The sequence below is a fragment of the Peromyscus maniculatus genome, chromosome 17 (genome assembly GCF_049852395.1).
Source record: "Peromyscus maniculatus bairdii isolate BWxNUB_F1_BW_parent chromosome 17, HU_Pman_BW_mat_3.1, whole genome shotgun sequence".
NCBI lineage: Eukaryota > Metazoa > Chordata > Mammalia > Rodentia > Cricetidae > Peromyscus > Peromyscus maniculatus.
The window spans coordinates 1214337-1286425 of NC_134868.1; the positions used below are offsets into that span (position 1 = coordinate 1214337).

The 72089-nt window shown below is 42.8% G+C and overlaps 3 protein-coding genes across 10 annotated transcripts in view; all 3 read right to left on the minus strand.

Annotated features, from left to right (window-relative positions):
• LOC102913890 (uncharacterized) overlaps nt 1-3640 on the minus strand; it is a 9920-nt gene extending 6280 nt beyond the window's left edge. Inside the window, exons 1-2 of one of the 2 annotated variants that reach the window (XM_076553011.1) lie at nt 3484-3640; nt 1-284 (exon numbers count right to left, since the gene is read on the minus strand). The exon at nt 1-284 is cut by the window's left edge and continues 97 nt beyond it. The gene's annotated coding sequence lies outside the window, so the exon portion shown is untranslated. Of the gene's footprint in view, nt 285-2987; nt 3358-3483 lie in introns of those variants that run through there. The other variant, XM_006995492.4, reaches the window with a different exon arrangement.
• A 4635-nt stretch (nt 3641-8275) lies between these two features.
• On the minus strand, nt 8276-29682 carry LOC102913574 (zinc finger protein 670-like). 3 transcript variants are annotated; one of them, XM_076553018.1, is made up of 5 exons: nt 18506-21203; nt 13277-13403; nt 13016-13076; nt 12345-12648; nt 8276-10611 (listed from the first exon to the last, which is right to left on the minus strand). In XM_076553018.1, the coding sequence occupies exons 1-5, from the start codon at nt 18506-18508 to the stop codon at nt 10429-10431; spliced, it is 678 nt and encodes a 225-aa protein (XP_076409133.1). In that variant the 5' UTR covers nt 18509-21203; the 3' UTR covers nt 8276-10428. The 3 variants fall into 3 exon arrangements, with proteins under 3 accessions (XP_076409133.1, XP_076409132.1, XP_042118725.1); XM_076553017.1 differs by lacking the exons at nt 8276-10611; nt 18506-21203 and adding an exon at nt 29556-29682 and having other exon boundaries at nt 11185-12648; XM_042262791.2 differs by lacking the exon at nt 8276-10611 and having other exon boundaries at nt 11185-12648; nt 18506-21199.
• Nucleotides 27339-50270, minus strand: LOC102913265 (uncharacterized). Of its 5 annotated transcripts, none has more exons than XR_013045250.1 (6): nt 50122-50261; nt 44856-45038; nt 34368-34494; nt 33798-33858; nt 30888-32770; nt 27339-29694 (listed from the first exon to the last, which is right to left on the minus strand). XR_013045250.1 is itself a non-coding variant. In XM_076553013.1 (5 exons), the coding sequence occupies exons 3-5, from the start codon at nt 34399-34401 to the stop codon at nt 31396-31398; spliced, it is 1470 nt and encodes a 489-aa protein (XP_076409128.1). In that variant the 5' UTR covers nt 34402-34494; nt 44856-45038; nt 50122-50261; the 3' UTR covers nt 27339-31395. The 5 variants fall into 5 exon arrangements, 3 of the variants coding, with proteins under 3 accessions (XP_076409128.1, XP_076409127.1, XP_006995552.1); XR_013045249.1 differs by having other exon boundaries at nt 44944-45038; nt 50122-50248; XM_076553013.1 differs by having other exon boundaries at nt 27339-32770.
• Between the last annotated feature and the right edge of the window lie 21819 nt (nt 50271-72089).

Sequence of the window (72089 nt, forward strand, 5' to 3'; positions counted from 1 at the left end):
GGCCCAGAGCACACCTGGACAGCTTCTGCTCTTCAGTCCACACTGGAAGGCCCAAGAAGCTGGGTTCCAATGTCAGTGAAGGATGTGGTGGCGGCGGCGGAACAGCAGCAGCAGTAGCAGCAGCAGCAATGGACAGATGCACTCACCAGCACGAAGGGAAGGCAGGAAAGCAACACTGCTTCTTCTCTGGACTTCTCTCTACTGAGGTCACACTCAAAGTGCCACCCACTATACGAAAGGGTCTTCTCGCCTCAGTTAGTCCTTCCTGAAATCCCCTGGCAGACCTGCACAGAGACAGGCCTCTTAGTTGATTACATATGGTAAAAGTTTCCAATCTAAGGTTTTGAAGCGGTTAGCTCTGTTTTTAATGTTCTCAGCTTTTCCAGGAATACTTTATTACGTGTATCATCAGGCACCTTTCAAAGAGCCCCTCTGAAGCCCGGTGACTATGCTCTATCTTTATCTTTTTGTTGTCCACATTTTCAAGCCTTGATTCAATCCCCAGAACTAGAAAAGAAAAACTCTGAAATGAATGTAATGTAACAAATCAACAAGTTAAATCCCAAAAAGTCATATGAAAATATCAATAACTGAGCAGAGACATGGAAATAAATATGGAGACATTGAGCTAAAAAAAAAAAAAAAAAAAAAAAAAAAAATTCCATAGAGAAAATTCATAAAAGGACTGGAGAGATGGCTCAGAGGTTAAGAGCTCTAGCTGCTCTTCCAGAGGTCCTGAGTTCAATTCCCAGCAACCACATGGTGGCTCACAACTATCTGTAATGAGATCTGGTGCCCTCTTCTGGCCTGTAAGCATACATGCTTGCAGAACACTGTATACATAATAAATAAGTCTTTTAAAAAACAAAAGAAAGGAAGGAAGGAGGAAGGAAGGAAGGAAGGAGGAAGGAAGGAAGGAAGGAAGGAAGGAAGGAAGGAAGGAAGGAAGGAAGGAAGGAAGGAAGGAAGGAAGGAAGAAAATCTACAAAAACCTGAGGAACTACTAAAGGACTACTAAAACTTTTATGATACATTAATATAAAAAAGATCATCATCTTCCTCTGACAGCAGTAAACAACTGGATGTACAAATATCAATTCTACATCATCTGTAAATTAAAAAAAGGGTAGATAAGAGAAAAGCCTTTAAACAAGAGCTGCTGTGGGATAATGCTTTTGTACACTGATTTAATAAAATGCTGGTTGGTCATTAGCCAAGCAGGAAGTATAGGTGGGGTGAGCAGACTAAAGGAATGCTGGGAAGAGGAAGTCTAAGTCAGGAGTCGCCAGACACAAAGGAAGCAAGATGACAAGGCAGAACTGAAAAAAGGTACCAAGCCACGTGGCTAAACATAGATAAGAATTATGTGTTAACTTAAGTGTAAGAGCTAGTCAGTAATAAGCCTGAGCTAATGTCCATACAGTTTGTAATCAATTAAACCTCTGTGTGTTTATTTGGGCCTGAGCAGCTGCAGACCAGGCAGGACTGCTGTGGGATGGTCTGTATGTCAAATTGCTCTGATTGGTCAATAAATAAAACACTGATTGGCCAGTGGCTAGGCAGGAAGTATAGGCGGGACTAACAGAGAGGAGAAAAGAAAGAACAGGAAGTCGGAAAGAGACACTGCTGGCTGCCACCATGACAAGCCGAATGTGAAGATGCCAGTAAGCCACGAGCCACGTGACAAGGTATAGATTTATGGGAATGGGTTAATTTAAGATATAAGAACAGTTAGCAAGAAGCCTGCCACGGCCATACTGTTTGTAACCAATAGAAGTCTCTGTGTTTACGTGGTTGGGTCTGAGCGGCTGTGGGACTGGAAGGTGACAAAGATTTGTCCTGACTGTGGGCAAGGCAGGAAAACTCTAGCTACACGGGACACAGGAAACCTTCCAACTACAAAGAAGCAAACATTTCTAATGACAGAAAAACAAAAACAAAAGTCACTATCACAGAGGCCGGGAAGCCTCAGCATTGTATGACATTATCTTCCACTTGTATTCACTTCTCATAACGTTCAAAACGATTACCCATGTACCACAGACTAGGAAACAGCTTATTCCTGGGAGTTGAAAAAGAGCACTTACAAATTTATCAGGGTGAGTTAATAAATACACACACACACACACACACACACACACACACACACACACACTTATTTAAAATGTTGTAGATGAGGATGCAACTCCCTTGCCTGGCCTCAGGAAGTGATGGACACCTAGCCTGAAACCAATCTATCATCTGATACCTGATATGTGAGCCAAGGCAGGGACTCTTCTTGATTGTCCAGCTGTCCACAGGGACCAGGACCTCATCTCAGACCCAAGTCCGCCTTTCATCTCACAACTGGAACATTATAGCTACACTTTCAAACCTGACTCTTCCCCAAGCTTCACTCAAAGTTCCCTCCCTGTAGCTCACTGGTCCTGGGTTCTAGTTTATCTCAACTGAAACACTACCTGCATTTCTCTCAGCCAACGGTCTAAGACCCTTTGAACTCTGCTGTAGCCTCTTTAACTGACATGCATTCTGTAAACAGCATATGTGCATATACATATATATTTACTGTGATATGAAGTTAATATTAGTAATTACAATTTGCAAAAAAAAAAACTGATTACACTTGGAAGCATGACACCTTTTAAATTTCTATTCAGTAAATCCTGACATTGTGGAAAGATACAAATGTATTTGTCTACGTTTTTGGCAACACATGATAGAAAGCCACGAGACCCTAAAATGTCAGTTTCAATCTCAGATTTAACATAATTCCCCCAAAAATGTTAAAAATTCCTTATCAGTAACAGAAAATTATTACTAAAGATTATATACAAATATTTTTAGAAAAATAAAGAACCAAAACAGCACAACACAGACAACCCCTCAGCATACACTTAACATTTCCAATCAAATACACAAGATAACACACTATTCAGGAAGAATAAACAGATCCACAAACAAACTAAAAATTAAGAAGACAAACTGACCTTTGGTAAAGTAGCAAAGGAAATCCACTGAGCAGTCTTTCCTAGAACTGTTTCTGGGACATCATACTAAAAGTATACTTTTTGGACAAAGACTCAGAAAATTTCACAAAATTAACTCCGAGTTGATCCTAGACCTAAATGTGAAAAACCAAGTCGAGAACGTCTAGACCACAGTGCAGAGAGCACGGCCTTAAGTGCGACACCAAAAGCACAAACGGCGCCAGCACCGGTCGGTGACGTCACCAAACCGGAAGCTACCCGCAAAGGGCGGGACCTTCCGCTCCCCGCGCTCTGGCAGGGAAGGCGGAAGTGACCGGAATCCTCGGAGACAGGGCCTGGCGGTGATGGGGCTAAGGGTGACACATGAAGTTCATAGGGTACCGGGTCCCCCGGCCGGCCCCACCCCTCCCCCAGCCCCGGGGAGGACCCGGCACACCGGCTCCCGCGGCTCAGCCGGACGCTCCGCCCCGGCTGGGGACAGCGGCCCCGCGCTCACCATGGCGCGGCCGCCGAGCTCGTCCGCGCTCCCCTCACAGCTCCCCACAGTGGCGCTCACAACGAAGCACACGGGACCACGCGATGGCTGCTTAAGATAAGGAGCAGAACCCGCAGCATGGCGGAGGGGAAGAACCCACCTCCCGCCTTCGGCTGGTGCTCCTGATTGGACATCCTGCTCCGAAGCCCTGATTGGCTAGAGCTGCACCACAAACCTGACTGACAGGAGTTCCTAGATGCTGCTGCATGGATGATCCGCCTCCATTGCCCCAATTGGCTAGCATGGCCTGCATGACGAAGCAGTTCCTTTAGGCGCTCCGGAGTGAGAGGCCAGGCCCAGAGGTCTATTGGCTAGCACCACCCTACGAGAGCCTGAATGACAGGAGCAGCTTCCTTTGTGAATGAATGGCCTGCCCCAGGGCCTGATTGGCTGATGACACCTGAATGACAGGATCAGCTCTCTTAAGTGGGAGAGCTGAAATTAAGAGTGGACCACACAAGCATTTCTTAGCCTGCGCTTATGCCCAGGGTCATGCAAATCTGCTCCAGGGAGACTTGCGTTCAAGCAGAACTTACTTTAGCCTCCCAGAACTGTCACTGCTGTCTTCCGGCACTCAGTAGATACTTACCGTTCTTCCTCTTGGACATAGGCTTGCTTGTGTGAACAATGCCCAAGGCAGCGATCCCTTTGCCTCACAGCTAGACTAGCGCCCACCTCCCCCAGTCAAACTGGAACAGGACTTGATGTCCTCCAGGGATCAGGAATTCCAATAAGGCACCCCAAAGATTGCTCGAACTTTAACAAGTTGCACATTTTCTTTTTAACCAGAAAAAAAAAAAAAAATTCCAAGCCCAATGTAGTGTTGCTTCTCCTGCAATCCCAACACCAGGGGGTGGAAGCAAAGAACCAGGCATTCCGCATATATCTCATGAATAAAAGAGAAGAACTTCTCATAACAAACACAAACTGAACGAATTCCAGACCACTATCCCAGAACAGAAGGTATTTGAGGGAGCCTTACACACTGAAGATACATACATCCATGAGACCACGGGAATGATTAAACCACACTAGAATAGTGAGGAAGACCGGAAATAGTTCATTCTTAAATAGGTACATATCTAAGGAGAGCGGGCCTGGATCAAATCAAACTGACTCAGAGTGCTTCCACTTTGGATCAGTCAGTTTACGCCAGACTCTTGCCCAAGAGAAACCCCCTCGTTGCTGAGGCTTTTTCATCTCTGGCACCCAATAGGCTAATGCCTACCAGCAGGCGTTAACACACACACAGCTTTAGATTTGGTTTTGTTCTTTTTTAAACGGGACCTCACTAAGTAGCCTTGGCTAGCCTGGAACAATAAATCTTATGTGTGCAAGACTGGAAATTTCTTATTCTGTAACTCTTCACTTAACAGAGAAACCAAGTGGTGGAAAGTAAGCTGCAGTAAATAAATAAATAAATAAATAAATAAATAAATAAATAAATAAATAAATAAATAAATAAATAAATAAATAGCAAATGTTAAGAAGTAACCAAACATGCCAGGCCTAGTGTCACACACATTTAATATCAGCATTCAGGTGGCAAGGGCAGACATATTTCTGAGTTCTACAATCTACACAGCGATGATTTCCAGACAGGACCACGTGGTGAGATCCTGTCTCAAAAAAAAAAAAAAAAAAAAAAATCTCTGAAACAATGCATAACTGATAAAGGAAATCCTCGGCAGAGAGGGGAAGGGCTTAAAGGGCACCGATAACACATATGGGAAAGCAGTAGCTGATGTCTGATGAAAGGCTTATTGTGGTGATTAAAGAGAACAATCTCTCAGGAGAAAACTAGGATTCAACACATGCACACCGAACACCAGCTGTTTCATTTTATAAAACAAAAGCTAATGAGTGGTAGAGGTACAAACTGACTGCAACCCAATAACAGTGTCAGTACCACACTCTTGAGGCAATGATCAAGCCAAAACAATAAGGTAACATCAAATAAGATGATATTAAAAGTTGAGAAGCAGAGAGCTAGAGAAATGGTTCACTGGTTAAGAACCACAGAGTGGCTACTCTTTCAAAGGGACCAAGGTTTGGTTCCCAGCACCCACATGGTGGCTTACAACCATCCATAACTCTAGTTCCAGGGATATCCTTCTCCCTCCTGTGACCTTCACAGGCACCAGACATGGTCACATACATATGTACAAAGCATTCACACATAGTGTATTAATTCATATATATATGAATATATATGGGATTTATTAGGGTTATGCTCAGATCTCGGGATCCCGCAAAAGACCACCATGGAACCGAATCTCATATGTAAAAGCAAAGAGCCTCTATTTTTAAGCTCCGGGACTTAGTCTCTCTTTCTGTCCGACGCAGTGGAGAGAGCAGAGAGCCCTGAGCTCAGGCAGGGTGGGGTTTTTATCATAGCAGAGGTTGGGGGAAGGGGATTTCCAAGGTTCAGGACCCTGATTGGCTGACATTTGTCTAGGGGTATCTGTAAAACAAAAATAGATGTGTGCTAGACTCAGGGACATCTAGCCACCTTATCTAATAGTTGGAATGTTTGGGATGTCAGGTACTTCCCCTTAGATGTTGGCCCACCCTGGTGGGATCAGCTTATGGCTTTTCCTGGGTTGGGGTGTTGCCTGCCAGTAAGCCTGTCACAGATGCTGTGTCTGGGCCTCTAAGTCTGTCATGGCAGCTGTGTGGTCAAGTTGTTTTGGGGCCCTCTACAATTAGAATGACTAACAGGCTAATCCAGCTAATCCACAATGGCTGCCTATGTAAGGAAGGTCCAAGAATCCAGTAGTTATTCAATCTATGAAGCCGGATGTCTCAGCTGGTTTTTGTAAAAGGGACCAGACCTTAGTAGGCCCTAAGACCTTAGCACAAATGACTCCATGATGGAAGTATCATTCAGACTGTAAAACTCAGCACATACACTGCACCACCTGCCAAAATTAAAACAAAGACCTAATCCATCAAAGCCCATAGTTCTGGGAAGTCTCTAAATGACTAACCTTGTTTTTTGACTTCTGTAGTTCTGCTTCTGGCTAGTTGTTCTTGTCAACTGAAGTCTGTCAACCTACAACATGGTTTTTGCAATCAAAAGCTCATCCTGGTAAGGCTAAGTGCTACACTGGGATTCTGAACACCCAGTGTAATCACCTGCCAGCTAACAAAGACTTTCTATTGTCTTAAAGTCATCTCTGAGCAGTCTTCTCTGGTGAATACCCCACGACACTGTTCAGTATATGCTGGAATCCGGAAGAAATAGCTCTAATGCCAATGAAGGAGTGAACTCTAGGGAAGTGGGGGTAAGCGGCAAAGAGCGGAAGTTTCCTTCTTCCATGTCCTTGTGTAGGCTTCCAGCAGAAGGCATGGGCCAAATCAGAGATCCAGATTAAAGCTGTGTCTTCCCACCTCCAGATCTGGATTAGAGTGGATCTTCCCACTAAAAACAATCCAGGTAAGCAAAAAATTCCTCACAGGTATGCAGAGCCATTTTGGAGGTTTAGTTAATTCCAGGTGTAGGAAGTTGACAATCAAGAACAGCCATAACAATGGACAACTGCACACATATGGTGCACATTGGAACAGACACACATACACATAAAAATATAATAGGTCAAGGTCCTTTGTTCTTCTCCAGTGTTATCAGTCTATTCTGTGACCTTCCAGGTATTTTGTTTTTGCCTCCTTTATCATCATTGGCACATTGAGATTAAATCTATCTTTCCTTTCTCTACCTAAAATGTAGAAAGTGTCATTCTTAACAGAATTGTTAAGAATTGTAAGACTCAATGAAAAAATCCCTATGTGAAACAGGAAAATATGCTAAATGTTCTGAAGACACCTGTATTTTCACAAATAATCCATTTGTTTGAGATTTAAATCCCCTCATAGCAGGCACTTAGAAAAGTATTTTTCTTGAGCGCATTTATTTCTCCTGTCCAGTATCGTGTAGTCCATGGAATTAAACCCAGGAGTTAGTGCATGATACAGAGAAACGTGCCCCAAAAGTTACATGGCCAGCCACCAACTGGGTTTTTTTTTCTCAACCCTTCTTTACTACAAACTATACCAGAGACAGGACAGAATGTATGTATGTAATGAAAGAGAATTCAGTGTGTGAACTAACACAGTGGGGCTGAGCCGTCCAACAAAGGCCATGTGCACAATGGAAAGCCTGAGAACCCAGTAGCTGCTCAGTCCATGAAGCTTGATGATGCCCATTAATCCCATTTTGGCAGTGAAGGCCTGGAAAATCCCTAGAATTGTTGCTGTTCAGTAAACTGAAATACCAAAGGGGCTGCAGTCTGATGTCCCCGAGGACTGGAACAGTCACAGCAGCAGCTGCCACAATAGGCACACTCAGCAGCCATAAGCAAACACATGCAAGCAGAAACAGTGCTTTTTCTCCAGACATCTCTATATCCAGGTCACAAAGCAGAAAGTGAGGATACTCACATGTGAGGCCTGTTCCCGATAGAGGCCTTGGCAGATAGAGGCTCTGAAAGGACACATACATAAGCCAACTTATCCCATAAGGGAATGGGATAAGTGCCCACAGAAAACTGACAGTGAATGAGGTAGTAATTCCACTAACACTGATGCACAGACCTGGACTAAAGATAACCAGAGGCAATGGTACTTTCACCTACCTTAAAGTAATGGAAATTATTACGGTCCAGCCCTAATAATCTCCTTCCCAGGGGCCCAGAAGAGACACTACTAACAGTGTGAGTGATTTATGGGAAAAGAATCTAAATACACAGAGCTCTTTGTCCATCTGCTTTATTCCTCTGCCACCTAATTCTGCCCAGTCCTCTTGGGGAACCAGTCTATATCTCCCCAAAACAGCAACGCTCTTATGTTTACAATTCAATACAAGACTTTCAAGGTCCCCACCAGAGCCACCATGGTCAACTTCATTTGCAATCCAAAAGGGGAGTAAATAGAAGTAGAGTCAGATAAGGGCTGGAACAAATCAGAAAAGGATTCTTGTGCTCAAAATATATTCTTGCCAGTGGTTAAGTGAAACATTACGAGTCTATCATAAATGCGCTCGCCTACAGTCTTCCAGGTGGTTAGGTGAAAGAAGCTATAAGTCACTAAAATAAAACTGCCTTATTTTTCTATGCCACTGTTTCTGGCAGAGCAGGGGAGGACTACTCGATAGCTAGGTAACTTGTCACATAGCCTGAAGCACCTGGTATGAAGAAAACCTTTTTGTTCTAGGAAATTGCTCTAGGGCTGTGAGAGGAGGGGATCTGAGCTTGGTTTGCATAGGAAGCAAAGCTATGCACCTAACTCATGGTTAAAGCCAATCGGTGTCTCCACAGGGTGTTTACCTTAATTCAGGGGTCTCGGGCACCTAACAGGTGGTCTGACCAGCTTTTATGCTTGTCCTTGGATGCTTGCTAAAGGGAAATTGCAGAAGGCAGACGTCCAATTCAAATGCTAAAGGAGGAGCTGAGGGTCTAGAAGCAGTAGACCTTGCCTACCTGCCTTTATTCAAGTATCTAATGATTTATCCACACCATTCTTGGGGAAATTATGAGAGAGTGCAAGAGAAATTCATAGCAGGAAACTGATATATTAAAAGCTGAATAATACCAGATACTCCCTGAGATTTGGCTTATTTCTCTGGAAGGCCCTTAGCTTCTTCTAAGTATTAGCTTGTCATAAACAGCTGAATTTCTACATCATATTTTTGCTGTGGCCCATGGCAAAAAAGATACTGGGACAAGGCTAATTTTTTTTTTCCAAGACAGGGTTTCTCTGTGATAGCTTTGGAGCCTATCCTGGAACTCGCTCTGTAGACCAGGCTGGCCTCAAACTCACAGAGATCCACCTGCCTCTGCCATCCAAGTGCTGGAATTAAAGGAAGGTGCCACCAGTGCCTGGCTAACTTTTTTTTTAATGGGACAGTAAAACAGCAGTTTTTTAGCTGCTTAAGTACAGGACGTACCCTACTGACACAAAGCCCATAAGGTTGTTAAGTGACTATCTCACTGTTAAGGGTGTGCCACCTCAATATGAATTGTTGGCCAAGGAGGATCCTGAGGCCCCACAAACCATATTGCCATTGCTCTTGGTTATATGCCAGAAATAAGAGGATAACACCCTAATGCTGAAGATAACAAGCACTTTGGCAGAGGACTATAGAGACCCACAGAGGTTTCCTAGTGAGAACTTCCTCAGGGTCCGAGAATCTGAGCTTGCTTTACCCAGCAGGGCTGCATAGGGGGATGATTGACCATGGGCATCGTTACGAGGTGTTTAGAAGGGTCTACACTTGGCTGTGCAGTGTGCTTTGATCTAGCAAGGGGGAGGTCTTTTGCTCTGCCCCTTGGCATGGTTACAAAAAGCCCTTTGAAGAAGGGGCCATTGGGTTTTGACTCAGTTCCCCCCGAAGCTATCCTGTGTTTCTGTCTTTCTCCTCTTCACGATCTTTCTGTCTATCTTATCCCTCTCTCCTCCTCACAGGGACCCTGGAGAAGGCAGGAGCTGGTCTCCCACAGGGGACATGAAAAAACAGCATGGAACTAAGCAAGCAGTCCTGACTACCTTCCCTAGTGACGAGTGTTATGCAGGTTGCAGAGAATGAATTTTCACTAACAGTGTTGCTCAGCTATAGAACCTGTGTGTTATGGTGCCAAAAAGCTAGGCACGCTCTGCTTGCCGGTGCAAAAATGGCATGACTACTATGGGTACAAGAACAAGCTTTCCCATTGGACTGAATGAAACTCTACAGGAGGAAATTCATGTCTGGTACCATAAGCCAGGACAAAGGCCTATGGCTGGAGACTTCACAGGCGTCAGCTACAAAGCAACTGCTGCTGTTTTAATGGATGGAAGTGACGTGTCTGACAAAGTGCCTCATAAATGCCCACGATTATGCACATGGACCACTGCTAGTGTTTTCTCAGTTCATCCTGGGAGCAAACGTCCTTTAAAAATGATGGTGCACCTCGGAGACTCACAAGCACCAGTCAAGTTTCTGACATCGATACCACCCCGTCCAAAGCTCAAAAAATAATTTAAAAAAAAGTTAAGAGTCACAGGAAGGGGTGACTTGCTGTCCAGCCATATCCTCTGAATTGAAACATTCTCCTAGGAAGGAAGAGGAAGCATTGGATTCAGGAAGTAAACAAATTAACTTGTAAGTCCCAGAAGCTAAAGCTTAAAACATTCAGAGTACCTCCCCAAGATTATGGAACAGTTAACAACTACCAAGAGAAGAGGCTTTCTGAACAGCCAAGTGGCCTTCAAGTTGTGCAGGTTTACAGGGCTGTAATCAACACTCAAGCTGGCATGGGTGGTTTGGTGATGTGTCTGCTTGAGAGTTCTCCATGATCCTATAAGTAACCCTAATAAAATCATTAGCTTATCAAGTTAGGCTCTGGGGCCTGGCAGTGGTGGCACACACCTTTAATTCTAGCAAAGCCAGGCAGATCTCTGTGAGTTCGAGGCCAGCCTGGTCTACAGAGCAAGATCTAGGACAGACACTAAAACTACATAGAGAAACCCTGTCAAAAAAAAACAACAACAACAAAAAAAAAACAAGAACAAATTGGGCTCTGGAAGAATCATTTTTTGGTTCCCATCTGAGGTAAGTAAATATTTTTCACATCACTCCACACAACACTCTCTGAAACTGTGACAGATGATGCCTTTACCACACTGTTCACATCCTTAGAGGTTTTATTGAGTATGAAAGAACTGAAGAGATCTGTTCTATACAAAGGATTTATATATGCATATATTTTACATTTATAGGGTTTTTCTCCCATGAGTTACATCTGAAGAACCCATGTCTGAAGAACACTGTGATATGTGATCTTTTAGCCATACTATTTACATTCAGAGGATTTTCTTCCAGAATGAGTTTTTTTTTTTTTTTTTGTAAGTACCAAGTGTAACATCTAAGAGCCTCAGCACAATGTCCACAGTCACACAGCTTTCTCCAGTATACATTTCTTTATGAAGCTGAAGTGACTATCTAAAGGCTTTACTACAGTGTTTACTTCATAGGGTTTGCATCTAATATGATTGATTTCATGTAATTGCAAGGACCCATTAAACCTAGAGGTTTTCCAGCACTGTTTACACCCACAGCATTTGTTTTCTCCAGTATGAATTCTTTCATGTGACAGAAGATAACTGTGAAGTGTAAAGGCTTTAGCACATTATTTACACTCATAGGGTTTCTCTCGAGCATGAGTTCGTTCATGTCTCTGAAGATGACTGTGCCGTCTGAAGGCTTTTCCACATTGTTTACATTCATAAGGTTTTTCTCCAGTATGAATTTTTTCATGTAACTGAAGATGATAGTGACGCCTAAAAGCTTTACCACACTGTTTACATTCATAAGGCTTTTCCCCAGTATGAATTTTTTCATGTAATGGCAAGGAACCAGGAAATCTAAAGGCTTTACCACATTGTTTACATTCATAGGGTTTTTCTCCAGTATGAATTTTTTCATGTAGTGGCAAGGCACCAGGAAATCTAAAGGCTTTACCACACTGTTTACATTCATAGGGTTTCTCTCCAGTATGAATTCTTTCATGTAATCGAAGATACTTGGGATATTTAAAGCCTTTACCACAATATGTACATTCATAGAGTCTTTCAGTGTGAATTATTTCATGTCTTTGAAGGGAAGTAGAAGAACTCAAAGCTTTACCACATATATTGCATTCATAAAGCTTTCCCATAGTGTGTGTTCCTCTGTGTGTATAAAGAGAGGCCTTCCCACATTCCTTGTATCGATAGGGTGTTTTTCCACTGTGAGCCTCTTGATGTATTCCTAATGAATTTGGAAAACAGAAAGCTTTTAAACATACCTCACATTCACAAGGCCCATTCCCAGTGTGAGCTCCCATACACCTTTGAAAGCTGGTGAGAGAATTCAAGTCATACTGATTGCCTCCACATTCCTCATGATCATGTGATTTATAATGAGAGTGAGATGTGGCATGCCTACAAGAAGATGAAGGACACATGGAAATCTTTCCACACACATTGGATTCACATTGTGTTAGTTCGGGAAAAACTGCCATGCTTGTATGGAGATCTGCTATCCACATCACGGTTTCTTCATCCTGACCATCTCCTGTATTCTCATGAGGGGTCTCTAACATGGAACTTCTGAAAAAGGATAATTATGTTAGTGAGGGTTGCTTTACTACTGAGTGCTTATTAGTTTTATGTCATACACTGCTCCTGAAATCAGGTAAAGTGTGTGCTTTCTGACATATCTGAATTGTGTGAATAGTACTACAGAGCTATGACCAGAACAGTAGCATTCACTGATGCAAGTTCATTCTAGCATTTCCAAGAGAACACCCTCCGTAAACACTGATCAGCGTGCTAACATTCAGCACATATTTAGGTGCTAATTTAGGTATAAATAAAAGCATTTAGGTAAACTTAAAGCTGTTTTTGTTTTCTTAAATTTTCATGGGACGTTAAAATTCCTTCAAGTACCTTTGCTTCAGTTTTTGACACAAATTACCTTAGATTTCTTCCAGGAATTTTATGACAGCCTTCAACATTCTCCTCTTCCCATTTGTTTCCTAAAGATAGTCCCAGAAAATTTAGGATAAATTATTAGAAATCACTGAAAAAATGAGTTTTTAACTTTAGTGTCCATAGTAACAATGCCTGATTTATTCACCACATTCTTCCCTTTCAGTAGTCCAAATGCCAGAAGAGCGCAGACACCAAGAGACATTCGCTCCCTGATTTACAAAGTGACGTGAGATGATATCCTTACCTATCGCAGCCAGGTTCCTGCAGGTCTCCTGCATCACATCTCTGTACAGACTCTTCTGGGAAGGATCCAGCAAAGCCCACTCTTCCTGGGTGAAGTGCACAGCCACGTCCTCAAAGCTCACTGAGGCCTAAACATTGCACATACTTGATTGACAATAGGGTCGTTCAGCTCTGGGGTCCACACATCTCTTCCATGACACAGAAGTGGGAACACAAGCACTGAGGGACGTGGAAGGAAGCAGCCCTGTAGCAGCTCCTCTCGTTGTGGGCCCAGGGCACGGGATGTGCTGCTGCTCTGTCCTGATCCTCTTTCTAAGGTGCTTTACTACTTCCTGTCTCAGAGTCCTCCCACCTGATGTCTGGAACAGTGTTAACACTAGCATGCAAGCGCCTGCTTAGAAATTCCTCCTCACAATGTTTAAATTTTCAATGCATGAGGGAACTTATTATTTTGATAGAATTCACATGAATATAAAGAACCAACCATCCAACGTGAATGATTTTTGTAAATATTCTGGAACTTTCTAAACTCCCATTAGCCTTTAGAAAGAAAATAGTGGTTAATGAGTCTAATAAGCCTCTCTAGTGGGCACTGCTTCAGGTGCTACCTCAATGGTTAAACAGGTAAAGGCCACCACGCCTTAATTCCAGCACTCAGGAGGCAGAGGTAGGTGGATTTCTGTGAGTTTTTGGCCAACCTGGTCTACAGAGCAAATTCCAGGACAGCCAGGACTACACAGAGAAACTTTGCTTCAAAAAAACAAAACTATAAAATAAAATATATTTTTAAAAAGATGAAACCGGGCTGGAGAGATGGCTCAGCAGTTAGAAGCACTGGCTTTTCTTCCAGAGGTCCTGAGTTCAATTCCCAGCAACCACATGGAGGCTCCCAACCATCTGTAATGAGAACTGGCGCCCTCTTCTGGCATGCAGGCAGAACACTTTTTTAAATCTTAAAAAAAAAAAAATGAAACCATTTATAGGCTGTTAGGTTGCAACATTCCTTCATGTATGGAAGCTGAAGCTCATGAGATTTGGGGGGTAAAATTCATCCCTTTGAGGAAACACTCCCCAAATTTATAGAAGTAGCAAACAACTGCCAGAGAGGAGACCCGTTGCCCGTGGTGTGGCCTACCACGCAGAGTGCTTGGGGATGCAGCTTTCAAAAGTCATCACCTGTACTGGGATGGGCTTTTCCGGGTTGTTGCAGACCTTTAGTCATCCCTGCTCCTCCACATGACCCCTCAGCCACACGCTTCTAAGTATACCCAATAGATTCATTGGTTCACCAAGATGGACACTGGAAAAATTGTTACTTCGGTTTGTCCTTGGTTCCCTATCTGGTGAGCAGACCTTTGTGTCATGTCTCTGTAGTAAAGTCTCACACAATACACTCACAGCAGAATAAGGAAATGACAGGAACAAGTTTGGGAGGAGTGATTTCACAGTCTTGGCAATGGGTAGCTGTTAGGATTCTGCTGCGCTCCAGCTGCATGACCACACATGCGCAGTTCAGGAGCTAGACAAAGGGTCTTGCATCTTACGTCATCAGTGTGCGCTGGTGATTATGTATGCGCAGCTTGGTCACATAATCTGTGCGTGGTGTAGTTCTGTAAGCCCACCTGCGCCTTAAAAAGCCAGACACAGACCCCACCCTCGCTCTCTGTTCTTCTCTCATTCTGTTCCTTCTTCTCCCCACCATATTTCCCTCTTTCTGCATGTGCTCCTTTCCCAGGCCTGGTTCTTTTGTCTTCCCCCACCCCCTCTTCCTCCTAATAAAGCTCTGCTACTAGGTAGTTGTGCCCATGGCTCGTGACCTTTTCGTGTGGTAACCAGCGCCATTTATCATTCATTTCAGTAGCAAAGCCTGCAACTGAGGCTGACCAGGCTAAGGGTGAAGGGGACTTTGATACAGCTGTCCTTCCCTGTGTGCTAAGGTAGTGTGCCTTGTTGCTCTGGTGGAAGTTGCATGTGTCATGAGATAGGCAGTGAGAACTATGAGTAAGATGGAGCCCCTGCAGGAATGTCGGCGGGGGAATCCCAGGCTGGTGGTCTTCTGCCATGTGGTAGGGATTGGCATATTCACTTAATGAGTAGGGTCTGCCATGTGAGTTCCCTGACTCTCTAAGAAGAGTTGGTAGTCTAGAACAAATACCCTCCAGAGCAGCATGTAAGAGATGACCAGCAAGCTGCCCAGGAAGTTGCCTGGCTGCTGCATTGTGTAATAAGAAGTGTGTCTGAGGCTGCTCAGAGTGAACACATGGAGGAGGAATTATGACCTGGGAAGGACATGTGTTTGCTAGCATCTGCATTAGCCTCTGATTTGGAAAAGAAAGTAGAAAAGACAGAGAATGGGAGGGATGTGCTGGCTCTTATAGTTGCCAAGTTATAAGGAAAAGAATATGCAAGTTAGGTTGAAGCTAAAAAGCCCTTTCTGGGACCCAAACCTTGGAACCCATGAGAAGAGTCAGACAGTTAAGAGAAAAAACACAGGGGAAATTGATAATGAAAGAAACGAAAATAAGAGGGTGCTACATGTGCCTGGCTCGGGGGGAAGTGGGGGGAGGACAGGGCAGAGTTCACTTCGGATTTAAGAAGAAGTTAATGCAGAACAGCCCTGAGGCTGCTGTGGAACTTTAGTGGCTTTGCTGAGCTCCTTCGTGGGACATGATACCTAGGATGCAGGAAAAGCACCGAAGGATCTCAGAGATGGGGGTAAAGTGGATCTCTAAAGTAGTAAGGCCATATAGAGGAGCTAAAAGAAGGGCAAAGCAAAGAACAGGGTCTACCCCATCACTTAAGGAAAATGAGGCAAGTCTTGCGTGAAGCTGGAGTTCCTAAAGAAAAATGCACAGAAAGCCAAATGCTAAGCTAGTGAACTTCTGAAGGCTGTAATGCCTTAAAAATGGTTCACAGAGGGGTTGGAGATATGGCTCAGAGGTTAAGAGCACTGGCTGTTCTTCCAGAGGTCCTGAGTTCAATTCCCAGCAACCACATGGTGGCTCACAACCGTCTGTAATGAGATCTGGTGCCCTCTTCTGGCCTGAAGGGACACATGCAAGCAGAACACTGTATACATACATACATACATACATACATACATACATACATACATACATACATCTTAAAAAAAATGGTTCACAGAAGCCAGGTGGTGGTGGCGTTACAGAGCGAGTTCCAGGACAGCCAGGATGACACAGAGAAATCCTATCTCAAAAGACAAATAAATAAATAATAAAAATAAGAGTCTTTGGTGGAAAGAGGTAGAGGAAGTTTGTTAAAAGATTGTATCTCCTCCTAGTATCAGGAGCTACATTCATAAAGTCTCACCAACATGATTACCCAAACCCAAGCTGAACAAAGAGAACACCAACAGGCATGCCAAAGTGGATCGGGAAAAGCCCATGAAGCCTCTACCTCACTCAAAGAACTAAGGTAACTGAGGCAAGCTAAGAGCAGGAGAAGGTGGCCGTCCCCAGGGCAGAGCACACTTATCAGTTGTCCAGTGCCAAATGGTCAGCCCTGAAAACATACACACATTACATGGACTGGACAGGTTACATGTAGGAATATATATGCTACATGCATGCAATAACAATTAATGAGATAAGAGGCCATGAATTTGGAGGCGAGCAGGAGGGGAATACTGGAGAAGGCCTGGAGAGGGGCAAGGGAAGGAGGAAATGCTGTAATTGTATTATAATCTCAAAATTAAAATTTTTAAAAATACAAGTCTTTCCAAACAGAAAATTCCTAGACCAACAAAAACTCAAGGAACAAATAGGATACTACAGCAAATTTTTGGAATACACAATTAGTACATGAAGCCCATCGTTTTCCAGTATAACAGCCATGAGCAATCAATGGCTAACAATTTCACACTATATGTATAGTACTACAAATCAAAGGAGACACAAAGAAAAACATATAGTAAATTTAACAAAAATCTATGGATGAAGATAATTTTTTTTTTTTTTTCAAAAAGAGTCAAGCCAGGCATGGTGGCACAGGTCTTTAAAACCAGCACTCGGGAGGCAGAGGCAGGCAGATCTGTGAATCCAAGGCCAGCTGGTCTACAGAGTGAATTTCAGGCCAGCCAGGACTCCATAGAGAGATCTAGTCTCAAAAAAAAAAGTTTTTCAAGTAAGTAAAAATGCAATGGTCTTGGTAAGTAGAAGACAACATCAAGATGTTGCTTTCCAGGAGCTAGAGAGTAAGCTCAGGAGTTAAGAGCACTGTTGCTCTCCCTGAGGACATGGGTTCAATTCCCAGTACCCACATGATGACTAACAATCATCTGTAACACCAGTCACAGAGTGACCTAATGCCCTCTTCTAGCCTCCAAGGGTCACAGACATACATGCAGGCAAAAACCACCACACACATAAAAGATTTATTTTTTTAAATGTCGCTCTCTTCAATATAAACTATAAACTCAACACACCCCAACAAGAATCCTAACATCTTGTGTAACAGCAGAACACCTTGTGGGAAAGCTATTCTAAAGGTTATATGTAAAGGGAAAAACTCAGTGTTCAACACAATTCTGAACAGTACACAAAATAACACTGACTTTATCTTTACCAAAAAAATCATGATAGTGTACGAATATTTGGAAACAAATCTATCTACAAAAGAGTACATGCCGGGCGTTGGTGGCGCGCGCCTTTAATCCCAGCACTCAGGAGGCAGAGGCAGGCGGATCTCTGTGAGTTCGAGGCCAGCCTGGGCTACCAAGTGAGCTCCAGGAAAGGCGCAAAGCTACACAGAGAAACCCTGTCTCGAAAAACCAAAAAAAAAAAAAAAAAAAAAAAAAAAAAAACCCGCAAAAAAAGAAAGAGCAAATGAAACTCAATGGGGAGATTATGGTATTCTCAAATATTATCCGACAACCTGGGCGTCCACAGCAAAAAATTAGTTTACAACTTCCACAAAATTAACTCAAAGTGGACTCTCCACCTAAATGTGAGGATAACTTAGGGAACCCGCGGGACATGGAGGTCAGCAACCAGCCTCCAGGTTCAGCACCCAAACCACGGCTGTGAGTGACGACGTCACCGAGGTGGAGGGCGGAGCCTCGCTGCGGCGCCCAGCGCTCTGCGCAGACGCGGCCAAGGGGCGGAGCTGCAGAGCGGCAGCCGCGAAGGGCCGGAGTTCCGCAGCCCGGGGTCTGGAGGAGCCACCATAGCTGCTGCTCCTCCCCGTCTGGGGACAGCAGCACCGCGCTCACCATGTCACGGCGTCCGACTTCGCCTGCACTCTCCTCAGATCGCGGCACACGCACCCACGGGGCCTCCCTCAGCTGCGGAGCTCAGTCCACTGCATGGCGGCCAGGCAGACCCCGCCTCCCGCGGCCCCACGACGCTTTTCATTGAACAGTGTGAGCCTGGAGGCCCTGATTGGCTAGAGCCGCCCAGCGACTCCTGAGTGACAGCAGGCGCTGAAGTGATAAACTGGCCCAGTTCCTGCCCTGGACTGCCTTTTGCTCGAGCACAGGCATGGTTCTGTTCAGGGGAGATAATACGGTTATCTTGTTCTAGTCCTTGGGGAGCTCAGCAGGCTGCAGTCTAACCGGCATCAGATGGTTTTTGTACACCATCTTGTTACCAACACGGTGTCCAATATAATTGCCCACGTGCCTCAGACCTAGTTCCAATCGGTATTGGAGGTAGCTGGAGAAAGCTCAGAGGTTGAGAGCACAGTTTCCAGAACCCACATCAGGTGGCTCCCAACTGTCGGCAACTACAGTTCCAACGTCTTTGGCCTGCAATCCATGCTGTCCCAGTTAGTTACTATGACCAACACAACAGGGGAGGAAAGGGTTTGTTTGGTTTCCATATCCAGAATCACAGTCCAGAGGGAAGCCACTCACAGGACAGGAACCTGGAGGCAGGAGCTGATAGAGGCCATGGAAGGTGTTGCTTACTGGCTACTCATGGCTTGCTCAGCCTGCTTTATTATAGGACTCAGAACCACAGGTTGCCCCACCCTCAATGGGCTGGACTCTTCCCCTGAGTCACTAATTAAGAAAATGCAACCAGGTGGTAGTGGTACATGCCCTTAATCCCAGCACCCAGAAGGCAGAGGTAGGTAGATCTCTGAGTTCTAGGCCAGCCTGGTCTACAGATCGAGTTCCAGGACAGCCAGGACTACACATCTGAAACACTGTCTCTAAAAACAAAAAAGAAAATGCCCCACAGACTTGCCCAATCTCATGGGACATTTTCTCAATTGAGGTTTCTTCCTCTCTGATAACTCTAGCTTGTGTCAAGTTGACATAAAACTAGCCAATACACATGCACATTCACACATGCAGACACATAACATCTACACATAACTAAAGATGATAAAAAAAAAAATAGGGGCTGGAGAGATGGTTCAGTGGTTAGGAGTGCTTGCTGCTTGTCATAGTTACTTTTCTATTGCTATAACAAAACATCATGATCACAGCAACTTATACAAGAGTTTAACCCAGCTTATGTTCCAGAGGGCTTTGAAGGCTAGGCCACAAGCAGCTGGAGCAGCAGCTGAGAATTCACATCTTGATCCACAAGTAGAGGGCAGAGAGCACACTGGAAATGGCACAAGTCCTTTGAAACCTCAAAGACCACCCCCATGACACACCTCCATCAACAAGGTCATACCCAGTTCTTACCAAATAGTTCAACCACTGGGGACCAAAAATTCAAACATGGCCTAGGGAGCCAGTCTTCATTCAAACCTCCACATTGCACTCCCTGACCCCCACAGGCCACACTATGATACAAAATGCATTTAGTCAACCTCAGAAGTCTCCTGTGGTAATATTTTGTTTGTGCTTTACCTTAACGAATAAATCTTGTCTGGAGATCAGAGGAGCTAGCCACTAGATGCCAGGCAGTAGTAGCACACACCTTTAATCCCAGCACTTGGGAGGAGGAAATAGGAAGGGATATGGCTGGGTGGAGAGAGGAAGTGATAAGGTAAGGTGAAGACAGGAGCTTGCCCTTTTCAGGCTGAGGATTCCTAGAGGTAAGAAGTCTTTCTAGTGGCTGCTGCTCTGCTTCTCTGATCTTCCAGCTTTCACCCTGATATCTGACTCCAGGTTTTTATTATTAAGACCAATTAGAATTCACGATAAATCCATAGACTTTTATGGTCTCAACACTATTTAACGGTCCAAATCTCTTCTACAACTCAAGGCAATCTCCTAACTGTAACCCCTGTAAAAAAGCAAATTACATAATTCCAACACACAATGGCACAGAACATGCATTATTATTCCAAATGAGAGGAACAGGGCACAGTGAGGAAATGCTGGACCAAAGCAAGAACAACACCTAGCAGAGCAAGCCCCAAACCCTTTGGCTCCATGTCCAGTGTCAGGGCTTAAGCACTTCCACCTTTCCGACTAGGCTGCCCAGAACACTCTCTCTTCTCTAGGCTGGCTTCACTCCCTGCCTTCATCTTTCCTTGGCAGATGTCTCATGACTCAGGGATCTCCACTAAGATGCAGGCTTCACTTTTTCTCAGAAAGGCGTCTCAGTGCCTCCATGCAGGGACTTCCCTACTACAACACCTGGCCTCAGTGGCTCTCCATAACTACAGAGGAAGATTCCATAACCACTTTTCCAATGTTTCCTTCATGACTCTACATGGACAATGGTCCACATGGCCAAGTTCTGCTGCATTCTTGGAACGTAGCCTGGCACCACTGAATCACATTTGCAGCAGCTTTCCTTTGAAGTTGCTTTTTAGAAGTAGCAAATGCCTCCGACTTTTCCTTTTTCCTTGTTAGATGCTTAGCTGGGTGGAGTCTTGTCCTGAGAGAACCTGGATAGTTTGAGGGAGACAGGCCCCCATATGCTCATATACTTCAATGTTTGGTTCCAGCTGATGGATTGTTTAGGTATGGCCTTGTTGGAGGAGGTGTGTGTGTGTCAAAAGCTCACACCAGGCCGGCTAGCTCGCTTGCGCTCTCTCCCTCTCCCTCCCTCCCCCCCTCTCTCTTTCTCTCTCTCTACTTCAGATGAGATGCAAGCTCTCAGCTACTCCAGCACCATACCTGAATGTCGCCATGCTTCTTGTCACAATGACCATGGACTCTTAACTCCATACAATAAGCCCTGAATAAATGCTTTCTTCTGCCTTGGCATGCTGTCTATTCACAGCAATAGAACAGTAACTAAGACAATGAGGCCTTTATCCCAATACAGACCAGGCCTTCCTTTGAACCCGATCATCACCTGTCTCTCTCTTGTATTTTTTTAAAGAGTAGCCCTGGCTGTCCTGGAACTCGCTCTGTAGCCCAGGCTGGCCTATAATACAGAGATCCACCTGCCTCTGCCTCTTGAGTGCTGGGATTAAAAGTGTGCACCACTGCTGCCCAGCTTTTCTCCTTTCTAAGGATTTATTTTTATGTACATTTTATGTATATCCCTGTATGTCTGTGTACATGTGGTTAACTCCCTTGGAACTGGAGTAACAGATGGTTGTGAGCTACTGTGTGGGTGCTGATTTTGGTAATATGTAAGAGTCTCCCATGTAGTATTAGTTTTGGCAGCACGGAGGCTGCAGGATTGACAGAGGCTGAGAATTGGCACACTATGGGAACCAAACATAAGTACTCTGCTAGAGCAGCCAGTGTTCTTAACCACTGGGGCATCTCCCCAGCCCTGGTCTCCTTTTCTCCTTCAGCACAAGCCTTGGCTTAAAAATTAAATTTCCTGGTGCTGTTTTTCTCTTAAAATTATATAGTTTATATTTCTTTTTTCCCTACTTGCTCTTTTTCATTGTAGATCTGCATAAGAGTGATCACTAATAACCACACAACAGTCAATATTACCTTTTTCTGAGCCAGGCATGGTGGCACATTCCAGCACTTGAGAGACAGAGGTAGAGGTAGGCAGATCTCTTGAGTTTGAGGCTGGGGGCTGGCTTGTTTCTACAGTCTGAGTTTCCAGGACAGCCAGGGCTGTCCTGAAAAAAGCAAAGAGAAAACAACAACAACAACAACAACAACAAAAACTTTCTCATGTAGTTCTGCAGAAGATCTAATAACCACACAACAAAGTCTGTATTAGGCTGTCATGAAATCTCCTCTACCAACCAAATGTTTAGTGCCCCCCACCCCCAGAGCTGAGTACTGAACCCAGGGCCTTGCACTTGCTAGGCAAGCACTCTACCACTGAACTAAATCCCTAAACCTCCAAATGTTTAGTTTTAAATTTAGTCTCAGGAAAATTCTTAGGACAAAGGCAGAAAGCAGCCGTATTCTTTGACAAAAATCCCAAGAACGATCTCTAGCCCAGTAGCCCAGGTGTTCCGGCTCCAGTCTGGGGCGCTCTCAGCACTGCTGTTTTGCAAGCTATTAGGATGTCCTGTTAAGCCCTGCTCACAACATACAACCAACTACTTTCCTACTCAAAAGTCCCAAAGTCCTCCACATTCCTCCAAAAATCAACAGGGTCAGGTTTGTCACAGTAGTAGTATACTTCCTGATATCAAGTTTCAATTATTTTTCTATTACTGTGACAAACCACCAAGACCAAGGCAGCCTATCAAAGAAAGAGGGTTAGACTCTATGAGCGTAGGGCAAGGGCACTGTGATGTGGGTGGAGGGGCAGGGATGGAGTAGTAGCTAAGAGTTCACATCTTAATCTTCAGGCAAGAGGTAGAGAGGGAACACTGGCACGAAACCTCTAAGCCCACCCCCTAAGACACACCTCCTCTAACAAGGCCACACACATATTAAGATATTCTTATTATGTGGCTTAGGCTAGCCTGAACTTACAATTCTCTTGCCTCAACCATATGCTAGAATTGTACCACCAAGTCCATTTAGAAACCATTTTTCCTCCTTTCTTGAACTTGTTATGTAGACCAGACTGGCCTTAAGATTCACCTCAGAGGGGGCTGGAGAGATGGCTCAGAGGTTAAGAGCACTGGCTGCTCTTGCAGAGGTCCTGAGTCCAATTCCCAGCAACCACATGGTGGCTCACAGCCATCTGTAATGAGATCTGGTGCCCTCTTCTGGCCTGCAGGCACACATGCAGACAGAACACTGTATTATGATAAATAAATTTAAAAAAAAAAAAAAAAAGATTCACCTCAGAGATTCACCTGCCTTGCCTCCCAAGTGCTGGAATTAAAGGTGTGAGCCATCACACCCAGGATTTTTTTAAATTTGTATTTACATTTTGCCTGCACGTATGTCTCTATACAGATGTCAGATCCTCTGGAACTGGAGCTACAGACAATTGTGAGCCACCATGTGGGTGCTGGGAATTGAACTCAGGTCCTCTGCAAGAGCAGTCCGTGCTCTAACCGCTGAGCCATTCGTCCAGCCCAAGACTTTCCATTTTTTGTTTGTTTTTCGAGACAGAGTTTCTTTGTGTAGCTTTGGAGCCTGTCCTGGAACATGAACTACAGACTGGGCTGGCCTCTGCCAGGCCCACCTGCCTCTGCCTCCTGAGTGCTGGGATTAAAGGTGTACACCACCATCACCACCTGGCAAGACTGGATTTTTAAAGAGAATTTGGACTTTATGTGAATTTTTGCCTATATGTATGTATATGTGCCACATGTATGCCTAGGGTATGTCAAGTCAGAAAAAGGAGTTATATCCCCTGGAATACCTGGGGATACAGATAGAAAATAGTGAACCACCATGTGGGTGCTGGTAAGTGAACTCAATTCTTTACAAGAGCAGCAAGTACTTTTTGTTAAATCCAAAGCAGGCCCCCAAATGGCAGTGCTGGTGACAATGTCCTACACAGAAGGACTCTGGCCAGGTTAACAGAAGGGTTGTTATTGGGTAAACAGAAATCTAAGCTTTAAAAAAAATCATGCCAAATAGAGAACAACTCAAAGCATCCCCACTAAGATCAGAGTCAGAAGGAAGTCAACAGTGTCCATTTCTCCACTCCTGCTCAGCAGAATGCTTGACGTTTTACTAGAGCACTATGAAAAGGAAATGAAAGGGATGCAAAGAGGAAAAACATTTTTTTAAAAAATCTCTATTACAAATGACATGGATCTTACATGACAGACCCTAAACACTCCACCACAAAACCATGAGCTCATAAACATGTTCAGCAAAGTGGTAAAATACAAATTCAACACACAAAAATCACTCATACTGCTGTCAGCAACCCCCACATCCATGCTCTGTAAGTTAAGTCCAATAAACTCACTGATCCCTCAGGACAAAAGTTTGGTGAAACAGAACTTTGGTTTCTCACTGGGGTCTTATAAGACAGACAATACTTAGTCTTCCCCAAACCCAAGGAGAAAACTCTCACAACAAATGATAAATTTGTTAATGTTATGTCTCATGGTATTAAAGCAAAAGAAAATGTTAGAAAAATATAAAAATGGAACTCATTTTAAATTTGTGTATGAGGACTATGATGGCTGAATGTCCCCAAGAACAGAGAACTAAAAGGTTTATACAAGATATGATGGTCTGAATAAATTATTTACGATATATACAAGATGGACTGGACAGCTGGCTCAGAAGTTAAGAGCACTGGCTGCCTTCCTAGAGGACACAGATTCAAGTCCCAGCACCCATATAGCAGCTCACAACTGTCTGTAAGTCCAGTACCAAGGTATCTGACACTCACAAAGACATGCAGGCAAAACACCAATGCACTTAAAATAAAAATAAATCATTAAAAAAGATATATAAAAGATGAGAGTTGGTCAAGGTTCAGCACACTGATGTTATGAAATCCATGAAACTATTGATCTGCTTTCAGTAACAATTACAAGGACTGGATGAAAAGCACCAACGTATGCCTGACCAATTTTGTTCACATAGTAGTGGTGCACACCTTTATTCCCAGAACTTGGGAGGCAGAGGCAAGTAGCCTTTGAATCTGAGGCTAGCCTGGCCTCCATTTCGAGTTCCAAGACAGTCAGGGATACATAGAGGAACCTTGGGGGGAGGGGGTGTTTGTTTTTTGCCCAAGCTTTATCCAAATATTACAGAGTAGTTAAAAGTACCATCCAAACATGCGGCGGGCACACACCTTTAATCCCAGCACTTGGGACACAAAGGCAGGTGGATGTCTGTGAACTGGATACCAACCTAGTTTACAAAGCAAGTTCTACAACAGCCAGAGCTACATAGTAGAGATCCTGTCTTTAAAAATATAAAGGATACTTAAGGCTTTAACTTAATTATTATTTTCTTCATCAAGGTAAGTCCTTTCATGATGTCAAAAAAAAAACTGTCTTTTATATTCATTGATGTTCATTAAATCTATATTCATTAAAATTTCACCCATGAGTTTTCCTGTACATCTGAAGAGAATCGGAAAGTCTAAATTTTTCAGTGTTCACACATTTAAAAAGCGTTTACCTCCAGCAGTTTTTTGCTTTCAAAGAGAACCACCCTCTGCCACTTCACCAGATATTTCAAGATCCTTCAGACATAGGAGACAGATGTGGATAAACAGAGGGCTTGTCACCTTACCTACCTTCATCCAATTCTCACATCTGTTCAGTACAGTTGGATTTGAAGTAATACCACATTCTCAGTTTCCAGAAGTGACTTTTATTAAGCATATTTATTTATTAAGTATATATATTTATTAAATATAGATCAAGAATATTGAAACAATAGGGTAAAATGGCACAGAGCTGGGCCCCAATACTGATGGCCTGAGTTTAGTTCCCAGGACCCACATGACCTCTGTACATTGCAGTACACACATACACACAAACACACCCACACAAAATTAAAAATTAATAAAGTAAAAGAAGCCAGGCACAGGCAGGTGGGTATTTGTGAGTTCCAGGCTAGGCTGATATACATAGTGAGATCTATGCCAGCCAGGGCCACGTAACATACTGAGATGCTGTCTCAAACAACAATAAACAATAAGCAGTAGGTAGAATTGGTAGGTGAAGAGCAAAACATTTTATGAAGTACTGACAACATCCAGACTGGAGCAGCACAGTCAAGGAGCAAACTGGGGTGAGGGTGGGCAAGAGCTGGAGAAATGGTTCAGAGCTTAAGAGAACTGTTCTGGGTTCAATTCCCAGCACATACATGGCAGCTCACAACCATCTCTAATTCCAGTTCCAGGGAATCCAATACCCTCTTCTGGCCTTCCTAGGCACCAGACACAAATGTGGTACACCTAGGCAAAACACCCAAATGTATAAAATAAAAATAAATAAAAATGAAATTTAGACCAACACTTGTGGAGTCTCCATGGGACTGGACTAGGCCCTCTGCATAAGCGAGACAGTTGTGTAGCTTGACCTGCTTAAGGGGCTCCCTGGCAGTGGAATCAGGATACGTCCCAGGTGCATGAGCTGGCTTTTTGGAGCCCACTACCTATGGTGGGGCACCTCTCACAGCCTTGAAGCAGGGGGAGGGCTTGGACCTGCCTCACCTGAATGTACCAGGCTCTACTGACTCCCCATGGGAGGCCTTACCTTCTGTAGGTAGGAAGAAATGGGGGGTGAGTTGAGAGAAGGCTGGGCGGGGGCAGGAGGAGGGAAAAGGGGGATCTATGATTGGTATGTAAAATGAATAAAAAATTTCTTAATTAAAATAGTAAAAAAAACAAGTGAGGCTTAGAAAATCCAGCAGAAACACGGGAAGCACTGTTGCGGCCATCAGCATCTGGCTTTTTATTTTCACTGCAATTTTGAAACAGTTTACCTCCTATCTGTTCACAAAGATGTTACCATGCTTTTTTGTTTTGTTCTGAAGACAGACAGGGTTTCTCTGTGTAGACCAGGCTGGCCTGGAACTCAGAGATCCACCTGCCTCTGCCTCCAAAGCGCAGGGATAAAGGCATGCGCCACCACCGCTTCTCCCTGCTGCAGGCCGCGAACCCCAGGATAAGAAGTGCTAGAAAAAACTTGAGATAAATGTTTGAATCTGAAAAAAGGGGGAGTATGCCTCCACCCTCAGTCCGCTCTCAACAAACTTGAACAGTGTGTCAATATAAGGCATATCACACAATACAACTGTGTGAACTTTCTCTGAGGTCTGAATGTCTGTCACCTCAGACAAGAGTACCAAACGCAGACACAAGGAAAAGATTCGACACAAGCACAGCTTGATGAAGCAATTATTTTAATTAGGTTAATACAGGCGCACAGGTGAAGGGTCACTGACAGGAACATGGGAACTTATGGGTAGGTATTCCACTGAAGAAAGGGTTTCTCCCTTTACCAGCAACAATTATCTGCTTTTATATCCAGAGGAGGGGGGAGGTCTCGTGAGACCCTCCTGTCTAAGTATCATTAACTGCCTAAAAATATTCAGGGATACGCTGGGCACTGTGGTGCATGCCTTTAATCTCAGCACTTGGGAGGCAGATCTCTGAGTTCAAGGCTGGCTTGCTCTACATAGTGAGAGTTCCAGAGTAGCCAGGGTTATATAGAGAAACCCTGTCTGGAAAAATTAAAACAAAAAAAGTATATTCAGGGAGAGGCAAAGGTCTCCTGATCCCTCTCTGTAGTAAATATTAACTGCCTGTAAATCATCATGGAAGGCGCCAGGGCTCCATGCCCATCCCTCCGCATAATACAAAGAGCCTCAATCGTGTGTAGGCCTCCTGCAGGTCATCACAGGTACTGAAATTTCAAGACTGGCAATGGCATGCTCAAAAGACAGCATTCCAAAACGCGCCATTCCTTCCTCTGGTGCCCCCTTTTCTAGAATGTGCCAAGCCGGGGAAGGGGTGCTAAGTCTCATTAGTAACTACTGTCTACAGCAAAAAGGAGCTTCTCTTTCCAAAAATAACTGGAGCAATAGTCTACAGGCATAAACACAGAACTTGAGACAGTCATTTCACAGAAATATACCTGTTTAGCAAAACACCAACAGCGTTTCCACCAAGGCCTATGACTGTCCAGCCATAGGTTGTGGATGGGTCTTAGAGATGTGAATTGACCCCTGCAGAGCAAGCCTTCAATTCAATCAGAAAGCAGGTGGTCACTCTCATTAAGTCAGGCCATTGTAGTCCTAGAGCCTATTACATTTATTTCTATATTGTGCAGGGAAGATGCATGCCATAGCACAAATGAGGAAATCAGAAGACAACCTGCAGGGTTTGGGCCTCTTTCCACCACATGGGTTCTGAGATCTAACTCGAGTTGCCAGCCTTGGCAGCAAGCACCTTCACCAGCTGTGCCCTAGTAGGCACATCTTGCTTGCCATTTTAGTAACATGCAGGGTCCAGAGCAAAGTAGTGCTGCATAGTAGCCTGCACTACAGGTCCCATGAATGCTGGCTGGCAAGGAGGAAGCTTCCAGCCCAGCGTCAGCTTGTTTTTTCCACAATCAGCAGCCAAAGCATATGGTGTCTTAAGGGACAGTCTTAACTCTAGTTCTGGGGACAACTAATAGCATTGGCAATAGCCATTACTGTCTGGGGACTTGCGGAGCATCTGTGGCAAACACCTGCTGGAGAAGCAGCCCACCCTGACACCGCATCTTCCCTAAAGAGCCTATGTTCTAAAAGTATCTTTCCACACACACACAGGCACATCCACGGAAGCTCCTCAACTATTCTTTTAATATCTGATGTTAGGCATTGGCTGTGAAGGATTTCCCTCGTTCACCTTGTTTTGTATCACCTGTATCTTACGAACCATAAACCCCACATAAATCTCATGTGCCTGCCCTGTGCACATGTGGACCTCCCTTCCCATCCTCACTCTTTCAGCTCACATGGATGCTCTGTGGACACTCACAGGCTAGCTTTATGTCAGCGGTGAAGGGAAACCTTTCTACACAGGGGTCTCAGGATCACTGAAGGCCCACAAGCCACCATCTCAAGTAAATGGACTCAGGAGTGAAGAGCTAAGAGGGCAATAAATAAAATGTTCAGAAGATCCAATAGCATGAAGATTCTGTCATTTGTACTGTTTCCTCAATGCTGACCTGAGGATAGCACAGCTGAGAATACATGCATGAAGCCTGGGTTTGTTTCGAAGCACAGGAAGCCAGATGGGGTGACTCATGCATGCAACCCCAGTACTCAGAAAGAGGAGGAAGGACATCAGGACTTCTAAGATCATCCTCAGCTATACAGTAAATTTGAGACCAGCCTGGGCTGCCTAAGAACTTGCCTCAAGAAGACAAAAGCAAATCAAAACCAGTATTGGATACAGTGGTGTAGATAGGAGGTCGTACCCTACCCTGAACCATCTACTCATTCTTCATGAGCCATCTGCACCCTCATCCTGAGTGCAGCCTTGGTGGGGAAGGGGCTGGCTCTTGTTCTCAAATTGGTGTAGGGGGTCAAGGGGAAACCCAGACATGCTCACCTGCCGTATCCCCACGGACTCCCTGGGTTTGACAGCCTCTGGGCCCAAGCTGTAGCACACTGCTGACTCTTCAGTAGACGTCCCTGGCTGCTGAGAGGTCCCTGGGCTGAACAAACAAGTTACACACAAGCATCCTTTCCTGCAGGAGAGCACACAACTTATTCCGGGGAAATGACTCTAAGGAAAGCTGAGACTTTCAGCTGCACCACTTCATCATGTCTTCCTTCACTGATATTCTTTTCCTCAAGCTTTACAGCCTTCCAAAGACGGAGTATGTACGATTAGCACAACCTCCTTTACTGTCTACTATTTAGGCCTCCATTCACATGCTGTACCACGAACCTCCTACTCTTCTGTATTAAAGGTCAGGCCTAAGGGGAAGATTATCACTTCTACTTCACTCCCTTTGAATAAAGCATCCTCACTGTTCAAGACTTTATGCAGGCTTCAGGTTTTAGGACCTCAGAGGAACCACTTAGCAGAGAAAACTTTTAATTTGTTTCCCTTATGCCATCACCAGCTGCAGCTCGTTCATTCCCATGCCCCCCCACACACACACTCCTTCCTTAGTTTTCCAGCCAATTCGGAGGCCAATACAGTGGACAGCATCTGCACATCTTTTCCTCAAAGTAATTCCTCCATTAGAGGGGCAAGTTCATGTTAGTAGACAGCTAAGCCTTATTTGCATGTCTTATTACCCAAAGAAAGGGCCATGCACCCGATGCCACTTAATCCTGTTTATCTGTACTACTTACAGGAACTGTAACACACTCTTTAACCTGACAGCTGTATGGGGGGCTGGGAGATTCCTTGTGGCAAACCTCACGGTCACAGAAGCGGACCACTCCATCCTACATAGGAGCTGTGCCGTGCGTACAGCACAGCTGGCACTGCCACAAGAAGGCACACTGTCCCGTGACATACGGAAAGGACAGCGGTTTCAGAATTAACACCGCGGATGCTCCGCCCACAGAGCTCCCTTCAGTGGCACGTCTCATCACCCACACAGAGACAAGGCAAGTGCTCCTCTCAAACTCATCTTTGGTTCCGTTGTGCCCCACATTTGGGCACCAAGTGTTATGTGAACATTTTCTGGTCACATGTTGAACAAGTGTCTATTCATCCCGGATAGGGCACCGAGGGTAGAAGCAAAGAAATGATTCTACCCAAGTGCAGCCTGGGGAACCACTAAATTTAATGGGGCTTATTGAGTCAGGCAACTTACAGGCAGCCACACTAGCAACAAAAATGTCTGTCCATCTCCCAGCAACCAAAAACTTACCATACTCTTTACATGTATAAGGCTTTGTCCCACCATCAATCATTACACACCTTTGAAAGGAACTGTGAGCTTGAAGGTGTCACAGCTTTGTTTCCACTCACAGAATTGTTTCCAGTAGTTCACTCACGGAATCTATGGGAGCAATGACATCTAAATATCATGGGTTTTTTTCCTCCAGTAAGATGTCTTTCATGTTACCAAAGGGACCTGCATCTCCTGAAGTCTCCAGCACACTGCTGACATTCACAGCGTTTTACTATAAGTTCTTTCTTGTATTTGAAGCAAAAAGGGATAAAAGACTGAGCATTTTGTTTCCATTCATAAGGCATTTCCACAGCATGAATTATTTCTGTGAAAGAAGAGTGGCCAGCAAAGGACTTACTACACATTGCTTACATTTGTAGAAACTGTGCCCAGCATGAATTTCTTCGTGCATTCGAAGTCTAAACCATATCATTTATGTGGATAAGGCTTATCACGTGACATCTCAGTTCTTACATGTATTTTAAGTGGATAAGGATAAACACTTCAACACACTGTTCACATTCATCGTGCTTTTCACCAGTATGAGTTGTCTGATGTATTTGGAGGAAACAGGGATAGAGGAATTAGATACTGCTGACATTCATAGGGGTTTTCTACTACAGCATGAATAGATTTATGTCTCTGAAAGGAACTGTGACGGCTGAAGGCTTTCCCACATTGTTTGCATTCGTAAGGTTTTTCTCCTGTGTGTGTTCTTTCATGTAATCGGAGGTAACTGTAACGTATAAAGGCTTTGTCACATTGCTTGCATTCATAGGGTTTCTCTCCACTATGAATTCTTCCGTGCAATCGAAGGGAAGAGTGATGTCTAAAGGCTTTACCACATTCTTTACATTTATAAGGTTTCTCTCCAGTGTGAGTTATTTCGTGTAATCGAAGGGAAGTGTGACGAGTAAAGGCTTTCCCACACTGTTGACATTCATAGGGCTTTTCTCCTGTATGAGTCCTTTCATGCAGTCGAAGGGAAGAGTGATGTCTAAACGCTGTACCACACTGCTTACATTCGTAGGGCTTTTCACCAGTGTGAGTTCTTTCATGCATTTGAAGCAAAGAGGGGTAAAGGAATGATTTACCACACTGTTTACATTTATACGGTCTTTCACTAGTGTGAGTTCTTTCATGCATTTGAAGTAAAGAGGGGTAAATGAAGAGCCTACTACATTGTTTACATTCATAGAATGTTTCTCCACCATGAATAATTTTATGTCTATGATAGGAAGTTTGACATCTGAAGGCTTTCCCACACTGCTTACATTCATAGGGTTTCTCTCCGGTATGAGTCCTTTCATGTAATCGAAGGTAACTGTGACATGTAAAGGCTTTCCCACACTGTTGACACTCATAGGGTTTTTCACCAGTATGAATTCTTTCGTGTAATTGAAGGGCACTGTGGCATCTAAAGGCTTTCCCACACTGGTTACATTTATAGGGTCTTTCTCCTGTGTGAATTCTCTCATGTCTTTGAAGTGACGTGGAAGAACTCAGAGCTTTACCACACTGGTTACATTTATAGGGTCTTTCTCCCGTGTGAATTCTCTCATGCCTTTGAAGGGAACTGGAAGAACTCAGAACTTTACCACACTGGTTACATTCATAACATTTTCTTACAGTGTGAGTTCCTCCATGTGTGTAAAGTGAACTATGATAAACAGAAGCCTTTGCACATTCCTTGTAGTCATAGAAGTTTTCTCCACTGTGAGTTTGGTGGTACATTCCAAATGTACTTGGAAAACCAAAGGATTTTAAACATACCTCACATTCACAAGGTCCATTCACAGTGTGAGCACCCATGTATCCTTGAATACTTGTGAGAGAACTGGAATCATATGGCTTGTTTCCATATTCCTCATGCTCATATGGAGTGTATTCAGAGTGAGATATGATGTGCCTATTAGAGGATGAATGGTAAATGAAAACTCTTTCACACACATAATATTCATAGAGCTTAACTTCATAGGAACCTTGCTGCTCATACTGAAGTTCTGTACATGGGTTTAGGTTTTTCTCATCCCTGACCACCCTCTTTACTCTCTAATATACAACTTTTGCAAAAATGACAAGTAGCTTGATGGTGCATGTCTTTAATCCCTCAAGAGGCAGGTGGATATCTGTGAGCTAGAGGCCAGTCTAGTCTACATAATGACTTCCAGGCCAGCCAGAGTTACATGGTGAGACCCTGTCTCAAAAACAAAAGATACCAGGCAATGGTGGTGCACACCTTTAATCCCAGCATTCAGGAGGCAGAGGCAGGCAGATCTCTGTGAGTTCAAGGCCAGCCTGGTCTACAGAGCCAATTCCAGGATAGCCAGGGCTACACAGAGAGACCCTGTCTCAAAAAACAAAAGACAACCAAATTAGTTTCTTTTTTCTTTCTTTCTTTCTTTTTTTTTAAATTTATTTATTATATATACAGTGTTCTGTCTGCATGTGTCCTTGCAAGCCAGAAAAGGGCACCAGATCTCATTACAGACGGTTGTGAGCCACCATGTGGTTGCTGGGAATTGAACTCAGAACCTCTGGAAGAGCAGTCAGTGCTCTTAACCACTGAGCCATCTCTCCAGCCCCCAAATTAGTTTCTACTGACTGCTTGTTATTAAGGTTGAGGTCAGAAACTGCTTTCACTGTATTCTTTCTGTCATATCTGAATGGTGTGAAACTAAACAGATTGACTGATAGTTCTACAATATGCCTCCCAGAGAGCATTAAATTAATCAATTAAACAGTGACACTCATTGACACTGTGTCTAAGTGAGTTATGTTGCAAACATTTAGTAGCATTCTTACACTGAAGTACATATTTTTGATGAGAAGTTTGTAATGATGAATAAGTTAAAAGTTATTTCATTTGTTCCTTGTTAAATTTATATGGCATGTTAACGTCTCTACATTTGCTTCCACTTATACATACAAATTACCTTTGATATCTTCCAAAATTTTTGCAATCATCTTCAATATTCTGTTCTTCCCATATATATCCTAAAATACAGTACCAAAAATTTATGATAAATTATTAGAAATTAATGAAAACAAAGCTGGATGTGGTGGCAAATGCTTTCAACTTCAGCACTCAGAAGGCAGAGGTAGGTGGTCTCTGTGACTTTAAGGCCAGTCTTATCCACACAGTGAAACACTATTCTGAAAAAAAAGGTCCTGGTTAAAAGCACGGTGCATACATACATAAAAATAATAAAATTGTTGAAAAAAATCACTGAAAAGTAGTTTCTAGTGTCACAGTACATTATAATCATGTCTCCTTGTGGGTGTGCCTGCCACCGAGCACGCATTGGATGAGAGGGCGGTTGTGGGAACTGGCCTGGCCCTTCTGCCGGGCCTGCAGTGAGGACCCCTGACTCCTTGAGCTGCTACCATGATGTCACTCACTCACCCCTCCTCCCTTCCGACACCCAGATCACAAAAGACCACCTCTAACAGGGAAACACTTGCGCTCTAACTAAGGGGAAGAAACACAAGTCCACAAGTCTTACCTATCGCAGCCAGGTTCCTGCAGGTCTCCTGCATCACATCTCTGTACAGACTCTTCTGGGAAGGATCCAGCAAAGCCCACTCTTCCTGGGTGAAGTGCACAGCCACGTCCTCAAAGCTCACCAGATCCTAAAACATCCCACACATGTATATAAAAGAACTGATGGGATGGGGGTAGGGGGATGGGGGTAGGGGGATGGGGGTAGGGGGAAGGGGGTGGGGGGAAAGGGGTGGGGGAAGGGGGTGGGGAGAGATGGCTCAGTGCACTGACTGCTCTTCCAGAGGATCCACATGGCAGCTCACAGCTGTCTGTAACTCCAGGATCTGATAACCTCATAAAGATAAACATGCAGGCAAAATACAGATATACATAAAATAAAAACTAATTAACTAAAAAAAAAGAACTGACATGTATGCTCAACTGATAAAATGTTCATGCATCCTGTAGTCTCCACACATGGACTTCATGACAGGGGAGCATTAACGCAAACAATGAACGACTGTGAACAGAACCATCAAGGTAAAAACACTCCTCTCATTGAGTGGCCCGGGGATTGGATATACTGCAGCTCCACCCAATTCATATTCCTACAAAGTCCCACCACCTATACCCAGAAGAGATCTGTCTGTCTTTAGCCACCTATGTGTACAGAGTTTAAGCTTTGCTGGGTGAAGAACAAGATAATGGGGAGAGCTCATGAATGAACACAAAGAATGAGAATAAATCACTCAAGCGTAGTAAGTTCTAAGAATACTGTGGCAATTCAGAACCATTTTCCTTCTAAGAGTGGATTCATCTGTTACAAACTCAGAAAAACCTAGAGCATCGGGCACAGTCCCAATGATAACAGACAATGTATGTGATGAGCTTCCCTGGTAAGCACTACTTCACACATTCTGTCACCACTTAAATGGGGAAATGAGCCCATCCTATATGCTAACAGAAAAGAAATCATTAAAATTCCTGAGTACAACTTACTCCAGTCCAAATGCTAGCGTAGAAAAAGCTCCAGATCATGAGAATAGTCTCTCAGGCCTGGGTGGAGACCTGACATTCCAGCTCGGCTGATTCAGTCCCTCTGGCAAAGGGACCACTCTTAGGAAGGCAGGCTCACCATAACCATGCTAAAGAGACAGCTGCAGTCATTGGTTCTTCAATGAGTTTCTTTCTTTCCCTTCCCAGAACCCCTGGCCCTACAATAGTCATGAAGGGTTGTTAAGTCAGTCTGCTTTTCTGGATTACTCAGAAAAGCATATTTCCCCTCCTTCCTATCTCTTTTCTAATCATACTTTCTTTAACTCTTTGTCGTCCCCCCACCACCACACTGCTTCACCGGCATGGCTTCCTCCCTTCTCCTGCAGGCAGCTCACCTGCCCTGCAGCTCTTTTGAATACTGATAAAATAAAATTGTCCTTGTGCTTCGTTGAGTGTACTCGGAAATTTCTTTATTAATGAGACAAAGAACACCTAAAGTGGACCCCACCTTCCAGTGTATCACAAATTAAATCAAGTAATAAAAATACTGCATGATTAATAAAGATCTCAACCAGCATGATGGCAAACACCTTTAATATCAGCAATACCAGCACTCAAGAGGAAAAGGTTGGCGGATCTCTGTGAACTGGAGGCCAGTCTAGTCCACATAGGGAATTCTAGGACAGCTAAGGATACAGAGTGAGACCCTGCCTCAAAATAAAGAAATAGGGGATGGAGAGATGGCTCAGTGCTTAAGAGTACTTGTTGCTCTTACAGAGGACCCAGGTTCAATTCCCAGGACCCACATGGCAGCTCTCACCCATCTGTGACTCCAGTTCCATGGACCTCTTCTTACTTCTGCAGGCAGGAAGCACACACAGTGCACATATGGACATGTAGGCAAAATACCCATATACATACACATAAAAAATAATGAAGTAAATAAACCTAAAGAAAAAATAAATAAACAGCCAGGCAGTGGTGGTGACACACACCTTTAATCCCAGCACTCAGAAGGCATATACAGGCAGATCTCTATGAGTTTGAGGCCAGCCTGGTCTACAAATTGAGTTCCAAGACAGCCAGAACTGTTACACAGAGAAACCCTGTCTTGATAAAGAAAAATAAATAAATAAATCTCAAAGTAATTTTTAAAAATAATTTAATTACACTCTTCAGGTACTGCCAAAGACTACCAAAAAAGAAAGACTCCCCATAGCAAAAAGGGCCAGCCATGTGCAGCCAACTCACTGCCCCAACTGAGCCCAGGGAATGTCCAAGGACAAGGCCAGTAAGAAGTTCATCATTCTGAACACAGTAGAGGCCACTTCCATCAGGGACATTTCTGAACCAAGTATCTTAGGTGCCTATGGACATCTCGTATCTACTCTAAGCTGCACGACTGCGTGAGCAGTGCCACTCACAGCAAGGTGGTCAAGAGCTGACCACAAAGCCTGGAGAACTGAACACACTCATCATGACTAGACCCACTGCTGTTGCCCTAGGACCACCAAGAAAGCCCGTGTAAAGAGCTAGAGCCAGTTCATGAAGCCATGTGGGGAAAATAAAATAAAACGGAAATTATACTTATGTAGCAAAAAAATTAATCACATGGGGAGTGCAGCTCAAGCCTCTGATCTCAGTACTCTGCAGACAAAGGCAGTCGATTTCTTTGAGTTTGAGGCCATCGGAATGTAACATAGTGAGTTCTAGGCCAATCAGGCTACAAAGGAAGACCCTTTTTCATAACAAGATGTGTATGGGGGGGGCGGGGAGGTAATTACACTCATTTTTTCAGGAGGGTGAATGTGGAGTTCAGAGGAAAAGTTGCAGGACTGGGTTTTCCCCTTCCAAGTGAGGGCCTGAGGAATTAACACAGGCTTAGCAGCAGGCATCCTCACTCACTGAGCCATCCATTAGTCCTGAACGTAGTATTTCAACTTTAACTGAGTAATGCTCAAGCATGATAGAATTAAGAGAAGGATGGCTTATCTTGTTAGGAAAAACTCAATGTAGCAGTTGTAGCTGCTTTGGGGAAGAGACAGAACAATCACCCGATGTCAGAAATCCCGGCCAGACCATATCAAACAGTGACATGCCCACCTGGCGCAGGGAGGAAGGCTGGCACAAGGGCAGTGCCACCAACACTCACCTCCTCCTAATCACACTTTCATCAAAGTCCCGTAAATCTACAGGCTTTTTTGTAGTCAACCAAAATTATTTTTCTAAACTGACAAGGAATAGCAGCTGTTTAGCAAATGTCAGAGTCTTCACAACAATAGTGGGATATCTTACCTAAAATAGCTCAAGAACATACAAACTATAAAGCTGACTAAAAGGCAAAATTTAAAACATATTCTCTCTTAGGAACTGAAGTACAAAAGCACACAGGTATATCAAGGCATGTTGAAAAGACACTTTCAGAAAGCATCTGAGAAGGCTCGCCCATCTTCAGCCTCAACTTCTCTCAAGGCTGGACTCACCAGAAAGTAAGAAGGAAGCAGGGCAAAGGCTGGCTGCGTTTTTTAAGTTAGGCCCTAACTCAGCATCCACAGATCCGCTCACAGGCAGCCTTTTTCAGCCTTGTTTTTTAGCTCTTGAAAAATAATAACTGAATACAAAGTGCACTCTGGAGCCGGATTGCCAACACACAGGTAATAGAATTTTGGTAACACTAAACAAATGGCAAATTGAGCCCTCAACACAGGGGCAGCAAAACCCTGGGGAAGACAGAAACTGACTTCCAGGGGCATTTATTGCAACAGTCATGGTGACAAGGTCTCACTAAGTAGCAATAGCTGGACTGAAATTAACTGTATAGATCAGGCTAGCCTCAATCTCATGGTATCCACCTGCCTTTGCCTCCCCAGTGCTGGGATTAAAGCTCTGTGCCACCATAACTATTCTCAAATGCTCAGATCATGTGTGTATGTGTGGGTGTGTGTGCGTGCACATGTCTGTGGTTTTTGTTTGGGGAATTTTACTTTTAGTCAACCAGTGACACAATGAGACACTGTCATAAAATTTTTTAAATATTTTATCTTTATTCACGTGTATTTTGAACTATCTCTGTGTGTGTCAGTGTTCCAGATGCCCATGAAGGTCAGAAGGTCTCAGATCCTTTAGTGCTGGAGTTACTAAAAACTGAGCCACCACATCCAGCTTCACACTTACCTCTCACACTCTGGAAGAGCAGTACATGCTTTTAAGCACTGAGCCATCCCACCTGCCTCAAATGCTCACTTTTTTGTCATCTCCCCGGCCCACAAGGTCTCACTGTGTAGCTCTGGCTGCTCTGGAACTCTGTAGACCAGGCTGGCCTCAAACTCACAGAGATCCACCGGCCTCTGCCTGCCGGGTGCTGGGATTAAAGGCAAATGTTCACTTTTTAACATTATGAAGTCACAAAGAATGCAAAGAATGACAAATATGTGGCTCAAAACTCAAGGGAGAACGACTTGAGATTCTGAGAACTCTCATTTAGTGCACAACCTACAGTCATCATAATTTGCAAAACAGCACCACCAGTTGGTGGAGAAATGTTCAAACACATGCGCCTATGGGGGGAGACCATATATCACATATAAAGGACAAATGTTGCAATCCCATGGGCAAAAACTTAGTAACTTAGATTAAAATGAAATTTTTAGAAATGAAAAATATATCAAGAAACACACAAAGAGATAATAGTCTGAATGGGCATGGATGTATCAAAAAAAAACATACCTGAAACTTTTTTTAAAAAAAGACAAGTGCTGGGCATGGTGGTGAACACCTTTAATCCTAGAACCCAAGAGGCAGAGGCAGGTAGATATCTATGAGTTCAATGATAGGCTGGTCTACATAGTGAGATCCTGTCTTAAAATAAGTAAGACCCATAAGCCCACCCTGCACCGACTGCAAACAGGTAAGGCCCATCTCTGGACTGGGCAGACCAGGTCTCTAGCCCCTAGGCCCCAGGGACACATTCCATGCCCGAACCCCAGGGACCAGGAAGCTGCCCCGTCCCCCAGCCCCCTCACCAAGACAACAATCCCCTGTGACACCAGTGACCACTGGACCCATAAGCCCACCCTGCACGGAATGGGAACAGGTAAGGCCCCATCTCCGGACCAGGCAGACCAGTTCTCTAACCCCTAGGCCCCAGGGGCACATTCCATGCCACTCACCCCGCCCCCTCAGCCAGTGCAGCCCTAGAGACTGCGCAGCAGATTCTTCCCCAACCCCACTCACCAAACCAATCATGCCCCGTGGCATCAGTGACCAATGAAGCCATAAGCCCACCCTGCACTGATTGGGAATAGCTGCTCCCTGCGACAGAGCTCACTAGTACCAATAAGACTAAGAGCTGCTCCCTGAGACACAGAGTCCATCAGCACTGACTGGACCAAGAGCCCCGATTAGACCAAGTGCTCCTATTGGACCAAGAGTATCAATCAGACCAAGAGAAGCTCCCTCAAACACAGACACCACTTGCATCAAGTGGAGGAAGAGATGGGTAGTCGACAGTACAAAAATACAGTCAACAACATAAATACCAACATGGCTCCAACAGAACCTAGTGGTCCTACATCAGCAAGACTTGAACATCTCAATGCAGAAGCAGAAAAAATTGACCTTCAAAATGACTTTAAGAAGATGACAGAGGCCTTTAAAGAGGAAATGAAAAATTCCCTTAAAGAAATTGAGGAAAAGACAAAAAAATTGGAAAAAAAAATCAATAAATCTTTAAAGAAAGCCAAGAAGAAGTAATTAAACAGCAATTGAACAGAAAGAGTTCAAGATTTGAAAACTGAAATAGAGGCAATAAAAAAGACACAAACTGAGGGAATGCTGAAAATGGAAAATCTGACTAAATGAACAGGAACTACAGATGCAAGCATAACCAACAGAATGAAAGACATGGAAGAGAGAATCTCTGGCATTGAAGATACGACAAAGGAAATAGATTCATTGGTCAAAGAAAACACTAAAGCCAAGAAAGTCCTAACACAAAACGTCCAGGAAATTTGGAAAACCATGAAAAGACCAAACTTAAGAATAATAGGGATAGAAGAAGGAGAAGAATACCAACTCAAAGGCACAGAAAATATATTCAACAAAATCATAGAAGAAAACTCTCCCAACCTAAAGAAGGAAATGCTTATGAAGATACAAGAAGCTTACAGAACACCAAATAGACTGGATCAAAAAAAAAAGTCCCCTCACCACATAATAATCAAACCACTAAATATACAGAATAAAGAAAAAATATTAAGAGCTGCAAAGTGCCACACCAACTCCAGTGTCATCCGTGTGACATGATAATTATGTCAATATTAGCGGACGAAGATACGTGTCCCACGGGACTAAGCTCCCTGGAAGTCCCTAGCAGAGTGCCCGTGTTATGCCTCCTTCTCGAAGGAGATGTGCTTCATGGATCATGAGCTCCCTGGGCTATGGGTTGTGTATAAATGCTTTTCTGATAATGTTCTAATTAATCTATGAAGCACAGCCAAAATTAATGAATGCTTGGGTTGTGAACTACGGAGGAAAGGGGAAGCTAGACATGGATCTTAATCAAATATAGCAGAATGAGCTATTTTTTAAGACCTCAAACCACTAGATAAAGAAAGTATAAAGCCGGGCGTTGGTGGCGCACGCCTTTAATCCCAGCACTCGGGAGGCAGAGCCAGGCGGATCTCTGTGAGTTCGAGGCCAGCCTGGGCTACCAAGTGAGCTCCAGGAAAGGCGCAAAGCTACACAGAGAAACCCTGTCTCGAAAAACCAAAAAAAAAAAAAAGAAAGAAAGTATAATAGTTCAGGCACTTCTAAGGAATGAACACTCACCCACTAGGAATTCTTTAGGAATCCCAACTAAAGTGATTTATGGCAGAAAACGTTATCTCATAGGAGGCAGATGGTGGGCCACTCTGTTGAGGAAGTTCAGCATGGGAAACTTAAGGACTACAGCAGAACCCCTTCCCCTTACAGGTATAAAAGTACAAGAGTCCATATTCCAGTAGGTAAAAAGGTTTTATATTAAAAGAGATATGTGATAAAAGAACTAAAGAAAGACTTAGGGAGGATCTGCAGCATCCAAATTGGCTAAACAGGTCATGAGATCCAGAAAAGTAAAAATGAATAATAAACTAGCAAGCGGCTGAGATAAAGATGAAGGACACAGTTGCAACCGCAAAGAAGCCTTCACAAGTCTAGGGACTGTACTAAGTTTTAAAAACACAGACTGCTCTTTGGGTCATAAAGTTCTTGTGGGTGAAGGGATATGTCTAGCACCGATTAATAATTGTGTGCTGATTAATTGTGTGTTTGCTTTTTTTTAAAAAGATGATGTAATTGAATTATTGCCAAGCTCTTGTTGTTCCCTGTATGACTTGATAGTTTTCTTTTCTGTATATAAACTACTGATTTGCAGAAGTAAAATTGTAGCAGATTCAAACCACTTCTGACTGTGTTCTCTGTGTGTCATTCGCCGAATCCTTGCCTTCTTGACTACCCAAGCCCTGGTCCCCCTACAGTCATGGTACTCTCAATGGCAGCAAAGTCTGTGGCTACAAAGGAAACAGGCCAAGTAACATATAAAGACAGACCCATCAGAATAACACCTGACTTCTCAATGGAGACTCTGAAAGCCAGAAGGTCCTAGACAGACATTATGCAGACACTAAGAAACCATGGATGCCAATCCAGACTATTATATCCAGCAAAACCCTCAATTACCATAGACGGAGTAAACAAAATATTCCATGATAAAACCAGATTTAAACAATACCTATCCACAAATCCAGCCCTACAGAAAGCACTAAAAGGAAAAATCCAACCTAAGGAAGTTAGATACTCCCATGAAAACACAGGCAATAGATTATCCCACACCAACAAATACCAGAGAAGAGAAACACACAACACTACCACCAAAAACAACAGGAGTTAACAATCACTGGTCATTAATATCTATTAATATCAATGGTGTCAATTTGCCTATAAAAGACACAGGCTAACAGAATGGATACGAAAACAGAATCCATCATTCTACTGCATACAAGAAATACACCTCAACTTCAAAGACAGATACTACCTCAGAATAAAAGGCTGGGAAAAAACTTTCCAATCAAATGGACTTAAAAAGCAAGCTGCTATAACTATCTGTCAATGTAATACACCATATTAACAAACTGGAAAAAAAAACACACGATCATCTCATTAGATGCTGAAAAAAAACTTTGACAAAAATCCAACACCCCTTCATGATGAAGGTTCTAGAGAGATCAGGAATACAGGGAACATACCTAAACATAATAAAGGCAATTTACAGCAAGCCCACAGCCAACATCAAATTAAATGGAGAAAAACTCAAAGTGATTCCACTAAAATCAGGACAAAGACAAGGCTGTCCACTCTCTCCATATTTATTCAATATAGTACTTGAAGTTTTAGCTAGAGCAATAAGACAACATAAGGAGATCAAGGGGATACAAATTGGAAAGGAAGAAGTCAAACTTTCACTACTTGCAGATAATATAATAGTATATATAATGACCCCAAAAATTCTACCAGGGAACTCCTACAGCTGATAAACTCCTTCAAGATTAACTCAAAAAAAAAAAAAAAAATCAGTAGCCCTCCTATATACAAATAATAAAAGGGCTGAGAAAGAAATCAGAGAAACATCACCCTTTACAATAGCCACAAATAATATAAAATACCTTGGGGTAACTCTAACTAAGCAAGTGAAGGACTTGTGTGATAAAAACTTTAAATCTCTGAAGAAAGAAATTGAAGAAGATATCAGAAAATGAAAAGATCTCCCATGGATAGGTAGGATTAACATAGTAAAAAATGGCAATCTTACCAAAAGCAATCTACAGATTCAATGCAATCCCCATTACAATCCCAACACAATTCTTCACAGACCTGGAAAGAACAATACTCAACTTCATATGGAAAAACAAAAAAACCCAGGATAGCTAAGAAAATCCTGTACAATAAAACAACCTCTGGAGGCATCACAATCCCTGACCTCAAGCTCTACCATAGAGCTATATAGTAATAAAAACAGCTTGGTACTGGCATAAAAACCGACATGTGGACCAACAGAATCGAATTGACGACCCTGACATTAATCCACACACCTGTTTTTTGACAAAGAAGCCAAAACTGTACAATGGGAAAAAGAAAGCATCTTCAACAAATGGTGCTGGCATAACTGGATGTCAACATGTAAAAGACTGCAAATAGATCCGTATCTGTCACCATGCACAAAACTCAAGTCCAAGTGGATCAAAGTCAACATAAATCCAGTTACTCTGAACCTGATAGAAGAGAAAGTAGGAAGTAGTCTTGAACACATTGGCACAGGAAACCACTTCCTAATATAGCACCAGTAGCACAGACACTGAGAGCAACAATTAGTAAATGGGACCTCCTGAAACTGAGAAGCTTTTGCAGGGCAAAAGGGCGAAGGACACGGTCAATAAGACAAAACGACAGCCGACAGAATGGGAAAAGACCTTCACCAACCCCACAACTGATAAAGGGCTGATCTCTAAAATATATAAAGAAATCAAAAACTAGACATCAAAGTACTGAACAATAAAATTAAAAAACAGAGAATTCTCAAAAGAAGAATCTCAAATGGCCGAAAGACATTTAAGAAATTGCTCAACATCCTTAGTCATCAGGGAAATGCTATCCAAAATAACTCTGAAATATCATCTTACACCTGTCAGAATGGCTATGATTAAAAACACTGATGACAGCTTATGTTGGAGAGGATGCAGAGCAAGGGGAACACTCCTCCACTGTTGGTGGGAGTGCAAGCTTGTACAGCCACTTTGGAAATCAGTATGGCAGTTTCTCAAAAAATTGGGAATCAATCTACCTCAAGACCCAGCTATACCACTCTTGGGCATATACCCAAGGAATACTCAATCATACCAAAAGACACATGCTCAAGTATGTTCATAGCAGCGTTATTCATAATAGCCAGAACCTGGAAACAACCTGGATGCTCCTCAACTGAAGAATGGATAAATAAAATATGGTACATATACAAAATGGAGTACTACTCAGCAGAAAAAAACAATGATATCATGAAATTTGCAGGCAAATGGATGGAACTAGAAAATATCATCCTGAGTGAGGTAACCCAGACTCAGAAGGACTAACATGGTATGTACTCACTCATAAGTGGATACTAGATGTAAAGCAAAGAATAACCAGACTACAACCCACAGCTCTAGGGAGACTAGCGAGAAAGGAGAACCCTAGGAGGGACACATGGATTGTCCAGCGAAGGAGAAATAGATGAGATCTACATGAGCAAACTGGGAGTGAGGGGGAGTAATGGAGGGCAAGGGATAGGGGATGAGAACATAGGGGAACAGGAGGTTTGAGCAGGAACAGGGACAGAGTGAGAGAGCAAGGAAAGAGAGACCATGATAAAGGAAGGCATGATGGGAACAGGGAGAAACAGAGTGCTAGGGAAGTTCCCAGAAATCCACAAGGATGACTCCACCTTAGACTACTGGCAATAGTTGAGAGGGTGCCTGAATAGGCCTATTCTGCTGATCAGATGAGGAATACCCTAACTGTCATTACAGAACCTTCATCCAGCGACTGATGGAAGCAGATGCAGAGATCCACGGCTGGGCGCCAGGCCGAGCTCCAGAAGTCCAATCAATGAGAGAGAGGAGGGAATCTATGACAAGGGACATTGAGATCATGATGAGAAAACGTACAGAGACCAGCAGCCAAACTAGTGGGAACACATGAACTGTGGACCAATAGCTGTGGAGTCCCCATGCTACTGGACCAGGCCCTCTGGATAGGCAAGACAGCTGTTTAGCTTGAACTGTTTAGGAAGCCCCCAGGCAGTGGGATCAGGATCCATCCCCTGGTGCATTAGCCGGCTTTTTGGAGCCCAGTGCCTATGGTGGGACACCTCACACAATCTTGGTGCAGGGAAGAGGGGCTTGGACCTGCCTCAACTGAATGTACCAAGCTCTGCTGACTCCCCCATGGAATACCTTGCCTTGGAGGAGGTGGGAATAGTGGGTGGGTTGAGGGGGAAGGCTGGGGGGCAGGAGGAGGGAGGAGAGGGGGATCTGTGGTTGGTATGTAAAATGAATAGAAAATTCAATAAACAAATAAAGCATTTCAAAACTATGACACCAATATTATCCTACACAAAGACAGTAAGTTGAAAAAACAAACTAAAACCAACTATAGACAGATGCAAACAAAATCTCAAAACAATTAGAAAATGGAAAATTAAATTAAATTGTATTTTCTAATGCAGCACACAGCCAGGCACAGCAACACACATCTGCGATCTCAGAAACAGGTTCCGGAGTACAAGGCAGTATTAATGCCACGAACTTCAGGCCAGAATGGGGTACAAAATGATACCTGTGTCAATGTTTAAAACTGAAGCTGTGAAGGATGGAAAGGTGGCTCAGGTGTGAAGAGCATGCACCATTCTTAAAAAGAAGCCGAGTTGATTCCCAACACCCACACCAAGGAGCTCATTGCAACCTAGAACTGCAGCTCCAGGGCACCTGACACCCTCTGACCTCCTCAGACACACATATAAATAAACAATAACAAAAAAATTAATTGAAGCTGCTAAACCATATGCTTTAATGTACAAAGCTTGAACTCAAGCCCCAGCATCCAAAAAGAAAAACAATCCTAAATGTAATGTATTACACATCAAGGGAAGTAAGAAAAGTAAGATTATGCCAACAACTGGAAAACTACATGGCAAGAGAAGGAAAAGAAAAAAAGAAACAGCTCAGAAAAGCACGTGCTGCTCTTACAGAAGACCCACATGGCACTCACAACAGTGACTCCAGTTTCATGGGGTCCAGCATGCCCTTCTGGTCTCCATGGGTACCAGGTACACACACTTACATGCAGGCAAAACACTCATATACATGAAATGAAATAAATCTTTTAAAAAGAAATTAGCCCTTTTAAAAATGCATGGGATAAGGGCCAGGAACGGTGGAACACACCTTTAATACCAATAGTGGGAGGCAGCAGCAGGCATATCTCTGAGTTCAAAATCAACCTGGTCTACAGAACTAGTTCCAGGATAGCCAGAGCTATATAAGAAAGAACCTATCTTTAAAAAAAAAAAAAAAAAAAAAAGGTGGGGTGCTGCGGGCCGCAGGAATATATCATAAGAGCTCAGCTGGTTATGGCAAAGTCACTACCTGGAGGATCAGGGAATTCCTCCAGAGGAAGCCAAATCCCAAAGAGTTTTTGGTGTCACTTGGCTTGTTATGTATCAGCTGTCTTCTGTTGTGAAAATCATGTGTGCCTTCATAGTTTTCCCAATTGACTTTTCCCTAAGAAGGGCTAACAGCGTGGACTGATCACTCTCTGGACATACACATTCCAGGTATTTGGAGAACAGCCTCAGGAAAGGCTCTCTCTGGAATCAGATTATCTCCCTTAGCCACTTTCAAGGACTACAGGAAACACCACCCAGGTGGGTGCCCAACTTCCGAGGACTAACAATGATAACAGCCCACATGCAAGTCTCCTGACTTATGGTAAATTCCACAAGGAGACACCACCTAGGAGAGGTGGACGTTAAGTAATAGCTTTACACAATTTAGCTCGGACCTTCCCTTTATATACCGGGACTTCCAAGGCATAGGGAAGAGAAGAGAAAAGAGAATGGAAGAACTAGATGGGTAAGAACTTGAGAGGAACAAACTGAGATGGGAAAGAAGTAGATTGAAGGGCTATAAGAGAGTACTAGAGGAACGAGATGGAAGAGGAGGAAGAGCCAGATAGGGAAGAACAAGATGAGGTAGAATGAGAAGAGGAGAGAGGAGATGATATGGGAAGGAACAAGATGGATGAGAACCTAGAAGGGGCAGAACTAGATGAAGGAATTAAGATAGAACCTAGAGGGGATCGCAGACAACTGTAGAGAAAAATCAGGCTAAAGATGACCTAAATATGAGAGCAGAATATAAGCTTGTAACTGACACAGTATAATAAAGTATATGGACTAAGGAGTTTCGTGTACATAGATTCATTTCTTCTCATCAAAGATTAATTATCAGCTGGTTGTAGACTCTTCCTGGACCCTGGGAGGGGACTATTAAGGGGCTGGACCCCCATAGTCCCCGATAGTGGGGTTGGGAGATAGGAAGATAGATGAGCAGGGGATGGTGGCAGATACCTTTAATTCCAGCACTAGGGAGGCGGAAACAGGCAGATCTCTATGGGTCTGAAGCTAGCCTAGTTTACATAGCAAGTTCCAGGCCACCCAAAGATAAAGCTACATAGCAAGACCTTGCCTCAAAGAGAAAAAGAGCATCCAAAAAAGAGTGGGATGGGTTTTTGTTTTTGTCTGTTTTGATTTTTCAAGACAAGGTTTCTCTGTGTGGCCCTGGCTGTCCTAGAACTTGCTCTGTGCTAAGATTAAAGGCATGAACTGCCATCAGCCAGCTTGAGACTGGACTGGTTTCTTTTAAACTGTACACACCTGGCTGGGTGGTGGTGACTCGTGCCTTTGATGCTAGCACTCCTTTTGTCTTTGATCCAAGCACTCGGGAGGCTGAGGCAGGAGGATCTCTGTGAGTTCAAGGCCAGCCTGGTCTACATAGTGAGTTCCAGGAGAGCCAGGGCTACACAGAGGAACCCTGTCTCGAAAAACCAAAAAAAAAAAAAGTGTGTTCAGATACACACACACACAGATGTGCACAGAGTGGCAAGAAAGGGGATGAAGGATGCTATTGACATTGAAAAGAAAAAATAAGTTTCTCTTCACAATAAATTCCAAGAATCAACAAAAACTCATAGAACTGTATTACTAAAACCAATGACCATAACAAAACATCAAATGTTTAAAGGTTGTGTAACGTCCATCAGTGTCCTGTAAAACAGCAGTGAACAAGCCGGGCGGTGGTGGCGCACGCCTTTAATCCCAGCACTCGGGAGGCAGAGACAGGCGGATCTCTGTGAGTTCAAGGCCAGCCTGGGCTACCAAGTGAGCTCCAGGAAAGGCGCAAAGCTACACAGAGAAACCCTGTCTCGAAAAACCAAAAAAAAAACAGCAGTGAACAACTGAGTGGACAGCAATATCATACCCAGTATGGCAACACGAAGGAAAGGAGACACAAAGAAATACATAAATTTAACAAAGTCCTTTAGACAAGAACTACTTTTTTTTTTTTTAAGATTTCAATTCTTTTTAAACCATCAAAAAGTTTTAAGGGCAAAGTGGAAGTACAAGTTTTAGATACATAGCAAGAGAGGCAGTGGTCCTCTCTGAGTGAGAGAATACTTTTACTTTATCTTTAGATTTATTACTTTTGCATATCAGTGTTCTGCCTGCATATATGTATGTGCATCACATGGGTGCCTGGTGCCCGTGGATCCAGAGGAGGCCTGGATCCCAAAACTAGTTACAGAAGATTGTGAGCTGCCATGTAGGTGCTGGGAATTGAACCTGTGTCCTCTGCAAGAGCAACCAGTGCTCTTAACTGCTAAGCCAACTCTCCAGCCCTTCAGAATCCAGCAGAGGGCATTGGTTGCTCTGGGACCGGAGTTACGGGCAGCTGTGAGCCACCAGAGGTGGGTCCTTAATAAGAGCAATACTATCTTAAGCACTGAGCCATCATCACGGGCCATCCACTCCTCATCTCTTTGAGACAGGATTGCACTATGTAGCCCTGGCTAACCTGGAACTCCCTAGCTATGTAAACCAAGCTATCCTCCATCTGTCTGCCTCTTCCTCCCAAGTGCTGGGATTAAAGATGGACCAACCTATAACTAAAAAATAAACAAAAACCCACAAAGTATCAATATATTTCATGCTTATGAATAGGAAGTTCAGTATTGAAATGTCAGGTTTCCTCAATCCGCATTGTAAATCAATAATGGCAATAAAAATCCCAACAACTTACAAAAAACAAACAAACAAAAAAAAAAAACCCTAATAAACTGATTCTCAAGTTTATATGGAGGGGTGAAAAAACTCAAAATGGTCCACAACATTCCAATCTAACAGCACACAGACTTACAGTTTAAGACTACCAAATAATACCACAATAATCAAGACAGGGTACTATTTGGGAAAGAATAAAAAAATCAACAAAACAAAAAACCCAGAAATAAAATTACAAAAAAAGGTATAATCTTTTTTTGACATAGGAGCAAAGGAAACTCAACGAGAGGGAGAGTGGTATAATGTTATTGGCAAAATTGATGCATTTATAGACAAAGAAATTAGTCGGACAAACTTTTTAAATGCTCACAATATTGGGACTGGAGAGATGGCTCAGCGGTTGAGGGCACTGGCTATTCTTCCCGAGTTCAATTCCCAGCACCCACATGAAAGCTCACAACTGCCTGTAATTATAGTTCCAGGAGACCCAACACCCTCACACAAACATACATACAAGCAATATACCTATGCACATAAAATAAAAGTAATTTTTAAGAAGTTTAAAATTTCACAATATTGACTCAAGATGAATGCTTGACCTAAATGTTAAATGTAAAATTCAGTACTTGTAGAAAGTAAGAGGAACCAGACGACCTAGAGTTTACAGTCCTCTGATGAGATACCCAGAGGAGCGACGCTCCCCGGAGCAGGGCGGGGCCTCCTGCTGCGATGCGCGACGCTCTGCGCAGACGCGGCCCGCGGCCCGAAGACACTGGGCCCGCAGCTACACAGCTCGGGACAGCGCTGCCGGCCCCGCCCGAGCCCCGGGGAGGATCCACCATAGCCGCCAGGGACGGCCGCCCTCGCTCACCATGGCGCGGCTTCCGGAGTCGCCCACGGTCCCCTCACAGCTCCCGGCCGCGGTGCTCACACGGCAGCACACCGCACCTCCCTCGGATGCGGCGCCGAGCCCACAGTATGGCGGCCAAAGAGCCCGCCTCTCGCCGCCCGTCGGCGCTCCTGATTAGACGCAGCGCTCCCAGGCCCTGATTGGCTAGCAAGGCCTGAGTGACACCAGCTTCCAAAAGCGGAGGCGTAGCACTCAAATGACAGCCACAGCCCCGCCCTCCTACGCCAAGCTTCCAAGCCAGGCCTGAACCAGCCTACCACAGGGGGAGAGTGCATTTAAGCGGACCTCGCTCCTCCCTAGTAAAGCTGTTCTCATAGCACTTCTAGTATTCCCTCCTGGGCACCGCGTAGCTGCTGTGCACACTCTACTACACACTTACAGAGTGTTCACCGCAGTAATCCTGCTTCCTCACAACTAGAAAGACGCCCAGGAACAAGACTTGATGTTTTCCAGGCATTTGGCACATCTATTGTTCATCTTTCTCAGGCTGGACATTAGCACAAGTATCAATTCCCTCTATTTTCGTAGCACATGTGTTCTTCCAGACTACTTTAGTTAAGATCTCCGCTCCTTTCATCCCTCCCCTATGCCTCAGGTCCAGGCCTCTACAAACATTACAATTTAAACAAAATAACAAAACGAAAAAAAAAATTGAAGCCATGGGCCAAGGAAAGGACTTAGTAGGTTAAGACTGAACATGGCAGAAGGAGAAAACCAACTCCAGGAAGCTGTCCTCCGACCACGAGTATGTCCTACATATATGCATATACACTTAGTCACTGAATAATTAAAACTTTATTTATTTATTGGTTTTTCCAGACAGAGTCTCTCTATTGCCATGGCTGTCCCAGAGCTTGCTTTGGCCTCAAACTCACAGAGATCCACCTGCCTCTGCCTCCTGAGTGCTCTGTGTTTTTCTAAAAAAGAAAAAAAAAAAAGGCAGGCAGTGGTGGTGTGTGCCATTAATCCCAGCACTGGAGATGCAAAGGCAGGGTAATCTCCTAGTTCGAGGCCAGCCAGTGTTACAGAGAAACCCTGTCTCAAAACCAAAGGAAAAAAAGAAAGAAAAGTTTAATTTCTTACAATAGAAACTATAATAAAAGAAAAACCCAGGGTCAGATAATGGAGAAAAAGAACAGAACACAGTAAGTGCTGTTAGGTGGTAATGATTAATGTAATGATTAATCTTGTTAACCTGATGGGAGCTAGTGTTAGGATTCTGCCACTTCTCCAGCTGTATGACCACACATTACATCATCCATCCATGTGCTGAGTGATTATGTAATGCGTGCAGTGTGGTCACACAATCTGGGCATGCATGGTGGAAGTCCATAAGCCCACATACACATATGCAGGAGGGAAACCATATGATCATCTCATTAGATGCTGAAAAAGCCTTTGACAAAATCCAACACCCCTTCATGATAAAGGTCTTAAAAAGATCAGGAATACAAGGAACATTCCTAAACATAATAAAGGCAATTCATAGCAAGCCAACAGCAAACATCAAATTAAACAGAGAGAAACTCAAAGCGATACCACTAAATTCAGGAACAAGACAAGGCTGTCCACTCTCTCCATATTTATTCAATATAGTACTAGAAGTTTTAGCTAGAGCAATAAGACAACAAAAGATCAAAGGGATACAAATTGGAAAGGAAGAAGTCAAACTTTCACTATTTGCAGATGATATGATAGTATATATAAGTGACCCCAAAAACTCCACCAGTGAACTCCTACAGCTGATAAACTCCTTCAGTAAAGTGGCAGGATACAAGATCAACTCAAAAAAATCAGTAGCCCTCCTATACACAAATGATAAAAGGGCTGAGAAAGAAATCAGAGAAACATCACCCTTTACAATAGCCACAAATAATATAAAATACCTTGGGATAACACTAACTAAACAAGTGAAGGACCTTTTTGATAAGAACTTTAAATCTCTAAAGAAAGAAATGGAAGAAGATATCAGAAAATGGAAGGATCTCCCATGCTCATGGATAGGTAGGATTAACATAGTAAAAATGGCAATCTTACCAAAAGCAATCTACAGATTCAATGCAATCCCCATCAAAATCCCAACACAATTCTTCACAGACTTGGAAAGAAAAATACTCAACTTCATATGGAAAAACAAAAGACCCAGGATAGCTAAAAGAATCCTATATGATAAAGCAACCTTTGGAGGCATCACCATCCCTGACCACAAACTCTACTATAGAGCCATAGTAATAAAAACAGCTTGGTACTGGTATAAAAACCAACATACAGACCAATGGAATGGAATTGAAGACCCTGACATTAATCCATGTACATATGAGCACCTGGTTTTTAACAAAGGAGCCAAAACTATACAATGGAAAAAAGAAAGTATCTTCAACAAATGGTGCTGGCATAACTGGATGTCAATATGTAAAAGATTACAAATAGATCCGTATCTGTCACCATGCACAAAACTCAAGTCCAAGTGGATCAAATACCTCAACATAAATCCAGTTACACTAAACTTAATAGAAAAGAAAGTAGGAAGTACTCTTGAACGCATTGACACCAGAGACCATTTCCTAAATATAACACCAACAGCACAGACCCTGAGCACAACAATTAATAAATGGGACCTCTCGAAATTGAGAAGCTTTTGCAGGGCGAAGGACACGGTCAATAAGACAAAAAGACAGCCAACAGAATGGGAAAAGATCTTCACCAACCCCACATCTGACAAAGGGCTGATCTCTAAAATATATAAAGAACTCAAGAAACTAGACATCAAAATACTAAACAGTCCAATTAAAAAATGGGCTAAAGAGCTAAACAGAGAATTCATAAAACAAGAATCACAAATGGCTGAAAGACATTTAAAGAAATGCTCAACATCCTTAATCATCAGAGAAATGCAAATCAAAACGACTCTGAGATACCACCTTACACCTGTCAGAATGGCTACGATCAAAAACACCAATGACAGTCAATGTTGGAGAGGATGTGGAGCAAAGAGAACACTCTTCCACTGTTGGTGGGAATGCAAACTTGTACAACCACTGTGGAAATCAGTATGGCGGTTTCTCAGAAAATTAGGAATCAAACTACCTCAAGACCCAGCCATACTACTCTTGGCAATATACCCAAGGAATGCTCAATCATACCACAAAGACACATGCTCAACTATGTTCATAGCAGCACTATTTATAATAGCCAGAACCTGGAAACAACCTAGATGCCCATCAACTGAAGAATGGATGAAGAAAATGTGGTACATATACACAATGGAGTACTACTCAGCAGAGAAAAACAATGAAAGCATGAAATTTGCAGGCAAATGGATGGAACTAGAAAAAATCATCCTGAGTAAGGTAACCCAAACCCAGAAAGACAGTCATGGTATGTACTCACTCATTGGTGGATTCTAGATATAAAATAAAGAACAATCAGACCACAACCCACAGAACCATGGAGGCTATATATATAGCATGGAGGTCCCTAGGACGACTGTGGCTTATAATAAATTTCGGTTTTACTCAATTACTGAGCAAGCTTCAATGAAATATCTCACTATTGAGATAAGAATACATACTCTAACAAGCTGATAATAGAAAAATAAATAAATTTTAAACAATAAAAAAAATTTAAAAAAAGAAAAAAGGATTTTCCCGGTAAAAGGGGGAAAATTTTTGAAACTAGGCCTAAAGATTTTTAGGGCCCTGTAGAGGAAAGATGAAGGAAAGAGAGAGGGCTCTTCCGATATAGAGTTTTCAGGATAGCTGAAACTCTGAGCTCTTTCTGCCTGCCAGCACAGGCAGAATCTGAATTACAAAGAGTCGAAGAAGTTTCGTTGTCTGTTTGCTTAATTTCAGTTTAAATGTTCATTTTCCCTTCAGAGTGAGAATAATTCAATATTTAGGATCCCTTCGTGGGAAATGTTTTTCTGGTTTTCCCTTAATGGTGGGAATAACTCATTATTAGGTAGTCCCTTCATGGGAGTAAGAGAAAGTTTAAACATTGAGTGCATGTGTGGGGGCTACACACCCAGCAGGGCGGCGAAGGCGTGTGCGAGATAGCCCGGAGCAGCAGCAGGCAGGCAGCGGTGAGGCAGGCAGAAGTGAGGGGAACAGACTCACGGGCGGGCAAGCAAGCAGAGGCCAGGTAAGGGACAGGCACTAAAAGTTTAAACGGACCCAGCTTCTGGTGAAAAATGGTTTAGGTCAGGGCATGGAATGCTAAGTCAATACTGTTTGAATTTCCAGGATATTAATCATTCATTGTATAAAGGATGTTCTGTTCTTTTGATGTCTTAATAAACGTTTAGATGAATGTTTGCTTCTCATGGTAGATAAACTAGGGAACAGAATTCATAACTTTGAACTATACATTAGGTATGCTCTTGTCTGTTGATCATTGCTGAAAATTTGGCTCTGCTTTTTAAGTTGCTTTCTAGAAATTCTTGGTTTAATTCTATAGAAATATAACACCTGAAATAGATTGGGTTGTTAGCTTATTAAATAATGTTGTTGCTAAAATAAACCCATAAAAAATAATCTCTTATTGATAAAGAGGTTACAAAATTATTTTTCCAGTAAATAAAATACAGGTAAATTGTTTGGTCCACATTGTTAATAATTGGCTATTTACATTAATGTGTTGTTTGAAATCTATAAAAAAGGATCCTCTTTTTAAGATTTTATAAAAATACTCCAGAGTATTATGTAAAGTTACCTCTTCAAATCCTATAGAGATTGTATTTAATGATTTTACAATTGGTATATGTAAAAAGGACCATGGAAACAGAAGCTGGTGATAAAATTGCTCAATTATTATTGCTTTCATATTTTAAATGCAAAATGGTGCCTATATGTAGAGTTGGAGGCTTTGGAAGCACAGGAAAAAAGGTGTTTTGACAAACAGTTATCAATGATAAACAGCCTAAATTAAAAATAAAATTATATGGGATTGAGATTGAAAGATTACTGGATTCTGGTGCTGGATATATCTATAATTTCATAAGAATCCTGAGATCCCAACTGGCCTCTACAAGAAGTCAGGAAAATGGAGGCTATTACAAAATCTTAGAGCTGTAAATAAAACCATGCTTCTCATGAGAGTAACACAGCCTGGTTTGCCTGCCCCTGTGGCAATTCCTAAACATTAGCATTTAATTGTGATTGACTTATGGATGATATTTTATTGGCTGCTAAAGATAAAATACTTGTTTTTGATGCCTTTTCTAAATTACAAAAGGTTCTAAGCCTGGCTAATTTACATATAGCCCCAGAAAAGGTACAGGTACCCATTCCTTATCATTATTTAGGTCATGAATATTTTGTTTTTCTCATTCACCTACTGGAGTGTTTTGGCAAACAGGTCCTATTCTATGTGTACATTCCCCAGCTTCTCCAGCAAAAACCATTACTCCTTATCCTCAGGCTGTTGCTCAGATTATATTTAAGGGAATCAAGATCAGTCTTCAAACTTTTGGTAAGGAGCCAGATATTGTGGTGACCCCATACACCCAGTCTCAAATAGCATGGTTGCAAGCTAATGATAATGATTGGACCATATTGACATGCTCCATGCAGGGTCAGTTTGATACTCACTACCCCTCCAATGATGTGTGTAAATTTTTTAAATTGCATCCTATTATATTTCCCAAAATAGTACAGATGACTCCTATTCCTCAGGCCTGTGTGGTATTTACTGATGGCACTTCACGTGGTTTTGCTGTGGTAGTTTCTGGTAACATAGTGAAGAGAATGAAAGTCCAGGGCACTTCTGCCCAGAAGGCGGAAGTACAGGCACTGTTGCTTGCTTTACAGATGTTTTCTGATGAGCTTCTAAACATTTATATTGATAGCCAATATGTGGCACATGCAGTTATGCCTTTGGAGACAGCAGCCTACATACCATCCATTTCTCCCATTCATGAATATTTATTGTAAGTGCAAGAACTCATATGGTCCCGCTCACATAACCTTTATGTGGGCCATATTAGAGCTCATACTCAATTGCCTGGTCCTCTAAGCGAAGGTAATCAGAGGACTGATGCCATTACTGGTATGGCTGTCACATTAGTTTGTTCTGCCTTTGAAAAGGCTACTCAGTTGTATCAACATTATCATCTTAATGCTTGATCTCTTCGTCATCATACGGGCATAACCTGGGAACAAGCCATCCAGATAGTTAAATCATGTACTATTTGTGCTGAATTTTTACCTGTTCCTCATTTGGGAGTTAATCCCTGAGGACTTTTACCTAATCATATGTGGCAAATAGATGTCACACATGTGCCTTCATTTGGAAAATTACAATATGTCCGTGTGTCTATTGATACATATTCCTCTCTAATTTTTGCTTCTGCCCATTCAGGGGAAAAGGTTAAAGATGTAAAGAATCATTGTCTTCATGCTTTTGCTTACATGGGAGTGCCAAAATGCATAAAAACTGATAATGGTCCCGCCTACAGCAGTACGGGATTTTCAAAATTCTGCCAATATTTTTCTATCATCAATAAGACTGGTATTCCTTATAATTCTCAAGGACAGGCTATAGTAGAACGCTACCATTGTATCTTAAAAACCATATATAGCTAAAGTAAAAAGGGGGAGCTAGGGGCTCATCTCTCCTCTCCACATTCTATTCTTTCCCTTGTTTTATATATTTTAATTTTTTTATCAGTGGATTCTGCTGGAGTATCTGCTGCAGATAAGCACTGGAGGGCTCCTGTTGCAAATTATCCTCTGGTGTGATGGAAAGATCTTTCTACTGGCACTTGAGGGGACCAGATCTGGTGTTAGTATGGGCCCTGGGGTCTGTTTGTGTCTTTCCTCAGGACAATGAGGTTCCTCTTTGTCCTGAGCGCTGTGTGTACCCTGTGGCTGCTGCTGAATCCCAACATGGCAGAGACCTGTTGGGCCTTCGTGAAAAACTCTTTCCTTCTGATGCCAATGGGGATTGAGAGCCCAACACAGCTAGCCTTGGCAAACATTAATGTAAGCCTAGAACTGTAGCCATGTGGTTGGATTCTCCAGAAGGTAATGTATGACAACTGCTCTTTCAAGCATGTTTGAGAACATGTCACCCAGACACCTTGGAGATTAAGCATAACCCTGAAGGTCACTGACCTCCATTTATTAACAGTAGCATGCCAGCTAAGCCTTTTCACATTTTGCAACCCTCTTCAAGCTGGTGTAGTACCTACTTTTCAGGAGTGGCTCTGTGCAACATTTATTGGCCTCCTGAAATTCATCTAGCCTCCTTTGAAGATACCTTAAAATTTGTGAGCCTGAATGTAGCCATTATTGAGACCATTAGTTCTGCTCCTTGTGTGCTGTCTGTTTTTTCTTTATGGTTCTTAGTTGTTCTTTTGCAGAGCTGCCAGCTTAAGTCGTGCTGGGATCAAGAAATATGGGCCTTGGTGGTTCGTGTTCCTGGAGTTGTGTCCATGCCAGTGGATGCTCACACATTCCAGAAGAGAACTTGACATCATTGCTGCCTTGTTGCTGTTATAGCGGTGGTGACCACTGCTGCTAATGTTTCTGGGATTGCCATTTCATAACTGGTTACTACAGCTAGCACAGTGGATACCCTGGCAGCAAAAGTAGCTACCACAGTTAATTAATCTTTCATTCTATCGGGCATGACAAATTTAATTCAGTAGTTATATACATTTCGATTGGCTTTGAAATTTTTTAAAACTCAAGTTCCATTTGCTTTTGGGATACCATCTTACGAGGACTCCAATTTGCATAAAGCTCGAAGGAAGGGAATAGCTCAATTGCCTTTAGCCTCCTGGCTATGGGTGGGTTAGGACTTGTGTTGGTCTTTTCTGTGTTACACAGATTGCAAGCCCAGCACCACTTTGAGATCTTTGGCAGCAGTTAGTCTACAGCTCACGAGATTGAGCCTGTATGATAATGAGTATTCAGAGACGGGTAATACCTGGGGGGCTCTTACCAACCTTAGACAGAGCACTTGTGTGGCCTGGGCAGGTGTCTCCATGACAGGTAAGGTGACCTGCTGACATCCCACACAACCTAAATCAGAAGCTCATTTTTTAGTAAAAAGGGGGGACCTGTAGGGCCCTGACCTCCTCCCATATTGAGTAAGCTGTTACCTGCTTGCTGACCTTGACCAGATGTCCTCCTTATGCTAATTCCTTGCTAGTATCCATCTTCTTGAATGCTTAAGGGAAGTTCCTTGTTTGTGTATCCTGCATATTGGGCATTAACAGCTTAGATGCAAGATTGTAAACATCAGTAGCGAACTTCTGCCCTCTGGGGTTCTCTCATTGGGCTGTAAGCCTGTATTTAAGGTTTCCTCCCTCTTTCAATAAATAGCATTTAGCATTCTGTTGAGGTGAATGACCCGCTGTCTTTTGTCTCTGTTTTTCGATCCACAGCCCCTCACTCAAACATGGTGAAGGGGTGGTGATAGCATGGGTGTTATCACTACACATTACCTGGGCCAGAATCGCCCACTATAAGAGGTTGGGTGAACTGAAGAGATAGTTAGTACTTCCTGCTCTTCTAGAGGACTCGAGTTTAGTTCACCTCTACTGTCTCACAACTTCCTCTAAATCCAGCCCAGGTGGATCAACTCCCTCTTCTGAACTCCTCTCTCACCATACACACTAATACATTCATCCATGTAAAATGAAAACAAACATTTTAAAATTATCAATATAGAATATATTTTCTCCTCTCATGACAGTTACAACTCTCCCTCTTTAAGATCACAAATATTTCTGAAATATATATATTTTTGTTGATGTTGTTTTTTTCAAGACAGGGTTTCTCTGTGTAGCTTTGCGCCTTTCCTGAAACTCACTCTGTAGCCCAGGCTGGCCTCGAGCTCACAGAGATCTGCCTGGTTCTGCCTCCCAAGTGCTGGGATTAAAGACGTGCACCACCACCGCCCTGAAATATTTTTTAAACGTATTTGTTTTTATTATAAGTGCATTGGTGTTTTGCCTGCCTGTATGTCTGTGTGAAGGTGTCGGATCCCCCAGAACTGGAGTTATAGACAGTTGTGAGCTGCCCTGTGGGTGCTGGGAATTGAACCTGGGTCCTCTGGAAGATCAGCCACTGCTCTTAACCACTGAGCCATATCTCCAGCCCTTCTGAAATATTAAATAAGGTTTAATATAATAAACAGAATAAAACTGAAAGGTAACGGTATTGCCTTAGGACTCCAAAGGCCACATTTTCAGCACAAAGGAGATTCATTTGCCCCAGAGAGACAGAGGGCAGAGAACAAGAGACAAAGACAGGAGACAGAGGACAAGGGAGAAGGGGAAAGGAAAAGGGAGAGGGCTGTTGAGATCAATCCACGTGAGTCTATTTCATGGGTAACATGGATTTATTAAGGTATAAATTGAGGAAATACACTCACAAATACAGAACGGAGTAAACAGCTGAAGTCATCTTCTCTTCTGACTGGGAGTGATTGCACCTGGCCGTCCAGTCACTTCAAGAAGAGCTCTTTCCTTTTAAGAGGTCACATATGAAGGAAAGAAGCACTGCTTCTTTCAGGCTGCATAGCCCAAGGTCATGGGTGGAGCAAATACCACTATGCTTCCCCTTTTTGTCTAAATAAGAAGGTTATAAACCTAACACAAACTATATACAATAAGAACAATTATCAAGTATTGTTCAGGAGAAATAAAGGGTGATAACATAAACAAAAATGGAAATACAACCAACAAGAACAACATCAAACAAGAAACATGCTAAATGTCCATAAATGTCCAGACCATAGGTAGATGGCAAATTACAGAGATTACCCCAATAGCTGTCCTATCCTGAAGAATCTAGCTCTAGTACCCAATACGTTCTTAGCTAAGATACAGGAAAGATTGTAACTATAACTATCTAGTCTTCAACACCATAAAAGACTTGAGAAGGAAAACAATGTTGCCTGAGTAAACAGGAAGTGCAAGCAAGCAACTTCTAAAAAATTGCAAGATTGGCAGAGACAGCAGGCAGCCTGGACAGTCACCTAATGTTTCTCAGCACTGTTGGGGGATCCATTTTTGGCAACAGGCCTAGATTATCTGACAGACCATTTTCAGAAGCAGGAATTTTGAACGACCATCTTTCCCTGTCTTGGCAGGGTTCAGCAGTCACTTTTCCTTATGTCCTGCTCATCCGGAAAGGACAGTGAGCATATTGCCAGCAGCCAAGGCAAGGGCAGTTCTTTGCCCAGCAGGTCATTTTTTGCCAAGAAGAATACAAACTTCCATATGGAGTGTCTTCAAAGCCCAACATTCTCTCAGGAGTAGATCAGTGTTGCCAGGAGCAATTGTGTCTTATGTCAACAGAGTTCTAAGTTATCAAACCATTTAAATGCCATAATCTCTAGGTCTATGAAGTGTTTGAAGATTAACTATGCATCTGACACACATTTCCATCTGACACACATTTCTATATATCCAGAAAACCTGACTACATGACTATGATTATTATAAGCATGAGTGACTATAAACCTGTAGTTCTTAACAACCTAAATAACTTAAGGACTAAGGCTTCACATTATAAAAGTAAATAATCTGTAAACAGATGTACAGTATAAGAATAATGACCTCAAAATTTTGATTATATACAAAATATCTTAATCAGAGGTAGAAATATATAGTACACTATGACAACAATATCCTCAGTATACAAAATATCCTAAACAGACGTAGAATATACATACAGTGTGACAAATATAATTTTACATTTGTATCAATATACAAAATATTTCAAACAGGAACATATGTACAATATGACAAATATAGTTTTGTATTTGTATCAATATACAAATTATCTTAAACAGAAATAGAAAAATAGTTTTATATTTATATCAATATACAAGAATCCATACCAATGCAAATTATCTAAAGCTGATAGTTACTGATTTAGTTTACAAGTAGATGCAATAATCTACCTTATTATCCTATCCTATCCCCCTTTTTCTTTTCCAAAGGGGAATCCTGAGTCTAAACTTTACCGTTCCACCCACAACCTGCTGCAAGCTGTAGGAAAATGTAATGGAATTCAGCTACTATCACAAAAGCTACTACTTGGAAAAGTCAAGGACTCCTCCAAAGGTCAAGCCATGGCTTAAGAAGTCTTGGTGATTTTAGCATATATATTAGCTGGTTCCTAAAATGATTTTCTTATGTGCTTCCAAGAACTCCTAATAGTGTACTTATCTAAAATGCCTATCAAGCATCCAAGGCCAAACGAAACAACACCTGTCTCCTAGGTCAGGCAGATAGCTTTATTTCTTGTGCAATTTAGGGTGAAACCCTCCTTTCTTATGCAACCTTACTAATGGACCCCTAACTTCTTACCTAACCATGTCTAGCAATGCAGACTGAGCACATAGACCCCTTTTTCATATACTAACCGGTCATTAGCACTCAGGTGACCTCCTCTTTTACCACTCTCATTTTGGATTGTAAAAGAAAGTCTGGTGGTCACTGCCTGAGGAAAATTCTTATCTGCCTTTATGACCCCTAAGAATTCAAGCCTAGTGACCTTGCTCGGCCAGAGGATTGCTATTGCTTGGGTTTATAATTGGATTCCTGAGAGACTTGGGGAGAACAGAGAGAATAAAGAGGCAGAGAGGAGGAGAGAGGGAAAATGAGAACAGAAGAACTAAATGAGTAAGAACTAGAGAGGAACAGACTAGATGGGGAAGAACTAGATTGAAGGGCTAAAACAGAGTACTAGAGGAACAAGATGGAAGATGAGGAAGAGCCAGATGGGGAAGAACAAGATGAGAAAAAAGGAGATGGGAGAGGAGCTAAGATGGGAAGGAAATAGATGGATGAGAACCTAGACGGGGCAGAACTAAGATGAGAGAATTAAGATAGAACTTAGAGGGGACAACAGATAAAGGTAGAGAGAAATCAGCCAAGAAAGGAGTTAGGCATGAGAGCAGAATAGAAGCTGTATATAGAGAGAACTGACACAGAATAATAAAGTGTGTGGACTAAGGAGATTCGTGTACATAGATTCATTTCTTTTCATCAAAGATTAAATTATCAGCTGGTTGTAGATTCTTCCTGGACCATGGGAGGGGACTATCAAGTGGCCATACCCCCCAAGTCCCTGATACCAACCTTATTACAACTTATAACCAACCCCTAACAGATGACAATTGTCTATAACTCTGAGAAAACAAAACCTTTGGGGTTGGGGATTTAGTTCAGTGGTAGAGCACTTGTCTAGCAAGCGAAAGGCCCTGGGTTCAGTCCTCAGCCCCAGAAAGAAAAGGAAAAAGAAAACAAAACCTTTTGGGAGATAGGACATCATTTTCTTAAAATTGCTTCATGCTGTCTAGGGAGCAACAGTATCTCTGTGGGATCCTGTAAGAAAGCTAAACAATGGTTAAGTCTCAAAAGGACTAGCTGTAACATTTGTAGCCAGTCTCAGAGTAATAGGTAAGGTTTATCTGAAGTTCTCGCTAGAAGTGTAGTATGATGGACTATCTCATCTTGGAACTGTCTTGAAGAGTTTGCAGTCCACAGCCAACCATTGAGTGGCGTTTATCAGCTCAATGATATCATTATGGACCAGGTAGAGAAGTTGAGTGTTGTAGAATATCATTTTAAAGTGTGTTACTTTTGTTTATGTTGCATTTGTTTAACACTGTGAAGCTGTGTTACTGTGTCTGTCTAAAACACCTGATGGTCTAATAAAGAACTGGCTAATAGCAAGGCAGGAGAAAGAATAGGCAGGGCTGGCAGACAGAGAGTATATATAGAAGGAGAAAACTAGGAGGAGAAAAAAAAGGAACTAGGATCCAGAGAAGGAGGTGGACTCCAGGGGCCAGCCACTCAGCTACACAGCAAGCCACAGAGTAGAGTGAGATTTACAAAAGTAAGAAAATGGGAAAAGCCCAGAGGCAAAAGGTAGACTGGATAATTTAAAGTTAAGGAAAGCTGGCTAGAAACTAAGCCAAGCTAAGGCCGGGCATTGATAATTAAGAATAAGCCTACGCCGGGCGGTGGTGGCACATGCCTTTAATCCCAGCACTTGGGAGGCAGAGGCAGGCGGATCTCTGTGAGTTCGAGGCCAACCTGGGCTACCAAGTGAGTTCCAGGAAAAGGCGCAAATCTACACAGAGAAACCCTGTCTCGAAAAACCAAAAAAAAAAAAAAAAAAAAAAAAAAGAATAAGCCTCTGTGTGTGATTTATTTGGGAGCTGGGTGGTGGGCCCCCCAAAAAAGAGCCAAAAATCCCAACACCAGTTGAGGGGCCCCATCTTCCTTCTGGAGACTTCAGAGATTGCTATTAGAAAGATTTATTTTTTCACTGTGGAAAGTTTAAATTTTAAGATGACATGATATGTAAAGAAAGGTTCTTAAGGAATCAAGAATAATCATGGAGAGAAATAGAATCTTGACAACAATAGTTCCCTAGATTATTGGCTTTCTTCTATCCCAAACCAGTTGGCTCTTCTGCTATGAGACAGAATCTCTTATTTTTTCTTTTAGCAACATGTCTGGAGAAGGAGAGAGCCACATTCCAACTCTGAAGCCAGTTTCATTTATAATTGAGTTGAGACTATAACTTTTCTGGAGGTAAAGAGATTTTGATGTTAGGCAGTGAGATATTACCCTGTTGAGTATATTGTTACCAATAGGTCCAATTTTCTTTGCTTGTAAATTTTTTCTATATAGCCTTCCCTTCTGCTGTAGACATCTAGATGTCCAAAGTCTTCTGACTTCTTGAAGATGGGTATTCCTACTATCCTGTAAAGACAAAATCAGCCCTGCCCCAACCCTGTTTGGTGAGTTTTCCTTACAACTTATAGAATTGTCACATTGGTTGTGGGAGGCCAGCTCCCACCTTTTAAAGGGTTTCTATTAGGAGGATAGAGGGATAAGGAAATATAGATAGAAAGATAGCAAAGAAGAGAAAGACAGAAACACAGGATAGCTTCAGGAGGGCCTGGGTCAATACCCACCAACCTCGAGGTTTTATTCAAAAGGGCTTTTTATAATAATGCCAAGGAGCAGGGCAAAAGACCTCCCCCTTGCTACATTAAAGCACACTGTACAGCCAAGTGTAGATACTTCCAAACACTGGTAAACATGCCCATGAACAAATCATCTCCTTATGCAGCCCTGCTGGGTAAAGCAAGCTCAGGTTCTCTGATCCTGAGTAATTTCTCATTAGGAAACCTCTATGAGTCTCTACAGCTCCCCCTTCTTAATATATTAAAGAGCCCCTCAGACCCCTCAGATAGACTATGACTTCCTTACTTAGATCGTCCTTCTTCACTAATCAGCCTTACCTGTCATGGAGATACACTTTCAAGTCTTAGGTTGGCAGCTAGCAAGGACTTACCCATCTCTGACTACCAGTGTCTGGCAGGGGAAAGTACAGAGCTTAACTCTATACAGCTCTAAATCAGGTCCCTACCAAAAGCTTGTAAGTAGCTGGAACAACCACAGCAATACTTCTGCTCCCTAGGGCTGCCACATCTTCCAGTAAAGGAGTAGAGAATGACCAAGATGGAATGTTCTTTTTGTATGGATCTAAAATATCTATAGCAGCCTCAGCTGCACCAAGCCCTTTTTTTAAATCAATCAACTCTTGATACAACAGCATCAAGAAATCAGTAAACTTTTGATGCAACCACATCAAACCTAAAGACTCCCTTAGCTTCACCAAACCATGGTTCAATATCAACAAGTTAACATAATTCTAGTATGAATATTACAATACACAATTACAATTCTTACAAACTTACATCCAAAACAAAACTCTCAATTGAACTATTTACACTTTTTAAACTTTAGCAAACTTACAAAAGCAATCTTTTAATAGAACTGTTTGCATTTCTTGCTAACAAAACATAAAGTACATTAAGACAAGTTAACATTAATCCACTTAAGGGACAAAAAATATTTTTTTAATTAAAGAGACTGAGGAATATTAACTCCCCATTTTCTTTATAATTTTTTAAGCTGCATCTTGAGCCTGAGTAGAAAAAAAAACCTAAATGTCTCCATTTCTACACAAAACCAGTACCATCCATACCTATATAACAGTTCCATAAACAGTTCCATTTCAACACAAAGTTTGTGAGTCACCACAGTTAATAAAACATATATGCATACACAAAGCAATTCATAAGTCATCACAGTTGATAGAGTATATAGGTGAAATCAAAATTGTCCCATTGCAATTGATTCACTCCTGTACATCCCATTTCTTTCTTTTTTTTTAATTTTGGTTTTTCAAGACAGGGTTTCTCTGTGTAGTTTTGTGCCTGCCTTGGATCTTGCTCTGTAGACCAGGCTGGCCTTGAACTCACAAAGATCCATCTGGCTCTACCTCTTGTGTGCTGGGATTAAAGGCATGCACCACCGCAGCCTGGCCCATCCCATTTCTTAAGTCTGAAAAGTTCAAAAAGTCCTGATACCAGTCTTAATGTTCCACTGAAAGCTTTCTGATATTAGTCTTACAGTTCCACTGAAAGCTTTCTGATACCAATCTTAAAGTTACCAATATGAAGAAACCCACAACCAAAAACTTTTTGCAGTTCTCTTGAATGTAGCAGTTCAGCTCAGTTCAAACAAGTGTCTGAAACTTTCACTCTCAGCTATGAGGCACTTTATGACAGTCTTCCCCTAGGAACTCTGCCTCAAAGCGAGCTGGGGCAGAGTCTTTTCAAAAGAGACCTGCTTACAGCCAGCAAACAGAAAGTGCACAGCTTTTGGCTCCTGGCTCCTCCCATTGCTTTTACAATCCCACTCTGTCTGAGCCTCTGGTAACTGGCCTGCCTGGACCTAGACTCTCAATCACCTCATGCCACTGGAGCTCGAAGTGCCTCCCAGCCACTACAAGCTGCAGCTTCTCATTCAGTAACCCTAGCTCCAGGAGGAAACCCATCCACAGCTGCTCCCCTGGCTCCATTACCTGCCCTTCTGGTGGTCTTCGCATGCAGCAGCCAGAGTCTGGGAAGCCTCTGTGGGCTGCCCTGCTTACAGAGCCAATTGCCGTCCTCAGGGCAACTCCACCTTACTCGGCTGCTGGGAGCTCAGGCTGGCCTGAGTTCCAGCATATCTCACCCCAGCTTTCTGTCACCCAGAAGTTTCCCCTGAGTCTGCAGCACTACTGCCACTGTTGAGCCTGGAACATGGCTCTGCATCACCTCAGCATTTCCCTTGCTGCCATTGCAGCTGCTGCTAGGGACTTAGACTCTGCTCTTTTCATTGCAGGGAGGATTTCAAAACCTCCACTGCTCTCTCCATGCCAGGGCTCAACCCACCTGGGTGTCCCATCAGCCAGCAGCTTCCCTCGGGTCCTGCACCACCTCTGCCATGGTTCCACCCTTGGGGATGCTGCCTGACCCCCGGAGGGACTCCGGTGTCCCTGGAATGTATGCAAACTCGAAGGTGCCTGCTCCCTGGCCCTCTGGATGTGCACTCTGCAGGCATCTTTCTCTGGAGGCTTTGTCTCACGCATCAGCTATGTCTTCCTGTGCTCCCTCTCCAGCTGCCTGCTGACAGACCTGCTCTGGTCGCTGGGATCCAAACTCTCTCCTGTACTGCTGCTCCTTACCTCTACTTTTTCACGGCAGAAAGTATGCAGAAACCTGCTGCTCTGGATGCTTTCTCAGCATCTGCCAGCTCTGTGATGATGCCCTGTTGGTCTCAGCCACTGATACCTGGCGGGGGCAGTTGCTCTCTGACCACCAAGACTGCAGTAGCTGGGCAGCCCCAGATATTGCTTTTTGCATTCCAGATCACACCTGTGCTGGGGGAGGGGGAGCTACTCTAATCCTAAGTGACTTTCTTATTATACCTTCACCATATCCCTAGACCTAAATCCCATATTTTTACCTAATTTAGTGGATAGAAATTGAGAGAGAGAGAGAGAGAAAAGAGAAACCTAGATAGAGAGAAAAATTTGCTGCAACCTAACTTTTACTACTTGCTTTGGCTTAACTTTTAGCCTCTCTGCTTATCTACATACAGTTTTACTCTCGAGGAATAGAATACCACCGCCTAATCTTTAATAAATAACTGAACATGTCCAGCTGCTTCCACGGTACCCCCTACTCTCTCTTACTTATTTCCTCTGTACTCAAGTCCCAAGTTCTGGTACCATTTGTGGGGGTCCCACAGTCAGAGCACCATCTCTGGGAGGCCAGCTCCCACCTTTTCAAGGGTTCCTATGAGGAAGAGAGAGGAATAAGAAAGTATTAGATAGAAAGATAGCAAAGAGGAGAAAGATATAAATACAGGATAGCTTCAGGAGGACCTGGGTCAATACACAGTGGCTTTTTCCATTTTTTCAAAAGGGCTTTTTATAGCATGCCAAGGGGCAGGGGGAAATACCTCCCCCTTGCTAAATCAAAGCACACGTACAGCCAAGTGTAGACCCTTCCAAACATGTAGTAAACACATCCGTGACCAAATAATCTCCTTATACAGCCCTGCTGGGTAAAGCAAGGTCAGATTCTCTGATCCTGAGTAATTTCTCACTACTGTGGGTCTCTACAATCAGTGGATGAGCTATAACTTCTCCTCATCCAGGGGTTTCTCCTGTTCAAATTTTTATTAATTTTGTTGGTATCCATAGCTTTTCTTCTCCTGAGGAAACAAAAGCAAAACCCTTTCCTCAATGTAGCACATGTCCTGGTTTCCATTTAGACAGGTTGATTTAACTCAGGAGGTTTTTTTCTATTATCAAATGTCTCTTTGCAGCTGTTGTTCCTTTCTCATCAGCATTAAGAAAATTCAAGATCAATAAAGCATCATGTAATCTATTTCTAGGGGTCATTATTACCCCTTTCTGTTTATTTAGCATATTTTTTGGAATTCATTTAGATCTTTCTATAACCGCCTACCCTGCAGGATTATGTGGTATACCTGTAATATGCTTTATATTGTAATAAGCAAGAAACTGTTTCATTTTACTAGAGACATATGCTGAAGCATTGTCAGTCTTAATTTGTACAGGTATTCCCATGATGGCAATAACTTCTAATAGGTGTGTAATTACAGAATCAGCCTTTCAGAACTCAAAGTAGTTGCCCATTGAAATCCTGTGTAGATATTAATGGTGTGGTGTACATATTTTAATTTTCCAAATTCAGCAAAATGAAACACATCCATCTCTCAAATTTCATTTTTTTTATATCTTTAGAATTACTTCTTGCAGGTAATTGAGTTTGGTTATAGAAGGAACAAGTAGAACATAGTTTTATGATTTCCTTGGCTTGTTGCCAAGTGATGAAAAAGTCCTTTTTCAAACTTTTGCTATTTACATGGTGTTTTTCATGAAATTCTGAGGCCTGTAGCATATTTTCTACTAATAACTGATCAATCTCACCATTACCTTGTGCTAGAGGATCTGGCAGACCCATATGGGATCTGATGTATGTTATATATATAGGATGTTCTCTATTTCTGATGATTTCCTGTAATTGTATAAATAGTGAAGTTAATTTTGTTTTGTCAGGAATAAATTGAGCAGTTTCAATATGTAAAACAAGTCTCTCTCAATATAGTCAGTAACTATATTGAGAAATTCTGTGGAGTTCATTAGTACCATAAGAATGACATACAATTCTGACTTTTGTACACAATTGTAAGGGCTTTGAACCACTTTACTTAAATCTGATTTATATCCTACCTTTCCTGATTTATTTGCATCAGTATAGAATGTGGGGACTCACAGAGATTGGTTTTTGCCGTACAATGTGAGGAAGGATCCAATCGGTTCTTTTTATGTATTCTATTCTCTCTCTCTCTCTCTCTCTCTCTCTCTCTCTCTCTCTCTCTCTTTCTCTCTGGTTTTTCAAGACAGGGTTTCTCTGTATAGCTTTGCACCTTTCCTGGAACTTGCTCTGTAGCCCAGGCTAGCCTCGAACTCACAGAGACCCGCCTGCCTCTGCCTCCCAAGTGCTGGGATTAAAGGCATGTACCACCACCGCCCACCTATTCTCTTGCTTTTTGGGTAACAGTTGTTAATCTCTCCCAAAAAATTTACTGCAAGCTCTTTGCCAATATTCACTATCATTCCATAAAGAGGAAATTTCCTCATTAGTTAAAGGTACTACAATTTCTGCTGGATCCACACCTGTCAATGAACGAAGTCTTCATTTTCCTTTTTAAGCAAATCAGAGATCTTTTCCACATATGTCTTTAATTTCTTACTCAGTTTATGTGGTAGAAATATCCATTCCAGGGGCTGGAGAGATGGCTCAGAGGTTTAGAGCACTTGCTGCTCTTCCAGAGGCCCTGAGTTTAATTCCCAGCCACCACATGGTGGCTTACAACCATCTACAATGAGATCTGGTGCCCTCTTCTGACATGCAGGCATATATACAGGCAGAACACTATATACATAATAAATAAGTAAATCATTTTTAAAAAAGAAATACCTATTCCAATATAATATCTTCCCTCTGTATCAAAATCTCTATAGGGGAATGTCTGGAGGGTAATGTAACCAGAATGCAGTTAAGTCCTGGATTCACAGGATCCACATGTGCCTCTTGTATTTTCTTTTCTGCTAGAGCCAATTCCTTCTCAGCTTCAGCTGATAATTCTCTTGGACTATTTAAGTCCTTGTCCCCTTCTAGGGTACTATCGAAATGTACTAATTCATTGTCACTTGTTAAGGTCAATCACATGAGTCTATTTAATGGGTAATAAAAATTTATTAAGGGGCTGGAGAGATGGCTCAGAGTTTAAGAGCACTGACTGCTCTTCCAAAGGTCCCGAGTTCAATTCCCAGCAACCTCATGGTGGCTCACAACCATCTATAATGGGATCTGGTGTGCAGACATACATACAAACAGAACACTGTATACATAATAAATAAATAAATCTTTTAAAAAATTAAGATATAAATTGAGGAAATACTCACAAATACAGAACTGAGTAAACAGCTGAAGTTATCTTCTGTTCTATCCAGGAACGAATGTATCTGGCCATCATGCCAAGAAGAAGAACATGACCCCTCTCTCCTTCCGTTGAAGAGGTCACATATAAAGACAAGAAGCACCGCCCCTTTCAGGCATGTATAGCCCAAGCTCATGTGCTGTGGATATTGTTCTGTATAAATAAAACACTGATTGGCCAGTGGCCAGGCAGGAAGTAGGCAGGACAAGGAGAGGAGAATTCTGGGAAGTGGAAGGCTGAGTGAAGGAGTCAATGCCAGCCGCTGCCATGACCAGCAGCATGTGAAGATGCTGGTAAGCCACGAACCACGTGGCAAGGTATAGATTTATAGAAATGGGTTAATTTAAGATATAAGAACAGTTAGCAAGAAGCCTGCCACAGCCATACAGTCTTTAAATAATATAAGCATCTATGTGTTTATTTTATAAGTGGGCTGTCGGACTGCCAGGGCTTGGTGGGACCCAGAGAAAAAACTCCAGCTAAACTCATGGGTGGAGCAAATACCACTACAAAGGGTATTTGTCCCATAGGGAGAAAGGACTGACTCTGGTTAGAAAGGAGACAGACTTGGCACATAGGAAGATGGCCGTTTATAAAGGGAAAAGGGAAAACCCTGTTTTAGGAAGAGGTATTTAATTTTAATTGGATGGGTTAATTAGGGCAGCCAAAGGGGGCTTTTGGTTGCTGGATTTCAATACTTTGATTAGCTGGACCTTGGTAGTGAGCCTCAGGAGGAAGAAGCTAAATAAGGGAATGGACCTTGGTGGCTAGCATTAGGAATGTAATCTAACTGTTTTTAGAAAGGCAGAGGGAATGAGGAGAAAGGCAAGTCTTGCCAGAGCCATGTTTGCCATGTTCATCATGCTTGGGCTGGCCAAAGTACCTTCAACAACTAGGAACCAAAGTTAGAGTCCATTGTTAGTGCCAGCTAACCATTCGTGAGAACCATCTCTTCATAACCTCTTCATGTTGTATTTTTCAGACAAGTTTCTCACTCTGTACCCATGGCTGGCCTCAAATTTACAGAGAACCACTGGTCTCTGCCTCTTGTGTCTCCATAACCTCTTGGCTTTAGTTAGTTTTGGAATTTTTTAATTAATTTGAGCTGAAAAAAGTGACTCCATGCCAGGTGGTGGTGGTGCATGCCTTTAATCCCAGCACTTGAGGGGCAGAGGCAGGCAGATCTCTATGAGTTCAAGGCCAGTCTGGCCTACAGAGCAAGTTCCAGGCTCCAAAGCAACACAGTGAAACTCTGCCTTGAAAAGAAACAAAAAAGAAAGAAGGAAAAGAAAAGAAAAAATTACTCCATTCTCTTTGTTGTTTTCGAAGCCAGGTTGGCCTCTAATTTATGATTATTCTGCTTCAGTCACCGAGTGCTGGGATGACAGGTGTACACTACCATACCCTGAGTGGTTTCTCTTTGTTTGGTTGGATGGTTTCTTGTTTGTTGTAATGAGTCTTTTCCTGTCCCACAAGCCAGCTCCCAAATCACAACACAGAGACATTATTTTTTATTAATCTTTTTTTTTTAAAGATTTATTTATTTATTATGTATACAGTGTTCTGCTTGCATGTGTCCCTTCAGGCCAGAAGAGGGCACCAGATCACATTACAGATGGTTGTGAGCCACCATGTGGTTGCTGGGAATTGAACTCAGGACCTCTGGAAGAACAGCCAGTGCTCTTAACCGCTGAGCCATCTCTCCAGCCCCACAACACAGAGACATTATTAAATATGAAAGCTTGGCTGGTAGCTTAGGATTGTTTCTAACTAGCTCCTATAACTTAAATTAACCCATTTTTGTTCATTTACATGCTGCCATGTGGCTCATGATTTGTTACCTCATCACCTACATGACCTGCTTCCTCCATTCTGGCTGATAACTCCACCCTTCTTCCCAGCATTCTCTGTGCCTGGAAACACTGCCTAGCTATTGACCATTCAGCTCTTTACTAAGCCAACTTCAGTGATACATCTTCACAGTATACATAAAGATTATTCTACAACATTTCCCCCTTTT

Coding starts and splice junctions, on each gene's coding strand:
- LOC102913574 (XM_042262791.2), bottom strand. Junction 13,077..13,276: donor CAGGAACCTGGCTGCGATAG/GTAAGGATATCA, acceptor GACTATCTTTAG/GAAACAAATGGGAAGAGGAG. Junction 12,649..13,015: donor ATTCCTGGAAGAAATCTAAG/GTAATTTGTGTC, acceptor ATCCTTTTTCAG/AAGTTCCATGTTAGAGACCC.
- LOC102913265 (XM_076553012.1), bottom strand. Junction 33,859..34,367: donor CAGGAACCTGGCTGCGATAG/GTAAGACTTGTG, acceptor ACTGTATTTTAG/GATATATATGGGAAGAACAG. Junction 32,771..33,797: donor AATTTTGGAAGATATCAAAG/GTAATTTGTATG, acceptor ATCCTCTAATAG/GCACATCATATCTCACTCTG.